A 72,089-nucleotide genomic window follows, 5' to 3' on the forward strand; every position below is an offset into this window, starting at 1 on the left:
CAGGTAGAATGTCACTCAGAGACCAGAGGTTAGAGAGCGGCGTGTTGGGAACAAACTTGAACATCAAATAAGCTTAGAGAGTCCCTTGATTTGCCCATTTCCATCCCCACTTTGGGAGAGAAAGAAATTGACGACTCTCTTTCCACGATCACTGACAATCGGAAGGTGGTGTTACAATCTGTGCCCCTTCCCGACCTTCATTCTTGTTTTTCATGGTTCCGTAAGGCCAAGTTCTTCACCATCTTGGATTTGAATCAGGCCTACAATCAAATTCCCCTGGCCGAAGAGTCTAAACATCTTACAGCGTTTGCCACGGATTGGAATTTGTATGAATACAACCGCGTGCCTTTTGGGCTCCCCACGGGAGCAGCTGTACTCACTAGACTGCTAGATAGGGTCTTCTCCGACATCAAATTTGAATACTTGTATCACTACTTGGATGATGTCGTCGTATTTTCGGAGACCTTTGAAGAACATCTAGATCATCTGCGAGAAGTTCTCAATCGCCTTCGTAAGGCTGGGTTAACTGTTAAGTTGCCCAAGGTTGCCTTTGCTAAGCCCTCCATGTCTTTCCTAGGGCATATTGTGTCACCTGATGGTGTTGCGGTCGATCATTCTAGAACACAGGCCATCCGTGATTTTAAACCTCCTAAGGACATCAAAGGTATCGCCAGGTTCATTGGTATGGTGAATTTCTTCAGGAAGTTTATTCCTAACTTCGCTAATAGAGCGGCGCCCTTGAACCTTCTTCGTAGGAAAGGCATCAAATTCGAGTGGGGACCTTCTCAACAAGCCGCTTTTGAAGATCTTAAATTAGCTCTCTGTAATGCCCCTGTTCTTGCTATGCCCGATTTCTCGAAGAAATTCATCGTCCAAACCGACGCGTCGTCGTCGGCGGTAGCTGCAGTCCTTCTTCAAGAGACTGAACTAGGGAGGCGACCCATCGCCTATGCATCTAGGACTCTGTCGGCTCAAGAAGCCAAGTATTCCATCTATGAGCTCGAAGGTTTGGCAGTCTTATTTGCCTTAGAAAAGTTCCGACTCTATCTGGAACATGTCAAATTCGACCTGGAGACAGATAATCAAGCCTTAAGCTGGGTCTTAGGTAGGCCGCGTCGTACTGGTCGTATAACCCGTTGGGCCATCCGTATTTCTGCCTTCCAATTCGATGTCAGGCATATCAGAGGTACCGAAAATGTTGTTGCTGATGGACTCAGCCGTATGTTTTCCAACGACGTCGAGGCCCCTGAACCGGTCGATAGTTCATCACCTCCCGAGTCCATACTATCTGATGTTAATGCCATCTTAACAGATGCTCCCATGCTCTTTAGGGATATCGAGAAATACCAACGTGAAGATCCGACGCTGGCTCCGATAATGGAAACCCTTTCTTCTGGGGAACATGTTGATCCTTATGTACTGAGGAATGGTGTTCTATGTTGCCCTTCGAGGCATGACAAGATGATGAAGGTTGTCGTTGCAGCTGTTCTTGTACCTATGATCTTCAAGTACTATCATGAGACCCCATTAGGGAGGCATCTTGGAATCTTTAAAACTCGTGAAAAGATTCGTGAAAGGTTCATCTGGAAAGGTATGGACGGTGAAATCCGTGAACTAGTAAACGCTTGTAAATCCTGTTTGCTTAGTAAACCAACCATGTCCACCAAGGTAGGCCTTTTGTCTTCTCATCAAGCGTCGCGCCCTATGGAACGCCAGTATATTGATTATGTAGGACCCTTCCCCCAGTCGAAGGGAAACGCCAACAAGTTCATCTTTGTATGTGTAGATGGTTTTACAAGATTTTCCTGGTTATTTCCGACTAAGATGGCTACCGCTCAGTCCACCATTACTTGCCTAAATTCCATTTTTGCTTCTTTTGGTCCGTGTCGATATATTGTGTCTGATAATGCTAAGGCTTTCACATATAATTTATTTCGTAAATTCTGCTTTGACCTGTCCATCTCTCATGTGACAACTTCTGTTTATTACCCTCAACCATCTCTGGCTGAACGGGTTAATCGTAATCTCAGGTCCGCGCTTATTGCCTATCATCATGAAGATCATTCTAGGTGGGACACGTCCCTGCTTTTGCTTTGAATTCGGCGGTTCATGAATCTCATAAGTTTACGCCAGCTTCGCCGATGTTCAAGTTTGTTCCCAACACGCCGCTCTCTAACCTCTGGTCTCTGAGTGACATTCTACCTGAGACAATAGACCCAGATAACATTAAAGATCTTTGGAAGAAGGCTAAAGCCAATCTTAAAGTGTCTCATGAAAAGGTTAGGGAAAGATATGATCGTGGACGGAGACCCACCAATTTGAAGATAGGTGACCAGGTGATGGTCAAGAATTTTGTTCCCGCGGACAAGCTTGCTCCCAGATTTCATGGGCCGTGTACTATTCTCGATTTCCTTACGCCGGTTACGTTGTTATTAAGCAATCCAGCCACCGAGAGGATATTTAGGGTTCACCTGTCACAGGTGAAACCGGTGTAATTTCTGTGTTAACTTGCTTCATATAATTTTGAAAGAAATATGAAGGTTATATTTTGTTTAAGGGGTTTCACCTTTAAGGCCTTCTGCCCTTGGAATCTGTTTCCTTCGTGTGTAATTATTTTTGTAAACCTCCCCCGATCAGTTGAACTGCCATCATGTCCTTACCACGGCCATTACCACGCTCCCGTCTCCTGCTAACATAACACACAGTGGCTTATACATGACATGAATATCTTCACGCCGCTGGCCCCTCAACCTCTCCACAAAGCCTGTGCCCTTAAAAAAAAATATTCTGGTTAAACAAAATTCTGCCGCCGAGCTTTAATGTTTCAGTGCCCCCGCAGCAGCGCGGCGCCGTACCGCTCCTGAGGCAGGGTACGGACCCGCCCTTCTCCAGTGAGGCCAACCTGTGTACGGCGAGCCGGAGTCCTCCTCCCGGCCAAGGCTGATGTGCGGCACACAACCGGTAATTGGCCCGCGACCTGCATGTTCGCCGCGGGCGCGGCGTGCTTCAACTCCACTACTCCTCTCATAGTGCGGGCGAGCGGTATCTCAGGGTACTTGAGGGGTCCGAGCGGCCTCCTCTGAAATCAAGCGGCGGCGGCTGGTCTGGCCGTCAAATTTATCAGAGTTTAAAGTACATATCCTGCTATATGGACATTCCAGTTCAACATTACTACCTTTTTTTGTTTTGGATTTTACTGCAATATCTGGTGGACTTAGAAAATTTTTCCTCAACTTTAAAACTAAAAGTTTCCTTCTGAATTCAACTTCTACAAACATAAAGACATTACTTCAACAGTTACTACAAGAATTTTGAAACTGGATCTAATCATTTTAGAAAATTTGTTGGTAAATACTTCTGCAATTAACTTCCACATCAACATCATAGCTTGGACCTTATGTTGAAATAAAAGTTTAAGTTCTTCTGTGTTACACCTGGGAGGGACTTTTTTTGGGGGGGGGAGGTCTGTACCGGGTGGTACACCTCCACGTCGCTAATTCAAACTTTGCGCCAGTGGAAACTCCCCTACTGGAGGAAGTCTGAACTTTATCTAATGTGTTAATTTTCAAGTTTCTCAGAAGATGTCACTACTTGGAAATTTTGAAGTTTCTGAACGGGGTCGCTTTCGATGTATTTTTGTTTTGTCTGTAGTAAGAAGTGTGAACATTCTCTTCTAGAGGACACTACTGAAGAACTACAATGGTGCACCCTAGTGCGAAGTGAAAGAACTGTTTTTTGGAGAAATTTTTATTTCAAAAGTTTGTTCCTTGTTAAATTTCTTTCTGTTATTGTTTAAGTTGGCTGTATAACCCTTTCTTTCCCCTTGTTTTGAATTTAGCCAATCCCGAATTTCTTTAATTAATTTATGACCAATCAGGTGTATCTTCTCCAAAGGGGATATATTGCTTAACCCTAGCCAATAAAATTTTTGTGGGAGAGTGTTCTCATTCCTGAAACGCCTCGAACGTTCCGCGAGAGTATATAAACTGCTGATTTTCGGGTCTCCGGGCCACTTCAGTAACATCTTTCGGTGTGTAAAATACGTAGCAGGGGGCGGGAAGCGCCTCCTTCTTCGGGCAGCAGTTCAACAACAAGCTAATGGCCGTTTAATAACTTCTTTTCTTGTTAGCTCAGCAGTTTAACTCTCGGGGCAGGTCCGAAGCTTTTACACCATGTAACTTTTCCCTAAAATGTAAAGACACTTAGTATCTATTCTATCTTTTAAACTACATATTGGGATAGAGAGTGCTTAACCCTCTCGATCTCCCACTCATATTGCATTGAGGTGAACTTATTTTTCACAACCGTTTTTTCCTTAACGTAATGTAAATTGTTTCCTTCTATAAGTCACCTCTTTAGTATGGGATTAGCCCTCGCATTAACGGCCTAGTGCCAAGTAGGTTTTACTCAAAATGTGTTAGGAGTGCAAGAATGCCTCCTCTCAAGTTGGTATTTTAGAGGCCACGTAATTAACCTTTCCTTACTTAATAGGCCTCAGTAGGTTGGGTACTTGTACCCCTGTATCTATGTCCTTGGAGGACAGCTTGAAGGTGGAATTTGGTGTGGCCTTTGATAGGCTAGAACTTTGAGAGCTGGTTGCTCTTCCAAAATAAAAGTGGTGTTTTCTGCGCGCCTCGTGGAGGCTTTACTGTGTAATTGGGGGCAAGTGCTCCTGGGCATGATTGGGGTCTTCTGCCCCTTTGTTGAATTCTGTATATCGTAAAGTTGGGCTAATTGCTAAGAATTGTGTGTTCTGCTCTCAGAGCCCAAATCCTGTAACTCTGTAATTGTACATTCTCGAATAGTGGCCTTGCTACGCTGTACCTGCCATTCTTGATATTTCTTGATTTTGCAAAGAAAATATAACCTTGTTAAATTTTAAATTAACTTTAATTTCGTAACCTGAGACCTGTTCACCCCCGCACTTTCTTTCAACTCTGCTGTTCCACAGATACCTCGGAACAATAATAACATAATAATAATAATAATAATAATAATAATAATAATAATAATAATAATAATAATAATAATAATAATAATAATAATAATAATAATAATAATAATAATAATAATAATAATAATTTCTTGTGGCTATTGCTAGCCGAGTGCAGACCTTGTAAGGCAGACCTTCCGATGAGGGTGGGCGGCATCTGCCATGTCTATGTAACTGCGTGTTATTGTGGTGGAGGATAGTGTTATGTGTGGTGTGTGAGTTGCAGGGATGTCGGGGACAGCACAACACCCAGCCCCCGAGCCACTGGAATTAACCAAGGAAGGTCAAAATCCCCCACCCAGCCGGGAATCGAACCCGTGACCCTCTGAACCGAAGGCCAGTACGCTGACCATTCAGCCAACGAGTCGGACACGGTTCGGATGACGTCACAAGTAATGAAGGCATTCCAACGTCTGCGAATGAAGAGACGGCACGGTGCAGTAGCGTACTCTAGGTTAGGGAGTAGATAAAACTAGATATTTTTGCCCATTCGTAAATTAACAAAAATTGGCAGTGTCAAGAAACATCGTCTGGAGCAGTCCGTGGGCACGCAAAGTGGGACTGGGGGCCTGAGCACCCAGGTTAGTCCTCCAGTATCTCCTGGTGTCCCACTGAAATGTAACTACTGGCAATATTTCCGTCAACCATACGTAAATGATTGGATGGAGATCGAATATGGCGTGGCTAGGATGAAGTCATAAAATAATTAAAAACATTTGGCATCGCAACCCTGAAACAAGACTAGATGCGACCTCTCTCGGAGACAATTGGAAACTAACACACCGTGAGTTTCAGCCAATGCCACCGTAGCGTGCTCGCTATGGGCCGAGCCTATCAATAGGAATGCCCTTATTAAAGTCCCTCCCCTGGAGAAGTTTATTTCTTCTAATGGCACTCTCAATAGCCACACTGAAAATGGTCGCATTTCGCAGATTTTCATAGTTTCTGTTTCTATTCTACTCTTTAAGTAAGAAGAGTTTCAAGTGCGGGTTGGAATATCCTACGGAAGCATAAACGGAGCACCTTCTTTTCTATGCTACTGCAGGTATCACTTCATGCCATTTCTCTATGCTGTTTATATTCCTAAACAAGCGTATGATCAATAGATGCACCACCGTAAACGTAAAGGACTTATGAGTAAGAATGATTCTTACAATTTTCACTCTCGGTTTTATCCATATACCTTTTTATTTTTAGACTAAGGCATCACACTTCTTATAATACCTACTGACATGGGTATTCTTAATTTAAAAATAAACCATGTGCCACATCAATTTTAGGATGCAGCTTAGTAGGCACGTGTTTCTTCTGACAAAATATATGAGAATGAAGTGGCTGCAACACGCTGTAGAAGTTACGAGCAGTGGCGTGAGGCGTAAGGGGGAACGTCGGTCTCTTCTAATATGGCAAGCAATAAAGATGACATATACAGGTCTTGACGTCACACTGTCTTGAAATGGGACGTGTGAGATTTCATTAATGGCCACTCTTCTTAGCCTTCCATATTTCTATATAAGAAAAGACGCCAATGGCATGTACGTTGGACAGTTATATCACTTTATATAAGAACAAAAGGCTCTGTTAAAGGCAGTCCGTCAATACTTTTATCGCGAACTTGTTGAATTCTTGTCGAATAAGTATGTTCTTACGTGGTATGAACATACAGTGCGGTATTATTTCCATTAAATTCACTATTGCAATTACTATTAAAAAACAGGGATATTTATGTCGTTTACTGATCCAGAGAATGTTATGAGTAGTATATTTATTTATTCTAGATATTTTTGTAGTATACTAGACCTTTTGTGTCATCTTTCGATATTTTCTAGCGTAATAATGGGAAGAAATTGAAAATTTAAATTTTTATAATGGCATTAAAATTAGATGTACTTTAAAATTTTGCAGATTTCTCTGAACTACAATAACTTCTCAAACAATTTGAACATCCGACTACGACATAATATGACAATACAAGTTACAATATAATTAAATCAGTGATACTGTATTTAAGTAAGCTAAGAACGCTGAAAGCAACATTTTAACGGGAATGGAACAGTTATATAAGAATTAAATTATTGGAATTCTAGCCCTTCCTTCTTGAAATAAATTAATTTAATCTACTTCTAACATTCTCTTGATTGTATAGACATTCCAGGAATGAAATTATGTAAATGTAAATCCTCAGCTTGTTTCCAGTCATTCGACCGGGTCACGAATGGAATAAATGAAGCCCCATCTAGCGGCGAGGATAGGAATTGTACCGGCTGCCGAAGCCTGTTGCACTCCTCTGGGTCAATGATTAACCCTGAAGTGCTCGCACGCTGTTATTTTTCTCTTCTCTCCGCTTTTCCTTGACCTTAAGAGTCATGTGATTTCAACACCTTGCTGTCAATAGTCCCCATGCGTCATTCTCTCATTTCGCTTCATTCTGTGCGGTAGTTTTGAAACAAATAGCCGATGCGGACTGACAGTCCCGCGCGACTATTGCTGTAAGTATTGTATTTTTGTAGATAGTGGGACTTCAATTTGAAGGTTATATGTCACTATTTGTATCTTGGCCATGTGGATAGTGCTTTGTTGCAAGTTAAGCAAATAATTCTGACAATCCCATGCCATGCGCCTTCGTCGCTTGTTCTAAGAACTTGTTGCGGAACATGTGCGAAACTGAGCTGCCTTAAATAATCTGCCTAGTAATATTCTGTCAAGGATCTGTGAAATTTTAAAAACTGAACCTAAAGGACGTCCTCTGGAGAATTCCAGCCACTACAGGGGATCGCTGTGCTTACTGTGATAGTAAAAAGAACAGACCTACTACATGCAGTTGTCGAGGAGTGCGATAAATACTTCTGTTTTGAACATTCTATTATTTTCTGCTCCGAACGCTTGAAGAATGTAGAAAGTGACTCAAATATGCTCAGAGATGTTAATTCTTTATTATATATAATGTATTACGTGTTTATCTGTGATTGACAATCCTTTTTTGTGGCTGTCCCCTGGATCGTTGAAGTGATTGTTCCTCTAACATTGTTCTATAATATTTCGACACTTTTGATTGTTCTATATACTTTTTAGAGTGATTTAATATATTTTAAATTAGTTATTGAACCTCAAAAACGCATATTGTGTGCTAGTTTTATGTTAAAAACGCTAAAATATATTTATATGTACATGCGGACCCACAGTCCGCAGCGACTACTCATACCATAAAAGGCAGCGCACTACCGCAGGGTTAATGACTGACAGATTAAATGAAATTATATTGGAGAATGTCGCTGGAAAGAAAGATGACAAGAAAAGCTGGAGTATCCGGAATAAACCTCTCCCGCCTCCGCTTTGTGCAGCAAAACTCTCACATTGGGTAACCGGAATTTGAACCACGGATGCCAGCAGTAAGAACCCGGCGTGCTGCCACCTGAACAACGGAGGCCGCCGTATGAAATTATGATAATCATTAAATTAAACGAAGTGCTGATATCCGTAATAAATGTACACTGAGTGGCCAGAAGTCACGGGAAGGGTGTCCCATTAGACAATCTGCCGTGTATGACCCCTGAGTATTGCCGCTAGCTGTGGTGCAGCTGAGCAGTCTGCCACAGACACCAGTGTCGTGGAAACGGCAACACGTCGCGAGTTAACCGACTTTGAACGTGGGATGATCATAGGCGCACGGCGCATGTGTCATAGCATTGCGGAGATTACATGTGAATTCGGGTTTCCGAGGTTAACAGTGCCGTGGGTGGGTTTTCAGTATCCCAGAGAGAATGTTACCACCCACATAAACAGCCGCACGGGAAGACCACAGGTGTTTTACTAACGGACATCACGTAACCCCTGCAAAACCATACTGAGCGCTCGAGGGTTTACTGTGAGTCAGATCACCGCAGAGTTGAATGTTCGGACTCAGGAGCCCATTTCCACCAGGACTGTAAGGAAGCAACTGCACCGCATAGGCTTCACCAGCCGACGATCAACTCGTGTCCCTTTGCTGACACCTCGACACAGAGCTCAATGACGTGCATGGGCCCGCGAACATCGGCGTGTAGTATGGTCCGATGAATCCCGGTTCCAGGTGTATTGAGCTGATGGGCGCGTGAGTGTGGCGTATGCCCCATGAAGCTGTGGATCCTGCGTGTCAACAGCGTTGTGTCCAGGCGAGAGGTGGCCCAGTCCTGGTCTGGGTGGTATTCTCATTGTCGCAATTACGCCCCATGGTCCGGCTGCAGGGAGTGCTGACAGGTGCACGTTATGTGGACCTTCTTTCAGACCATCTGAATCCGTTTCTGGCTCTAGAGTACGCTAATGGAGATGCCATGTTTCAAAAGGACAATGCGCCATGTCACCGCTCTGTGGTGGCACGCAGGTGGTTGGAGGAGCACTCCAGTGCAATTGCGACCATGGATTGTCCCTCCAGATCACGTTAATCCAGTCGAGCATTTATGGGATGCTGTCGATGTTGGTGTACGCTCCATTAACCCCGAACCAACTAGACAAGACCAATTTTCTTATTGTGGAAAGCAGTGCAAGGTGCGTGGATTCACATCCCTCCAGCTGCCGTTTTGAGGGCTCGCAGAGGAGCAACTCGTTATTAACATCATATTCAGTGTCTTCCCATGACTTTCGGAAACTCAGTGTATTTTCAAATCGACTTCAACAGCTGGAGATTTTAAATCAATATCCCAGTTCAACCAACAACCACACAACTACCGTGCAGCTGAATAAATTTTTAGAACTAACAGGGTAAATGTTTTTAAAATCAACTCAAAAAATAAATTAAATTCGGAGAAACATTTTTCTCTTTCTTGTTCTTCCCCTTCATCTTGTCCAATTATTTTCCTAAAATATATACTTGTACCTGTTTCACGGCCGGATGCCATTCCTGACACATATGTGTGCAGAGGAATAATCCTACTATTGCGTGTTACTGTGGCGGTTGTTAGTAATAATATAACAGTTTCGTGTGGCTATTTCTAGCCGAGTGCATCCCTTGTAAGGCAGACCCTCCGATGAGGGTGGGTGACATCTGCCATGTGTAGGTAACTGCGTGTTATTGTGGTGGAGGATAGTGTTGTGTGAGTTGCAGGGATGTTGGGCAGCACAAACACCCAGCCCCCGGGCCATTGGAATTAACCAATAAAGGTTAAAATCCCCGACCCGGCCGGGAATCGAACCCGGGACCCTCTGAACTGAGGGCCAGTACGCTGACCATTCAGCCAATGAGTCGGACGGTTGTTAATATGGTGTGATATGAAAAAGAGTACAGGCCTATTGGGAAAAACACAGCACTAGGTCCCCAGACGTGGTTAATATACTCGACTTAGCTGTGAATCCAACCCGTGAGTCTGTGAACTTCGACGGAGACAATTCAGCTAAGGAATAGAGAATCATTTCACACATGATTAATTTATGTACTAGGGATAAATAATTTCTAACGTAGTCAGGAAATTCGTATTCCTTGTCATGTTTCATAAGTGTTCCTCAAAATCATTGCTAGTACTCTTTTTTTATAAAACAGCAAGTTTATGCCTCGATTCGATTAAAATTTGAGCTCGATTAAATATGATGATTTTCGAACCAAATCTCATTCCACGACCGTTGGTATTATGGTCCAATCCAAACGACTAACAAGAGTTTCACAAACTTTCAAGTTCCTTGCTCTTTACAGTATATCGGTAATTCAGTGTTTTCTTGGCATGCCTGTTGTTCTTGATAGCTTTGGTTGTAGTTGTTTGAGTTGCTGTTTCCACTGATGAGGGCTTGATTTGAGATGTGGTGGTGGAGAGAGTTTGGGTTGCTTGGTTTATGGTTTTGGGTGGTAGGATGATTTGTTGATTGACGTCATTGTTGATGGGGTTAATGATGATAGGAGTAGGGATATTTGTGTGTTCAAGCGCTTCTAGAATATGGTAGATAGAGTTATTGCAGTGAGGGGTAACAAGTAGTAGGTTGTTATGAGATTCTTCAATGACTGCAATGTGCTCGGAGAAGATAGGCATAAGGGTGCGGATGATGGTTTTCTTGGTCATAGGGACCGGGTCTGGATTTCAGAGGTTGAATATTAGCACCTTGCATTTGGGAGAGACTAAGAAGGTGGTGTTTCCACGCACACAGGAAGATCGGGGCTGTAAACAACTTCTTCGGTGTTGTCTTCTGCTTCTTCTTCTACTTCGGAGCTACCGCTGTCATCTTCTTGTGGGGTTGGTTGGATGAGTGGTTGAGGAGAGGGTGATTAAGGGGAGGCGGGGGCGTAGGTTGGAGAGTGGTGGCGAAGTGGGCTGGGGGTGGGTTGAGGCGTTTGTAATGGTGGTGTTAGTTGAGTTAAATGGCTGAATGAGGTTTCCAAGAAGGATGTTATATCTGATTGCAAGGCTTGTAGACTGGCAGCTAATTCGGCTTGCCAGTCTTGTGGTTGGCTCATGTTGTGTGAGTGTAGAGGTGTAGGTAATGTGAAACACTGGTTTGGTCTGGTCAAACTCTTACGAAGAACGGCGTTGTTTGGCCCTCACTCAGTGGGCACGGTCGGAACAGATGTAGTTTTGCCGTGTCGCAACGGGACAAGTTCCGAACCAATGACCACACTGAAGGCTCTGACAAATTGCTTGATACCTGTATAGTCTGGAGTTACAGGCGGCTGTTGGTTCTGCCTGGATTCTTGGCAGGCAGTTGTCTATTGTTGAGTTTAAACAAGCTGTAGTGCAGGTGGCCTGTCCTTGGCGAGCAGGGGCTCGCTGGCGGGCGATCGACGCTTGGCGGGTGGCCGGTGTCTGGTGAGCTAGGGGCTCACCGAGGATCTGGTAGCTGTCGGCGTTGTGGCTAGCGATCTGGGTGCTAGTCTCTTGACTGACGGTGCTTGGCTCTCCTTGATGTGCTCCGCACGAGCGCTAGGCTAAGAGTGTGTGCTCTATCCTTCAGTGAAGTGATTTTTTTCCTTTATGACGTATGAGAACATATTATCTCCATCGAGAAACACGCGTTGGAATATCTCTCGCTGAGGTTGATCGTGGATGTTTTGTTATAGGTGTTTCGATGATGGAGATATGATTCGGGTGAGAGGGAATTTCTTATACTTGATTTTCCCCCGATGAAATGCCTCTCAAGCAATGAAGTGAGATTGTTGGAATATTTCTGCAGCTGTCCATTAAGGTCATCCATTGGCATAAAACCTGAACCAAGTCCTATTGTCTGCTTTGAAGTTTTCGCCTTCGATGTTCGAACGTTTACGCCTACTGAAAGCGCTAAGTGACAAAAGGCAATCGTTAATGCTTCTCGTTCAGTGCAGTGAGGTTGTCGTTTCAGAGCAAGTATCACCACAAATGAACATCGACTGCCGGCATCAGACTGTGCTATGAATTTAAGTGTCTGTTTAGTAGACATCGTCTCCATTTCCTCCCACTATAATGACTGATTTAAGAAGTGAATCAGAACCTGATGATGATTTATCGGGAGGTTATGTTAATCATTTCGTCGCTGTGCGTGCAGTACCTCATATCCCAGAATGTTCTTCCTATCTGTTACCCTCCTTAAGGCTGGTCACGCCTCCCAGCTACACGTGGATATGCAGTCTATTGGAAAATCCGTTCGGTATGCTCATTGTCCTGTGCTGGTTTGTAAAGAAAATGAACGTTAATGCATTATACTGTAGGAGGGTGTAAATACTTTATGAAAATACATTCCTATAGTACGGTATAATAAGGTTTTATTATTTTACAAAGTGGCATAGGGAAATGAACACAACTAACATTGTTCTGATCAATATGTGGCTGGGAGGTGTGACTAATCTTAAGATATATAATGGATAGAAAGAGCATTGTGGGATAAGAGGCACTGCTCGCGAAGCGACGGTTTGTTTCTGATGCTGTCTCCAGAGAAGAAAATATTAGGCCTCAAAAGGATATTTCTTTTTATTGGAGCCTGGAGATTTGGACTGAAGTTTAATCGGCTATACATCAACATTTGCAGATATTTATAGGAAATGTAAAAACATTGGGCCGATGACCTAGACTTTAGGCCCCTTTAAACAACAAGCATTATCATCATGTAAAATCATTGATTACTCTAAGTCACGTAATGTATATGTGTTTACCATGATGGTTTAACATTAATATTAATTATAGTATAAACCGTTCCTTACGCTATTATACAAGGCTGAGAAGTACAAGACCTCGCTGGTCGTGAAACTGGTTCCCGCTCGGGCTCGTGAAATGCATCGTTTTGCCGCTAGGTGCGCTCTTCTTAGTCATAAAATTGCGCGGGCGGTGTACTCTCATTCAAACAGTCACGACTATATCAAGACGTATTTTTGTACTTTATGAGGTTCTTGTGCTCGTCCGGGTGATTATAATTTAGTGACTGAAATTAGTGACCTATTTACGTAATGCGAACATCGGATAATTCTTTAAAAACACGCTGTACTATAGTGTTCCTTACTGTAAATCAAAGACCTGAAAGGGTGTGGCATTTTATTTCACAGATTTCCGAAAGACGAGGAAGTTAAAACTAAATGGCTTTTGTAGCAATTTCCCGTCAAGGAAATAGACCGGGATCTCTGTGAAAACCTAGTGTACGTTCCACTGTTTGCGGTAGGCATTTTAAGGACAGGTTAGCGTAAATAGAACACTATACACCCTACTTTCGAATGCCATTCAATCTGTATTTCAAGTTCTTCCCAGACACAAACACAATCACATACAGGAAGAACACATAAGGCTACAGAAGTGGGAAATGAAGCTGAGTTTAAAAAAAGAATGAACTTCATGTAGAACCAACAACACATACAGCCAGTGTAGGGAAGAGCCCTCCACCTGTAATTATAAGAGAACCATTGTATAAAACCACGGCACAGAGTGCTCTATTAAACTTAAATTGTACAGCACTAAAATAGGTTTGATGCTGAAAATAATAGTTTAAAAAGGTAGGAAAGAAATATCAACTACAATGAAGCAGACAAATATTATTACCACTTTAAAAGTAAGGATGCATCAATTAAAAATGAAAAAAATAAACATCGACTTGAGAGTCAAATAAATAAAATTATAGTACTATGTGAACATGGTGATTTGAAAGCAAATTCCTTGATTGAGCAGATTCAAGCTTTTTGTAAACAGAAGTGCAAATTCAGAGAGAATGTTATAAAGGTCACCCTATTTCTGTCCAGAAGGTCATGCACACGCTACAGTTTCTTAATATTTTGCACCTGCCACACCAAAAATGTTTGGCCATTTCCGAGGAGAGAGAGAGGAATTACTTCTTTAGTACGAGCTCGTCTGATTGCAGAAAAGAAATCTTTAGAGCACGATAAATAACAGGTTGCGTCTCTCATCATAAATGGCAATAAAATCAAGGCTGGTCTATGACAGTGATTTGGATAAGCTTCTTGGAATGACTGATGTACTTTTGAGAGCGAGATCTGGTGGGCATACCGGTGTGCTGGAGTTTATTGAGGTTGATGGGTATTGATCTGTTTCTTATGAGGGTAATGATTAGGTGATCATTAAGGGTTTCCTCGATGACGGCTGTATGTTGACTGATTATTAGTTGAATCCCTAGGATAACAGTTTGGTGGGTGAGTGGTACGGATCCTGGGTTTGCGAGTGGTAGAAAAAGGAATTTTGCATTTATCGGCGATTGGGAAATGGGTGTAGTGGAAGGGATGTTCGAAGGTGTGTTCTAGTTCTTCTTTTTCTTGGTGTTCTTCTATTTCTTCTTCTTCCATTTCTTTAAAAGCTATTGTGAGGTGGGTAAGAGGCGGATTAGTGGGTTATGGACATTGTCGGTGAGGTTGGTGGATTGGTGAAATGTGTGGTATAGTTCGCCATTACATAGGGTTTCTGAGATTATATGGTTATCGGTAGGATGATTCTGTATGAGGTAAATGAAGTGCTTGCGATGTTCTTCAAAACTGTGGATTATGTGGTTTATTCGGTGCAGGAATGAAGCGATTAGCTATCTGTATTGTATTAATGATTCTTGGGTTTTTCCTTTTCGGTACGGCAATAACAGAGTAGGTATAAACGTTACGAGGACAGGTTAGATTGAAAATGATTGTGAGGGGTAGATTAAAATTAGAATATGGGCCCCAGCTACTCGGTCCACCGGGGTTATCCATGTTTCATTGTGGGAGGTTATTCATGGTGTAGGTGAGAGGTGGATTACTTGATTCTGCTTGGAAAGAAGCACTGGTACGGTGACACTCCCAGGAGAAGCGGTTTCGATATTGCTTGGTGCTACTTAGTAAGTAATTATCGGTTCAAGTACAGTTATCGGATCTCGCCATGACAAGACCCGAGCAAGTTATTTCACTAACAGCTAGACAAATTGCTTTCTTCTGTTGCTGTGCTGTGTTAGCGCTCTGTTTCTTGGCAGCCAGTTAGCGATTGTTGATTTGAACGGCTGTGTTTGGCGGGTGGCCTGTATCGGCGAGCTAGGGGCTCTCGGCTGTCTGGATATTCGTCAGGGCGCTCTGCGCGACTGGGCTTAGTACTAAAGTACCGAAGAACTGAATTTTTTCAGTGATGTCTAGCGGTCTTGGAGCTACTCTTGGCTAATAATAATGCCAATGCTTGCAGTGCCGAGCCCATTCTGCATACTGATCTACAATCTCTAATTCTTTCAGCCATTCACAGTGGTATTGAGAAAAATAGAGGACTTCAACAGCTGAAATTGGTCCCAGTTTTGGATTGTTATGTCTTCTTTACAAGAAAAATATAATGAACCTCTCCCGACCACGGCATTAAAAAAGAAGTACGTTTGTATCAGCGAAGTCGTCACATATTCGCCATAATTACGTAGCTACACAGCTTTATCTATTGGCATGATGTCGAACTGCGTAAATCCTGGTTTATGTGTCCTTCCACATGTATATTTGAGAGACAAGAACAATGCAATGATGACCATCATATTTAAACTGTTCAATGAAAAATATTACCTCACAGAGAACTGAATGAATCTTTTCTTGTCTGGAGTTTGCTCTCTCGATAAGCACGTGGTAAAACAGCCCACCTGGTGGTCGCATCTATATGGTCTGATACGGTCGTTACACGGTTGGAGTCCCGTTCGTTGAAAACACTTTTACGGTCAGAATGATGGCCGGCAGGGTAGGGTAAGTGGTGTTATAGAATTCCTAATCACTAGAATGCGTGCGGAAAGCCTGGATTAAATTCCAAACCACTCTCCATTGCTCATATGGAGTGATAGAATGTGACAATTTTGATTGTGATTCGTTTTGGGCAGTTGTATGCAACTTTCTGAAGAGTAAGCAGATCCATAGTACAACTCCGAGCCACAACTGCAGTCAATATGGTTTGTAAGGAAATATTATAATGTCTGTTTTAATTCCATTGGAATGTCGTATAAGTCCGGAAATCGTAACTTGTATAGGATATATTAATAGTCCATTTAGAATTTCCAATTACTTTATAGATAGTAACTTGAACTGTCAAAGACAGATATACGTACTAGCATTACATATTTTGTTTTAATAAATTATATTATCGTTATTATTACATAAATGGAAAAACGCAAAGAATTGTAGTAGTAGTAGTAGTAACATAGTGTACTGCATTGATTGTCTAAAATATGTTGCTACACTTTTGTTTCGGTTTAGTCTTCCAAAACGTTGTTCACGTTATTTATGAATAAAACGAGCATTTAAATATTTTCTACAGTCTTTCAGCCAGATGTCGTTATCACATTATATTAATCACTTCCAGATTGTTATAACAACATAACGTCATATCCATAACTAGCGCGGATCTCGGTAAAGTACAAAACTCATCTGTATTTATATTACAGTGTTATCCACTGTTGATGGAACATATTAAAACTCAACCTTGTGATATGGCTAACAACGTTTCAGTAATTTAATATTTGATTACAAGCACTGTGATCTCGTAAAGATCCGTGTACGAGATAATTTCAAATTAATATTCTAATTCGGTGGTGATAAAATTACTGTATCATCTGCATACGGTAACTAAGTTACCTCAGTGAACATGTATACCGTCATATACCCGTATTCACTTTATGTTCCTGCGAAAATGGGCCTTGTTCACTCTAGAACGAGGAAAAGGACATGATGGAATGGGAGACAGACTGTGACCCTCTCCTTCCACTCAGCAGTGCTTGATTAAAACTATATCTCTTTACGATGGGAGACAACCTTTTAACGTTCTCGATTGATTTAGACCATTCGCTGACGGATTATATTTTTACAGTTGTATCTTCCATGGTCTGTTGAATTATAAATTAGGATCTTCGTGCGGATAGGTCGCGTTGTTCTTTTCACGTGCCATCTGCACAGGTTAACGACGTTTCGAAATGATTTTAGTATTCTTTAACAAGGCGACTGATTTACCTGTACTGTTGTTCGTGTTTTATAATACATATTAGTCATTTGTCTATAACGAGCGTTCGAGAATGTAAAGTTTTCACGAGAGCAAGAAAGCGAACAAAAAATTCTTGAATGTTATTTTATTAAATGTATTTACTTTAACTTCCCAAACACTGCGGATTGCTGACTAGGATTAGGTATACCAGTACACATTATAATTTAAACACTGAAACTCTAATTAAGCAATATGATAAAACTGGAAGCAACAGTCTAACAGGAAAGGAGAAATTTCTTGAGACATGTAGAGTATGTACTATTTCTTGAGGTTGTACAGGTGATGCCTCTGTATCTGGGTTGACCACTTCAAATCGTAGAATGTGACATCTCGGCAAATATCCAGCTGGATTCCAAAGGATTTGAACAATTACACAATAGATCTTGGGTTTGTCCCAAGGCTTCCAATCATCAGCCCCACCACACGCATTTCTTTAATACAGTATTACATGCTTCCTGGAAGTAGCTCATTGTTGGCTCGTATATCGTCGCTGTTACAGCAAAACCTTGTATCTCCCAATGCTCTTCCTATCCATTACTCTCCTTAGGACTGGTCACGCCTTCCAGCTACGGATATGGAGTCCACCAGTACAATTATCGTTAGGTTCCTTTTCCTGTGCTAACGTGTACAGCAAAGGAAAATGAATCTTAAGTACATTATATTGTAGGAGTGCGTAAATAGGTCATACAAACGCACATTCGTACAGCGACTTACGGAGAGGTTCAATTTTCTTTACGGATAAGCGGAGGAAAATAAACACAACTACACATCCATATGTGGCAGGTAACTTGTTGTAACAGCAACATTTCCTTTTTTCTCCCTGTCAACAGCTGCCGGCTGATCCAGACTCTCCTCGATGCGTACCGTGGGGTTATTTACAACACCTTTTCGCCCCTTGTCCACTCCAGCGCAATGATGTCTAATTGGCGAGTGTTCTCCCTCCTTCAGTCATGCTGTGAAGCTCCTCGTGCACTTCGTGGTTGTTATTTAAATGAGTGCCCCGATCGACGTCTAAATGGTTGGCATGCTGGCCAAGGGGTCCCGAGTTCGATCCCCGACAAGTTCGGGGATTTTAACCACAATTGGTTAATTTCAATGGCTCGGCGGCTGTATGTGTGTATTGTTTGAAGCATTAGATATCTTCCAAAATAGGGCTCCATCCTCACAGACGCGCAGGTCACCTATAGGTCGTCAACTCGAAAGACCTGCACCAGACTTCTCCGGGGGCCCATGCAATTATTATTATTATTATTGTTATTATTGAAACGAGTGCTCCAGCGATCATTTTCCGTATGAGATTGTGGTGGTTATTTCTTCAAAGTTCTCCGTTACGGCAAAAGTCAAGGAAATGGCCCAGGGTTTACGTCTTGCTGCAGAGCCTGCAATGGGTATCACCTTGACTTCTTCAAGCAAGAGCTCTTACTGGAGCAGCTTTACCCTGCAAGTTGAGCTCGTTTCCCCAGTCAGAGATTGTATGTCTGACATTAATATTAATGTACCAATATTATTGCAGACATTGGAGATATTCGAGAAAATATACTTGTAATCCACTGCTGCTTGTAGGCAAAAGAGGCAGAAAAATATTTGTTTACAACTCTTACAACTGCCGTATTTCTTGGCGCAGTGGAACAGGCGAAGTATAAATGAGCATGCATACAATTTTGTTATGCCCATTTGCACCAAGAGTTTCATTATATCATCGGTGAAGAAACAAAACCTCGTATGTCCCAATGTTCTTCCCAGGCCCGGTTTCATCAACGGGGGTTAAATATATTCTAACACTAGGTTTGTTAACTTAGGGTTAATATTTTAACTAACACCCTTATTACCGCTCGCCGGTAACAGCTGCCGTACCGATCAAGGAGGCAGTGACTATAAATCAGAGATTATGAACACACTTCTTGCGTGGTCCTCTTGTTTATTTCTTGCACGGTATTTCGTTTTCTTCCTCAGTTCCCATCTCATCGTCACCATAAGACCTATCTGTGCCTTTGTGACGTAAAACAGATTATAATAATAATAGGGGCTCTGATAATACATACGTGGAGAGTGAAGAAAATTAAAGTGGTAAACATTGAACCTAATTACATAGGTAACAATGGTGTTAGAAAATGGATGAAATACGCCCCTAGCATCAACGTTCGAAGCAAGTTGCACGTTCAACTGAATGTATAGTCTATTTAGATATACTGAAAGAAGACAGTTATCATAACTGTGGTTTGATACTTTGAGATTATTTTTAGTTAATTTTTATGTTTTATCCCCTTTTATTTTCAGGTTTCCTATTTCAATTTCAGGTCTTGTCCCATAACCGCAGTGCTAATTGGAGATATTTGAAAAAAGGGGATCATATTGTATCTTGAAGCAGGACTAAACTGCAAGAGACATTGTGAACATCGAAGTTATGAGTGTGAAACGTAAGCATTTCAATGTTTGTTAAAGTTATTTGATGATGCAAAATGAAAAAAATAAAATAAAAGAAAGACATTCAATTTTTTCAGTGCCACCTATATGTCTATAGGGTATTTCATTAACCCATATAAATGACTTGCTGCATTATTTTGATTTGCATGTGATAGTTCCATTATAACACAACATCACTGTGTAGAACGTTCGGCTCCATGGCTAAATGGTAAGCGTGCTGGCCTTTGGTCACAGGGGTCCCGGGTTCCATTCCCGGCAGGGTCGGGAATTTTAACCTTAATTGGTTAATTTCGCTGGCACGGGGGCTGGGCGAATGTGTCGTCTTTATCATCATTCATCATTTCATCCTAATCACGACGTGCAGGTCGCCTACGGCCGTCAAATCAAAAGACCTGCATCTGGCGAGCCGAACTTTTCCTCGGACACTTCCGGCACTAAAAGCCATACACCATTTCATTTTTTATTGTGTAAAAAGAATACATTTTCTGAAGAATTTTACTCAGTTTTACAACTATAAAAACGGTAAGGTAAAAATGTACATTTTTGTCACTGTCTGATAATAAAAAATTTTTTACCCAAATTTGAAAATCGTTATAACATTTCAAGTGTTGGTTGTCAAAAAGCAATATATTTAACAAAAGAGATTGCAAATACATGTTAAATTTTTAGTGTCGCAACGGTAGAAAGATCGCTATTATAATTGGGCTACAATCGTAGCCCGCATGACGACTGACGCGACAACTACTGGTGCGTTCGCTGGATGATAAACCGAATGTTCGTCTTAGGCGAGTTCGTAATAATGAGGTTTTACTGTACCTCTTATAAAAATGTTTATTAGTTTGGGAATCTCTGTCTCGAGACCATAATACTCTCAAACTCTCCTTCCTCCCAACAGTGATGTCTCCCGTTCTAACGTGAATGCTGATAGCTTGACCTGTCAGCGCTAAACTTGGCCTCGCTGACCTTTTCACACCGATCGACCGTGGCGCGGCTCGCAAGTTGATGTATGGCCTGAGGCAAACCTCACTCTTCGCTCGGACTAAGATGGATAGGGCGAGTTTAAGGAGGCGAACGATTTGGTTTGTGAGAATACAGACAGATGTTCAACAGACTCGGAAGTGAAAATATTTAGAAAACGGATCTAATTGATTTTAATTGTTTCGTTTAAAAATAGTATACGTACCATCTGCAAACATATCTGCATGGCAAAAGTTGGACAGAAGACAATGGCACGTCGGTAAATAGGATGAAAAGTCGGTTTGCAAGTTTCACCAGAATTGTTGTTTGATGAGATGATAGTACCTCATGTGGATCACCGTTAGTACGTACGAGGTATGTGTTAATATAAGGGAAATTTTCGTGAGGGTCATCACATTGACGGGAATGAAAATAAAGGTTACAGATCCTTTCATACTGTTATGAGGGTATTTGAGGGTTGTAGTAAGGATGTAAAGAAGAGTACATCCAAGTTTCTGGTAAGCCAATTAGAGTATGGTTCCAGCTTATGGAACTGTCAACAGCAATACTTGATTCAAGACGTGGAAAATTTACAAAAGGAAGCAACATTTCCGGCAAAAGATTAGTGTTACGAAAATATTACACTCTTTGGGCTGAGAAGACTTGGGAGTTAAGAGACGAGCTGCACGATTAAGCGATATGTTTTGAGCTGAAGGCGGAGAAATGACATGGAATGACAGCAGTAGGCGAATAAGCTTGAATGGATGTTTCAAAAGTAGGAAAATTCGTATTAATTATGAAGGCAATGTTGTAAACAAAGAAAACAATTTGAAGAAAATGTAGGCTATAGCAAGAATAATTATGGAATGGAATCATTTATCAAGGGGAAAAACCAAACCAAACCAAACCAAACCCCATGGCACTACAGCCCTTGAAGAGCCTTGGCCTACCAAGCGACCGGTGCACAGCCCGAAGGCCTCCAGATTACGAGGTGTCGTATGATCAGCACGACGAATCCTCTCGGCCGTTATTCTTGACATTCTAGACCGGGGCCGCTATCTCACAGTCAGATAGCTCCTCTATTCTAATCACTTAGGCTGAGTGGACCTCGAACTAGCCCTCAAGTCTAGGTAAAATTTCCCGACCTGGCCGGGAATCGGACCCGTGGTCTCCAGGTAAGAGGCTTATAAGGGAAATGTTTGATAAATTTTAAGTTCTTTTGAATTATTTAGGAACAGACTAGATACACAACTCATACGAATCTGATATCAGAGCGATTGGTGCGAAACGGTGGAAAAAAATATACGATGCCATGAAATAAATGCTGAGCATAAAGGACAAGCCAGCTACTTTGAAAAATCACTGGACTTCAAGAGTGTACGAGAGAATAAAGAGAATTAAGTTGTTTTGAAGTAAATATTTAATGTATTTAACACAACACCGAGGTCCTGGAAATCCTCCAAGGTGAAAAACATGTGTTTCGGCATTCTAATTTCAACTTAATTATCATTAAGATACACAGTACAAACAGTACTGACTGGAGACCTAACGTATTACCGACCATTACCTGCAACTTATTAGGAAGGTCTGGAACGAAAGTTAAATAAATGATTCACGTTGTCATCTACGCATACAGAAAATTCTGAAAAAAGAATCTCTAATTCGCCGTATGTTCAATCATTTTAAATGTAATTTTTTCCGATTATATTAACATTAAAGTGTTAGGAAATGCATTGCTAATTTAAATTAAATCGCAACAACATCTGATAGTTGCACCTTCTGCCAGTCGCCAAGACAAATATGATCATTTTGAATTGATTCCAGTTCTGAATAAGACAATGAAATAAAGATGAACTCATTTACGCACATTTCAGCCTGTGAGATAAAGGAGATTTGTGTTACATATATAGAGAGTATCCGTTTATGCTGTACAATGTAGAAAGATTGCTTCATATCTACCTATGATGAATTACTGAAAAGCTAATAGGCTTTCGTATACAACGTTTAAAAATAGATTGTTTAAAACCAAATCATACGTATGGAGAACCATGCCACAAAAAGTCTAAGGATAAGGAGTGTGGACATCCAAACTTGTTTCAGGTCCATCCAGATGGAACTACCTCCACATAACAACATACATTTTTCATTTTACCCTTTGGTATGATAAAGTTGTTCATTCATTCTATTGCAGTTCACTTTGTGTTTGTCAAAAAGTGTAGCTATGAGATGTTCGATTCTTTCCGTTTCAAGTGACGCCATGGTTAGATTTGGGTTCGTTATGAGTTTAATAAACGGACGTTATTTACTTACTGTTGTTCATCGTTTCGGATTAGGAGGATTTTTCTTTGTTGGATAGTAAAATAGTACACTAGCAAATTAATCTTGCTTTCATTTTAGCATTACCCGCAATCGAGGTACGCATCGAGTATGAACATGAATTTGTTCTTGCAAGCACGGCGATACTCTGCGCATCGCTAGGCATCATCAAATAACCATCACCACCGCCCAGGCCCTCAGAAAAACAGGCTTAACAGTCAAGGAAGAGATCCATGGTTTGGCAATGAATGGGAGAACTCAAATGATCGACATGATTACCTATAAACATAAAAAGTAGGACTTATAAGCGATCCAACCGTCCGCTTCGAATCCTCCACGAATTAACCTCACGATGTTCATCGTGAGAAGAAGCAAATATACGATCCCACACTTCCGTTCTACAAGGAAGCATACCTACCTCGAAATTTATTATATTTTTTTTGCTAGTTGCTTTACGTCGCACCGACACAGATAGGTCTTACGGCGACGATGGGACAGGAAAGGGCTAGGGGTGGGAAGGAAGTGGCCGTAGCCTTAATGAAGGTACAGCCCCAGCATTTGCCTGGTGTAAAAATGGGAAACCACGGAAAACCATCTTCAGGGCTGCCGATAGTGGGGTTCGAATCTACTATCTCCCGAATACTGGATACTGACCGCACTTAAGCGACTGCAGCTATCGAGCTCGGTGCCTCGAAAATTCATTGAGATCTTTAAGACATTCCAAGTGCCAAAACCTTTGATTACTGTCATTGCATTTTTTCTGCCTTGAAATCGTCATTACCTATTTTATGAAATCATCCTCGTTGATTTCCTATAAAATTCAGTAGAACTTTATTTATTTATCATTAGGCTATATTAATTGGTTAGTATACTTTGTCTTTTAGGCAACCTCTAAATTGCGGAAATGTTAGTATGTCAATTTTTTAAATCCCTTTACTTGCGGTAAAAAAGGGATAAAGCGATTCATGTCGCACGAGTACTCTGAAGAAGGTGTCCAAAACAACGTGTACCATTTCCAACAATTCTGCACTAAACTTTAAATTCCGGAAGGTAGAATCTTTCAAAGACTGACAGTTTCAAATTACCTCAAAATATTTTAAGGGTTTGCAGGTTTCTGATTTGTTAACGTCTTAATATTCACCATGAATGATTGGTTGGTTACCAAATACATTTGCCATAACCAGTATAGTTGTAATGGTTAACAAGCCATATTGCTAAAATTGTATTGTACTTAAAAATACCAGTTCCCCTTTATAATCCAATTGTAACTAAATCAAATTACTGTTAAGATGTAATGCATTGACGATTAATTCAGTTACGATTTTGCCTAACTCCGGTAAGAAGGGAGAGGTGTACCGTTAACTAAGCTTGTGGGCAACATTTTAGTTCCAGACTGATGCTAAACGTGAGAATACTGTAGTAAAGTCAACACTCGAAATTGAATTCACTATAGAGCCACATATTGTCTTTATTTTGTTATCTTTCTCTACCTAACTTGTAGGTGCACCCTCTGGCAACCAATTTAAATAACTGATGTGTTTTTAATTTTTCATGAAGGGCGGTCTGAATATTTCACAAACATCGTTGGAATAAAAACTTATTGCTCCCAGTTCATGAATACGTTACTGCTCTCTGATACACCGCAATATTAAATAAAAAAAACAATGTGTTAAGGACTGTGGCAGAAGCTGTAATAATAATAATAATAATAATAATAATAATAATAATAATAATAATAATAATAATAATAATAATAATAATAATAGTAATAACTATTACTGTAACATCACGTGTATACTGAGACATTATCAGACAACGATCAGCTCTGAAACCTCATACGAAGCATAAACTCTTAACCTACTGCAGTAAGAACAGCGGGAGTACTTAAGAGATTCTCAGGAAGATACTGGGACCGCGAAGAACATTTAGAAGACGAGGGAACTAATACAGCTTCTTGTGAACAAGACAAGTAAAGTACGCTGGATCCAAGAGGGACAAAGGCATCTAGAAGAAATGGGAATACAGGAACCAGAGATATGCAACAGACTTTTAAGATAAAACATTCAGGTTTGCACACGTTTTCAGGACAGAGCTAGCCCAGAACAAAATCATCATGGACAGAAGAGTGAAGAAATAATAATAATAATAATAATAATAATAATAATAATAATAATAATAATAATAATAATAATAATAATAATAATAATAATAATAATAATAATAATAATAATAATAATAATAATAATAATGGCTTTACGCCCCACTAACTACTTTTCTGGTTTACAGAGAAGTCGAGGTGCCGGAATTTTGTCCCGCAGGATTTATAAACATGCCAATAAATGTACCGACACGAGGCTGACGTATTTGCCCACCTTCATATACCACCGGACTGAGCCAGGATCGAACTTGCCTATTTGGTGTCAAAAGGTCAGCAATTCAACCGTCTGAGCCACTCAGCCCGGCAGAGTGAAGAATGTTTCAAAGTATGAGAATGAAAGAATACTGGACAACGAGAAAAACCAGAAGAAACAAAGCTGACATGAATTTACGTGGTCCTCAGGTGTCCAAAACGAAAAGAAGAAGATTTAGGTGTATACATTACCCAGTGCCAATCTCTACCTAGAGAATGTAAGTACGTACTAAATGCATCCTACTTTAAATTTCAATTTTAAGCGAATTCATCGAAATTAGTAGCAAGGTCTCTTGGACAGCAAGATAAATGAATAATGTATGCATATATTTTCATCATACACCTGAGCACAAAAAGAGACACTACTCAGGATATATCCAAGATTATCACTCCTGTCCCATAGCATCTGGAATCCTGATCTCGAGGAACTGTTGCTAGGCCACGCAGACGTCGCTCAGATTAACAAACTAAAACTTTAGAAGAGGAACTCTAGTCAAATTCGTATTAATAAATAAATAAAATAAATAATAAAATTAATACATATTTTTATTCTCGAACGATTCAATTAATATATTCTTGTTCTGCAATCGAAAACATGTCTTTTCATTTTTCAACGTAGGCCTATCCTTGCATGGTACTTTGGGTGTTAGTTAAGTATTTAAGTTTGGATTCACTTCCTGCCACCAGGCACTAATTTTAGAAAAAATCCTACCAAAGTTCGAAGGGTTTCGAGAATCAAGTCGCTAGACCACTGATCCTGAGCCTTTGATAAATGAACTTTTAATATACAGTATGTTATGAACAAAAGCTACATCTTCCAGGTTTTATATGGCATTTAATTGGAATCAGAACTGATAATATAATATTGTTTACAAACCATATTGAGTGTACTTGTTGACTGGAGTTGTACTTTCACGTCTATGGATCTGGGTGCTCTTGAGAAATCTAAACAGAGCTGTCGAAAACACTGGAGAGGAGATATATACCCAAACTTAAGGATTTAGTAGGCTTTGGTAATTTGACACAAGACTTGTATTGAACCAACGACCTTTGAGTCGTAAGAAGCCAGAGTAATAAATTCAATACATGATGCCCCATGTGCATTACAAGTCATGAGCAGCTCTAGCTGCATTTTTTATCTCCGATCAGAGACGGCACGTGGAGGACAGGTGGAATGATTCTCATTCTCACGCTGCAGGAATTACGTCACCCATACGTGTACAATGTGCAGGGGTACAAAGTAAATTGACGGAACTATTTCGTTATTTTAGGTACACTTTAAGAAGAATTGGTGATGGAAATGCCGTAGTAAACGTCAGGAAATCGTAAATAAAACGATTTGGTTGTTAGTGGTAAAGAATTCAGATCGCTAATTTTGACCAGAAGGAAAATTATTGAAAAACGCGCTCGTTCGTTTAAACTCTGTTACATCGACCAAAATATAGTGCCTAGCTTATGAACTAATTTAAAGACTCAACCGGTCAAGAGAAACCGCCACTAAACTAAGCAACTATGTGTTGTGTTCTAATGAGCCATAATTACACTTCTTTGAGGTGAAAAAAGTGTCTGTAATCTTTTGGTGGTAAAGGCGGATTGCATGAGAGTGGGAGTAAATTGTATAAAAGCACGTCGCGCCATTTGCAATCCTAGCGTCGTTTCCAGTGAATTTGAGGCGATCGCACGTCTTACAGGCTAATATTAAAATTTTGTTGTGGAGACTAAGTCACCACAAGGGAGGGCAGTTTTGGCCAAAGGTGGCTGTCTAACGTCATCTCCAAGTAGAGAGAGATTATCAGGCAAATTAACGGTATTCCCATGTGGAACCGTCATGTGTATTCACATCAAGGCAGTAGACGGTCATTATAATGACGAAGTCCTGCAGTTATATATTAGAAAATATCATTGTTTGAGTTTATTACGTGTGCGGATCGGTGATTTTACGAACGGGTTCGGTTCGCGAAGAAGAGAACGTGTAAGGGCAATTTTTTGTCATGTCATTATTTTCAGTTGAACGATATGAAATATAAATGAAAGGAAGAATATGTTTTGTAAAACCATTATCTGTCGAGATGGGTAGATAAAGAATGAGAGAGGCTGGTGGGCCTGTTAAGATGTGAGACCGCGTACGACTTACAGGTATGTAAACTACCTTTGTTATAAAGTGCATTTTATTTATTTCATGATGTCACGATTTTACTTGTGTATCTGTGACGCATTTTGGTCACCCTTTTATTTCGTGAAAATGTCAGAAGAATACAACAAAAGTTATTTTTTGTTTTTCTTGGATAAACGGGAAGGTCGCTAAACTAGCGCGCGAAAGACTGTACAATAGTAGATTTGTTGGCTGTAAAACGAATATAACGTCTAAAGCAAAGTATTATTCCCGTATGTTTATTTCCTATATTGGTTGTTTACAGAATATAAGACATTAATTTATCACGAAATTCTATTCAGTGCAAAGATGAAATTCCTCTAAGTGTAATCCGTGGTTTACCATTTACAGCGAGTGCATGGTAATGATGGAATATCAGCTGTTGCGGAAGGCACACCGTCATGTGTTCGGCGCTGTAAATTTGTCAAGGTAAGTTACGAGTTGAGACCGGTGTGTGATTTGTGAAAGGGGAGTGATATTCCATATGTCTGTTAAAATCTGTGTAGAATTGATGAGAGGAAAATAACGCTAACATTTTTGCAAGTCAAGTCGAGACTTTCGGTTTCGGAAATATTGTGTTGTCAAATTCAGATACACGAGGAGAGATGGTTAGTTTTTCACGGAGCGTGTTATGTAACAACATAGTGGATCACATAATGGAGATATTTCATTTTCCATATTCCATATTTTTGCCATATCGAGTTTGTGGTAGCAAGTGGTGCAAGTTTTGCAAAGATGGGAAGTAATGTTGATTAGGTTGTTGAGATCCTGTAATGTTGAAGAGACTTTATGCCGGGAGTTTTATTGTATGGGACCCGAGGATTTATTTTGTGTAATTTAATGACATGGGAATAGGATCACTCCATAGTTAGGATTCCGCGTGAAACCGTAGGATCTTGATGGATAAGACTATTTCAAGTGAAATTTTAGATTCAATCTCTTCGCATAGTCTATGTTGGTCAAGAATTGTATTTCATGCGAATTTACAGCAAGCGAGGTTTTCATTTGATACAGGTCAAGATGGCATGTGTGTTCTTTTAAAAGATAGCGAGAAGGGGTCGCATTCCCGGTAGTAAGCCAGCTGTTGGACGGTTGAGCCAGTTAATTGTTAGAAAGAAACTGTAACTGAGAATTTGTCATTTGTAGTAAATGTTTGGAATTAGATTTCATTATTTTAGAAGAGAGTCGTTTAGTAGAGACTCGAGATTCGTTATCGGAGAGACGGAAATGACACCATAGTATGTTATGTTGTAAATAACCATTTGCAGGGATGTCAAAATGTGAAAATCTGTAGTGATGTTGTTTAGGGTTGTCCAAAGTTTTGCGATTATTTTATTTGAATGTCAGGATAGCTCTCAATCCATAGAGTTTGTGATGGATGATTGTGTTGTGTTATTGTTGGTTTCCAAGGCACCAATGTATGTTTACGTGATGTGAGCTCATGATTGTGGAGCACATGGGGTGCAGTAGCCCTTCCACCCTAGAGTTGGGTGAAGTGCATTACGACACTTGAGTTTCACCGGCCTGAAATAATATCGAAGGAGGTGGCGGAATTAGTGCAAGGAATAACCGTAGGCGTTATAAGCGATTTGATATGGGTTGTTTTATGATGCGTTGTGTGTAAATTAATACAGATGATAGGATTTAAGATTAGGATCATCCAAGCTAGTTTTTTAATATCTATTAGTGCTATAATGTAAACTTGTTGAGTGACGTTATGAAATAAATATGTAATACCCGTAGTTACGACAATGTATTTGGTTTTCCAGATGCGGTGATGAAAAGTTTGAGCATAAAAAATAGCAGTTCGATATTTTTGTCAAAGGAATGTTTCTGGTAAACATGTCCGAGTGATAACGAAAATGTAAGTAAAACAGTTGGGGATTTCAAAGAAATCATTTCGTCTGGGATAGATAATATTTTTTGTTAATTAGGTTTATGAGATTACTTCATTTATTAATTTAATAACGTCAGTGGAACCGTATTTTGAGAACTAGCTTAAAACCAAGTGACTAATTTGAAAATGTATTCTAGAAACCTTAGTCTTATTTACTGGGAAATTTCAACTTATTAACGTAATGATTAACCCTACAATGCTTACCTCTTTTCCTCACCCACAAAAGCTTACCAGGGGTGAAGCGTTGCCCCAAATGTTTCCTTCTCCTTTATGAAAGATTGACTGGAATTACGTTCTTGCTGCTATACGTATCAGTTAAGTAGAAGTAACAAACAAGTTTTGTACATATTTGGAAGTTAAAACTAATTAAGGAACATATCTTAGACAATAAAATGAATTGATATGATTTTTATTTATTAAAATTGAAATATCAAAATATCGTGACACAAAAATATTTGTATTCAAACCTTGATGATGCTTTCTCAAATTATAACTTTCATAAATGTAAATAATAACATTGATAAAGATATAAGTAGAGGAACTCGATAGAAATACGTATGAAGAACTAAAGACTTAAATCACAGTCAATAAAATATTATGATTCATGTCTTATATTAGACTGCAAGTAAAATCACACAGTAAGTACTTATAGCAGGAGTTCAGGCTTGAACTTTTGGAGTAGAAGACCAAATAAGACCAATTTCTCGCCTTCCATAGTGGCCCCATAAAGAGGGTTAGCATCGCCATCGAAAACGGATAATCAGGCGGATAATCGGGATCAATCCCAACGTTGCCTTCTGTCATTTCCGTCATCCCTCTCTTCATCTAGGATGGTGCGAACTATATCAGCAAAGTTCTTATCAGTCACTCGAAATGCCATTGCTGTAGAGGCTACTAACAAACACGCACAGAACACAATCCTATATTCATAAATGCTTACCGGGGTCGTTGACCACCCCACGGCAGTCCTTACGGCAGCTATGCTCAATATACGCCAGCAGAACACTGCTGGTCTTATTGATATCACCGTCCTCAGGGTTAAACGTGGAGCACAGTAAACGATGTGCACCTAAGATTGCACTGCAAAAAGGAATAGGAACGAGTGAGGTGCCGCATCACCCCGGTAATCATTCTAGGGTTAATGGGACATGTCCGATGGCAAGGGACTTTACAGCCACAAGTGTTTTTTTTTCTAGGGGTTTTACGTCGCACCGACACAGATAGGTCTTACGGCGACGATGGGATAGGAAAGGCCTAGGTGATGGAAAGAAGCAGCCGTGGCCTTAATTAAGGTTGTTGTTATTTTGATTTGTTGAGCATCAGATGTGCTGGTGATTTATTATTTGGGGAACCTTGGTCATCAACCACTATAACTTAATTGTGTTCAGCCTTAAGCTTAGAAGTGTTTGAAATGTACTATCACAGAAGAATGTTGATGTTGAGATTGGTGCATCGGACCATGGAAGAAGAAATATTGACGAAGTTTGTGTGAAGGGAAATTTCAGCTGATAGTGTGATAGAACGGAACACGCTCATTTATAATTTTTTTTAACAAGTTGCTTTACGTCGCACCGAGACAGATAGGTCTTATGGCGACGATGGGATTGGAATGGCCTAGGAGTGGGAAGGAATAGGCCGTGGGCTTAGTCAAGGAACACCCCAGCATTTGCCCGGTGTGAAAATGGGAAACCACGGGAAACCATCTTCAGGGCTGCCGACCGTGGATTTACTATTTAAGCTCCAGCCGCATCAAACCAATCTACAGACTGAATAAACGAAACAATAAAAATGATGAAGAACAAGCGATGTTCTGAAAGAAACTGACATTATTTTCTAAATGTAATAAGGACAACATAAATATAAACTTCCCACACACAGCACTCATACATACCTATAGACAAACATATAATCTCATATACACCTACAACTCATTTAGTGAAATGATTACTTTCCCCATCACCGAGCTCGATAGCTGCAGTCGCTAAAGCGCGGCCAGTATCCAGCATTCAGGTGATAGTAGGTTCGAATCCCACTGTCGACAGCCCTGAAAATGGTTTTCCGTGGTTTCCCATTTTTACACCAGGCAAATGCCGGGGCTGTACCTTAATTAAGGCCACGGCCGCTTCCTTCCCACTCCTATCCCTTCTCTGTCCCATCGTCGCCATAAGACCTATCTGTGTCAGTGCGACGTAAAGCCACTAGCAATAAAAATCCCATTACTAAAATAATTTAAAAATCCCGCTATTGGTTCTATCTCTTTCCTTCTTAGTCTGCTTACACTCCAGGGCTGGTTTTTCCCTCGGAATCAGCGAGGGATCCCACCTCTAGCGCCTCAAGGGCTTCGTCCTGGGGCGTGAGACATTGGGTCGGGGGATACAAAGAGGGAGTATGACCAGTATCTCGCCAAGGCGGCTTCACCTGCTATGCTGAACAGGGGCCTTGCGGGGGGATGGGAAGATTGGAAGGGATAGACAAGGAAGAGGGAAAGAAGCGGCGGGGGCCTTAAGTTAGGTACCATCCCGGAATTTGCCTGGAGAAGTGGGAAACCACGGAAAAGCACTTCTAGGATGGATGAAGTGGAAATCGAGCCCATCTCTACTCAGTTGACCTCCCGAGGCTGAGCGAACCCAGTTCCAGGCCTCGTACCACATTTCAAATTTCGTGGGAGAGCCGGGAATCAAACTCGGGCCTCCGGGGGTGGCAGCTAATCACATTAACCACTACATCACAGAAGCGGACTATCGGTTCTATTTAATCCGTGTTAATAAAAGAGGTGGGTATAATAATGTAATGTCAATTTTATGTTTTCCTCAGTGATTCAATTTAACTACTTCGAAAATGAACGCTTGATAGCTAGTCAATTATGCCATCTCATAATATCTGCTCTTCCTCCTTCAAGGACTAAATGAACAAAGTTCCTTCACATATAAAGACAGAAATAAAGAAAGGAATCTGTAGTCCTGAAATGGCCACTTAGGGACTGTAGAACTATGCTAATGGGTTCAAATCATGAATCAAACGCAGAACAGAGGGCCGTCCTAGGTACAATTGTTTGAGTAATGGATATGTCCGGGTTTCTCCCGTGAACTCGGTACAATGACACAATGCTCTAGGCCAGTGTATTATCCAATGTACACTTAAAGCGGAGAGCGGTTGCATGTTTGCTGTCCAAGATTATTTACGAAATTACGATGGACAGAAGAAGGAGCCTTCTCATTGCTTTTCATATACTGTACATGTGTTAGATCATCAGCCTACAGGTTGTCTGGATGCTCAAATAGCACCTCATAAATCTACTAGCGAAACCACCAAACTGAGGTGTACTAGGCAAGATTACGTGTAATGGTAATAATAATAATAATAATAATAATAATAATAATAATAATAATAATAATAATAATAATAATAATAATAATAATAATAATTTCGTGTGGCTATTTCTAGCCGAGTGCAGCCCTTGTAAGGCAGATCCTCCGATGAGGGTGGGTGGCATCTGCCATGTGTAGGTAACTGCGTGTTATTGTGGTGGAGGATAGTGTTATGTGTGGTGTGTGAGTTGCAGGGATGTTGGGGACAGCACAAACACCCAGCCCCCGGGCCATTGGAATTAACCAATGAAGGTTAAAATCCCCGACCCGGCCGGGAATCGAACCCGGGACCCTCTGAACCGAAGGCCAGTACGCTGACCATTCAGCCAACGAGTCGGACAGATTACGTGTGAGGTAGTTTGTTGTTGCTTTCCTCACTGGGTCAGAAAGTGTTGTCTCAACATGCCTAACCTAATTAGTAGCAGCATCCATACCTCAGCCGATTACATATTGTTATAGCCATAAATGGACTAAGATTTGTGTGGGAACTAAATTTTGTTCTGGTCTGAACCATGAGATAGGTGCATAAAGACTTGACCCGTCAAAAAATGAGAAACTGATGATGCATATATTGACGGTAGGTTAATCTTGTTCAGCTTTCATTTGGGAGATAGTGTGTTAAAAACAAACTGCTGGCAGCCCTTAAGGTGTTTTACCATAGTTACTCTTTTTTACGCCAAGTAAATGTTGGGGCTGTAGCTTAATTAAAGCCGGCCCCATGTTGTAGGGGTAGCTTGCCTACCTCTTACCCGGAGGCCTCAGGTTCGATTCCCGGCCGGTTCAGGGATTTTTACCTAGACCTGAGGGCTGGTTCGAGGTCCACTCAGCCTACGTGATTAGAATTGAGGAGCTATCTGACGGTGAGATGGCGGCCCCGGTCTAGAAAGCCAAGAATAACGGCCGAGAGGATTCGTCGTGTTGACCCCACGACACCTCGTAATCTGCAGGCCTTCGGGCTGAGCAGCGGTCGCTTGGTAGGCCAAGTTCCTTCAAGGGCTGAATTGCGACGGGGTTTGGTTTGGTTTGGTCTGGTAGCTTAATTAAGGGCACGGTCACTTCCTTCCCATTCCTAGCCCTTTCCTATATTTTTCTTTTTCTTTTTCCTTTTGATTTATGGGAACCCTTTATCTCCCCTGCCAACGGAAGTAGCCGTGTTGAAAGACAAGATCCCGTGAGATCTCCGAAGTTAGCAACATTGGACGTGGTCAAGATTTGGATGGGTTGCCACGCGCTGTTTGGGAGGGGTGGGGGTAAGGGACTGGAGGAGCGGAAAAGAACTGGCCACCCTTCAGCACGTAAACTCCGGCTCAGGAGGTTCGGACCTGTCTTCGGGAAGAATACACCCTTACCTTTCCTTATCTCCCCTGGGCTGGATTCAAAGGATGCATTGTGTAACGCCTACATGGCATAAGAGGCTACTAAGAGGGGAACAAACTAAAATCCGTACTCATTCTCTCGTCTTTTCAGCCCAAAAATATTTCAGTGATTACATGCTTTTCCATTGTAGAGGAGAAAATGTGCAAATATGAATTTTTTGCTAATTTTTTATTTCACTTTTCCACTACGTTTTCCGAAGTGAGCTCCTAGTAAACCTAAATCGTGTCAATCTACTCTATAATTATTGGTTATTCATAACAGGCTTTTTATTTATTTAATTATTTTTTTTAATTTGCTTTACGTTGCACCGAAGCGTACAGGTCTCATGGCGCGTGTGGGATAGGAAAGGGTTATGAGCGGGAAGGGAGCGGCCTTTTCAGGGAGTAAAAATGGTAAACCACGGAAAAACATTATTCAGGGCTGCCGACAGTGGGGTTCGAACCCACTATCTCCCGGATAAAAGTTCATAGCCGCGCCCCAAAACCGTAGATCCAACTCGCCCGGTTTTTATTCTTTCCTTAGTCTGTCTCTCTTTAGCTTTCTAATAAGATGATTGGGAACAACGTGAATATTAGTGGGTTAGTCATAAATTTTACTGATTAATTTGAAGAAAAATGTCGATACTGTATCTGCTGCCAAGCAGGTCACTTCACGAGTGAATTGAAATGGAGTTTACGAGACGGGGTTGCTAAATCTGCACGTTTCTTAAGACCAGCTGAGAGCAGTAATCGGAGGTAAATCTTCGCCGGGTGAGGGATTTGGAAACGGACTTCCGAGCTAGAAAGATCTCACCATAACAAGTAGGTACGCTACGGTAACACCGGTGTGTTTGTGTTTTATGCTGATTTCTTGGCACGGGTAGCTTTAGGCGATCGTCATTTCAGGAAACGTGTGATAAGCAGCCGTGTACCACACGTATATCTCACCAACACTAACGTCACGCCTCACCATTTTTCGGCTGGGTGGCCCTCTTCTCGTCGCTGACTCAGCCGGCCCAAGAACAAGCAAATCGGCAGACGCCTAGTTGGCTGTCGCCCTCCTGCTCAGCTATGTACATGTGTCTAATCAAGGGCGTGGACACCTCTCATTCCTCAACCGCCATCCGTGATGAAATTCGCAGCTACGGAAACGGCGTTGAAGCAGTTCTTCGCCCCCAGGATAGCTTATCTGGTCAACCTTCTCCAGACGTCGTGGTCTTCTTCCGCTATCCAGCAATACCGGCATCAATCATCGAAAAAGGTATCTTTCTCTATGATACCATGTGTAAAGCGGTCCCTACTCCGGAGCATCTATTACAGCAATTGGCCTCTCTTCCGGACTTTCCTCTCGACTTTCACTACAACCCGCCTCGCACACCACCCCCTACCTCCCTCACGACAGCTTCTACTACTACCACTACGGTACACAATTCCTCGACTTCTCTCACTCTTACTTCCACGGCCAGCCACTCTTTCCCCATCATGTCAACGACCACCACTTCCATCCTTACTTCCTTACCCTGTTCGCAGCCATCCCCTGTCACCTCTCTGGATACCACCAGCACCGCTCACTCGGCCTCCGCCAGCCCAGCAACCACAGCTACTGCAATCCCTCGTCAACTTCTACTGCCGAGTTGTGTTGTCCGCGGTGTCGACCCTGCTCTTACGGAAGAGGACATCATGGACGACCTCCGCACGGCACGCGTCCCCGTTCAACAGGCATACCGCATCTACAACGATCGCGGTCCCACGTTCATGGTCCGTCTCCAACTTCCCAGCGATGCTGACGTCAATCACTTGGTCACCTCTGGCGTCCGCCTCCGTCGTCGGCACCATCGAATAGAACATTCTCGTTCCCCGCCTCATCCTTCACGCCCTATCCCTAACGCTTCTCCCCCCACCCGGTCCCCGCACTACCCCCCCCCCCCCCACAAGCTGTCTATCCATCCGCTCTTTCTTTCGCCGCTCCCGATATTGGCTTTTCTCCGCCTTCTTGCCACTTCCATAACTAACATATCTACAACTCTCTACTACCTTCTGTCCCAACACTACCATCATTCTTCTTATTCTGTCTTTCCTCCGAACCCACACCCTGTCCCAACGCAATATATGTAAACGCTCTTGTCATTCTGTAAAATTTGTAAAACTTGTTCTCATTCGATCTTGCGCGCCCGAGATACACCAATTCCCTTTCTTAATAAACGAGTACCTAGTGGGGGTCCACCATGGCGTGTGCGGTGCGGATCTGCCCTGGGGATCCCCTTGTTGACTGCGGTTGCCCTGCGCCAAAATCTCTAAACGACTTATCTACGTATGTACCACACATACTTTCTTCTGAATACTTTCCAGTATATATGTTCCTTTTCTATTGGCCAAAGAGCTGCATAGTTCAGCTGGTGGCCCGCCTCCCCGATAGTGGGGGGGGGGGAGTGAACCAACCTTGCGATGATGATGACCACACGTACAGCAAACTTGGGCTTACATTTAAAAGAAAGTCTTCTTGGATTGGTACTCTGAAGCCGGTCTTGAGCCACGGCCACAGGGGCTCTTATCTTGGGAATGTGGGATGACGACCACGTGACCATTATCAAGTCCTCGCATTATCCAACCTCCCTTCGTCAACACTTGTTTTTCCAACCCTTACTTTATTCGAGGCCTAGGGAGTCTTTCGTTTTTATGCCTTTCGTAGCCCTTGTATTTCTTTGGCCAATACTTTTATTCTTCGAAGTGTCGGACCCTTCTATCTTCCAACACCCACACCCCTGATTAATATTCATAGAGAAAAGTTACCCAGGTGTACTTCCTTAGACTTCCTTGTGTTTCCTCTTAAAACAATTATCATCACCACTACTCTTAAGCCACGTGATGATTTAGCAACACCGCCTCGCAAAGCCCATTCGCATTTGACCACGAAGTGGTCTGGTTGGCTAACTTCTGCAGCTGATAACACGACAACGATGCGAGATATATTCTTTATTTCAAATTGTTTATCAGTACGACCAACCCTCTACCTCTCATATACCAGTTCACTTTGTTTCCGATTAGCCTTTTTAAGATTCCTTTCGAACGGTTGTGTCTGTCACCAAACGGAAAGAGCTTCCTACACTTACAAATTAAGGAAAATAATAATTTTCGCCCTTTTTTAATGAAGTAACGATTATATTGCACATGGGGCATTTTATAAACTGAACATAAAATTGTTGTGATTCATAAAACTTATAAACTGTCTCGAAGAATATCTTCTGGCCCTTATATAAATGTTTTCTTTGCTAGGGGCTTTACGTCGCACCGACGCAGTTAGGTCTTATGGCGACGATGGGATAGGAAAGACCTAGGAGTTGGAAGGAAGCGGCCTTAATTAAGGTACCATTTGCCTGGTGTGAAAATGGGAAACCACGTAAAACCATCTTCAGAGCTGCCGATAGTGGGATTCAAACCTACTATCTCCCGGATGCAAGCTCACGGCCGCGCGCCTCTACGCGCACGGCCAACTCGCCCGGTATTATATAAAAGACAGGGGCCCTGTGATGATTTGAAGAAACACGTAAAGGCGTGTTATTTTCTAGGTAAGTGTATTCGTGATTTGACACATACTTGCTTTGAGAGCTAAATTCTGGGACGAATAACCACGCTGAGGTGTAATAATAATACTAATACACATATAAGTGGACTGAAACGTTATCTTCTGTTCTAATTTATTTATCGATGGCTTTTAGTGCCGAAGGGGTCGCCTGGTGTAGGTATTCCTATTTAACGCCCATTGGCGACCTCCGCTTCCCGATCTGGGATGTAGATGAGGCACGGAGAGGCTGAAACCCGGTGTCGGCACGTAGCCTACTCCTGTCGAATAACACCAAGGTGTCTGCTCAAAGCTTTACGTCCCCATCCGACGGACGAATCACCATCAAGAGCGTCATGATCCCTGACTCCACATGAGCACTTCGGAGAAGTTTGGAATTTTAATCCAGGCTTTTGGCACGCGATCTAGTTATGAGAAATTGTATATCACCACCTCTCCTACACTGCCACCCAATATTCTGACGGTGAAGTTTTTCTTCTACCAACAGAACTCGAAACGGCTAACCACAGTGTCAGTCCATATAGACTTCAACGTCTTAACGATTATGGTCTGCAGAAGGGATTCCGATTCCAGTATTTAAGTATATAGTAAGCAATCAACGAAATACATACCAGGGGCGGTGCGTAGTATTGTTGCAGGGTTGCGCAACTAACAATAATTTTGCACTTCATTTGTCGTTTTTTCTTTTAATGTTTTAGTTTAATAAACCTAACATGTATTCGAAAACATGTTAAAATCAACCATCTTCGGTGGTTCGCTGTACTAATGCTTCGTAACGGACCAACAAACGCTGCTGGCTTCGAATCAACCTCAGGGTTTTCGCTTTCCTACGGCAACTCACTAGCGGACAGCGCGGCGCAAAGTACCTCAGCAGAGACGAGCCTAAGCCTGCATAGTATCAGGTAGCATGCTCGCCAGTATCGGTCTCAGGGAGTTGCAGGAGACTAGCAAGTCCTCTACCGCGAAACAGTTCCAAATGTCACCGTTAGATTGCGCCACTCCGCTGGAGATTACTTCATTCCTACTTTCTATCGTCTCACAAAGTTCATTCCATTTTTTTTTAATTTACAAATTTCATTAACGTTGCACGGACGCAGACAGGTCTTACAGCGAGGATGGGATAGGAAAGGGCTAGGAGTTGGAAGGAAGCGACCGCCACAGCATTTGTCTGGTGCGAAAATGGAAAACCGCGGAAAACCATCTTCAGGGCTTCCGACAGTGACGTTCGAACCCACTATACCCCGAATGCAAGCTCACAGCTACGTGACTCTAACCGTGCGGCCAACTTGCTCGGTAATTTCTTTTCCACGCCATACCAGACCACCCACAATATTACCAACATCTTGCTTGATTGAGAAATAGGACGGCAAAGTTTCAGTTCAATTGAGGCAAACGTAACTGTGCCAGGCTAAGTGGCTCAGACGGTTGAGGCGTTGGCCTTCTGACCCCAACGTGGCAGATTCGATCCTCGCACAGTCCGGTGATATTGGAAGGTGCTCAAATACGTCAGCCTCGTGTCAGTAGATCTGCTGGCATGTTAAAGAACTCCGGCACCTCGGCATCTTCGGAAACCGTAAAAAGTCGTTAGTGGGACGTAAAGCCAATAACATTATTATTATTACGGTATTAAGAGTAACTGTAGTTACAGCGTACAATTAGCCTCTTATTTCCTGGGAAGTAATTGCCATATACATTACAGTTTTCGTAGGATTGTAGTTCATTACTTAACGATAATAGAGTTTCTTGTTATTTCTGTAAGCTATAAAAACTGAGAAAGTTGGTGCAACATCTAGCTTCAGATACCACCAACCAGCACTGATACATACATTACAAAATATGACGATGAAAGATTTTACACCTTTAGTCAATGCTACCTGAAATAAGACTCTGATTTGTTCTACTAAATTACTCTTTGTAGCCTCCTTATCAACTTATTGTCGAAACTTGTGAGACGCTTTTCAAATCCCAGTGTCTTTAAGAACTGGAAATCTAAATCCACTGAGCTTGATAGCTGCAGTCGCTTAAGTGCGGCGGCGAGTATTCAAGTATTCGGGAGATAGTGGGTTCGAACCCACTGTCGGCACCCCTTAAAATGGTTTTCCGGGGTTTCCCATTTGCACAACAGACAAATGCTAGGGTGTATCTTAATTAAGGCCACGGCCGCTTCCTTCCCAGTCCTAGTAATTTCCTGTCCCATCGTCGTCATGAGACCTATATGTGTCGGTGCGACGTAAAGCAATTTGTAAAATAAAATTTAAATCCAATTTTATCTGCGAATTAAAGAAAAAATATTGTTCACATTACCTACTCCCCTACCCTTATGGGTCTCCGGCGATATATCTACAGGTTTGTAAACTGGCTTTTAATCTATTGTGCATAATAAGTATATATAACGTAGCGGCTCAAAGGGTAGAATAATACGGGTGTCATCTAACTAAAAACAAAGTTTTAAATTGAAAAATGGGTTTATGATACTCCTGATGATTGTGAAACGTGTTGCAAAATAACTGTGTTGAACACACATTAATGGGCTAATTACAAATTTCGCAGCTAACATGTCCAGAATTGTTTAAATGTGTTGAGATACACCCCAGCATTTTTCTGTTGTGAAAATGGGAATAGGGTGCCGTTACATAAATTACAAGCAAGTCTGAGTGAATCCTTACCTAGGTCTAATCTGTTGCCCTACGAAATAACATACATTGTCCTAAATAAACAAACATTATCATAAAAAATGCTACGGGCCAAAAATAAACCCATGACTCTGGACACATAACATAAATTGACCGTTGGGTCAGAACCAACGTCATTCCAGAACACAATCAACTATTTTAACAGAGAACACAACCAATACACAAAGAAAAATTAAACAATGAATACATCTGATTGCCATGGAAAACAACCCGCTATTTGTGGATGCCAACGAGATACGAACTCAGTTCCTGCGATGATTGAAAATGGGGCTGAAATTCGTACTACTAATAAGTTAATAATAATAATAATAATAATGTATTTCTAAATGGTTTTAATGGGCTCTGTCGGAAATTAATTTGAGCTGAGATAGATGGGTGGTTTATATTCCATAATGAAACAATTCTAAAACGTCACCGTATTGCTCAATAAATGGGACACTACGTCCTCGCCATGTGGGCCAACACATTAAAAAACATTCGTCCCTCCTAGAGGTACAAAATATACACGCGGACCTCTCTGCAGCCTTCAAAGGGGGCGTCGCCAACCGTTTCTTGGGGAGTCTCTCCACCGCTTATTTAACACGTCGTCTCTTTAAATCTTAAATGAAGCTTTCTAGACTTTCATTCGCATAACTTAAATCGCTCACTCATTTCGAGATGGCACTACATAATTCCTCAGTCACTTTATCTCTTTAATAGGGCCCTGAAAATCTCGACCCACCACATGGCCTTCATATTTTCCAGCAGAATAACTCGCATGCTGAGTACCAATCCTCTTAAATGATCATTCGCATGGACTCTAATGGCACAATTTTACAGAAAGTCAAACTACGAAAATCAGAACATTCCTGTGAATAAAATAAAATAATAAATTCCCAAAACAAATCTTCCCGTATTTACAAAAATGTAATTCACTGACTTGATGCTAACTGAACACTGTGCCCTTAATTTAGCTCATTTAGATTTTAAACCAAAGAAACCCTATCAATTATTATTTATGAATTGATGAAATTTAAATGGAAATTCCGTTACTATACGAGTCATGCTGATAAAATGGATGTACTCAGCCTTATTCCCCGTCACACCTTGACTCACTTCGGGGCTGTTTACTCCTCCATCGGGGCCGATGACCTTCGATGTTAGGCCCCTTAAAACAACAAGCATCATCATCATCATACTCCTCCATCGTCTCCAGTTAGACCGCTATGATGAACAGGTGCGAACTGGAACTCCTAGGATGAAACTCCATAATGCTTGACACTGGAATCTACTTCGGTAACTACGGCAAACAACACAAACATCTAGGCCAGTTACGCACGTCTGCTTCAAAGATGCACTTTACGGCCCGATTTTTGATCCAATTTCCCGGGATCAGAAATACTAATACAGGGTTATTAATTAAACACCCATATTTAGTTTAGTATCGATACGCCTTGGTTTTAACCCCTGTATCTATGCTCACTTTATTAAATATTATGCTGGTTCCGATCGTCCCCTGTTTGTTTCGGGTGACGGAGCTAATAATAATAATAATGACAACAATATCAGTTCGTGCTCTCAATGAAAGTCAGAACAACCCGAACGCACGCTCCATTATTTCACCAGTATTAGTTCTACTCACACATCACTTGAATTAAATCATTTAAACTATTCTCTGCATTAAAAATGCACATACAAAGGAAACTATAGCCGGAGACTGACGCACGTCTGTCCCTTGCGAGATGGTACGGAAGAATGCTCCCTGGTAAAGCTTCCTGTTTCGTATATCAACTAGGAAGATTCTCCTTGTTGATATAGATGTTGATTCCCATAGGGATATAGATGTAACATCTATATCACCTGATGGCTAAGCAGGCATCAATTTTTGGTAATGTGACAAGGTCTCTCATAGTGCATTGGCACTGCCGGTGGCTCCAAGTAGTCTACGCAGTCGTCTCCATGGTATGCACTGGTCATGCGTCTTGGTAGGTGTGCAAGGTAGCAACTGATGAGCCCAACCTAGCATACGGGGGCGAAACGCTGGCAACCAAGAATGAGTTAGCTGGAAAATTTATAATGTCCACTAACGGACCATTTATATTGGTTTTATAAGATTCTCCCTCTCAAAATTTGCACACGCCCTATTCACTCGGTATTAGAGGCGCAATAGAGCGATAATCAGGTGAAAAGTGATCTTATAAGATGGTTGAGAGTCTCCCGGACGAAATCTGATCGCACAATCCAGGGTAAAAAATAAATATGTCCTCATTTTCAGTTAAGTCACCGGACTTCACCGCTGTCAAGTGGTTGTCGAGAGAATAAACACATGGCCTCTGTAAATTTCCAGTCATATATAACCACTTATTCCATCTTTTGTGGGAAATTATAGTCATAAAGGACGTCACAAACCCTAATAAAATTCACTGATGACGAACAGCTCTTTTGGAACTTTGTACAATGCAATATTATTAAAATTTCCTTAATATTAAATACACCGGGCGAATTGCCCGTGCGGTTAGGGCCAAGCAGCTGTGAACTTGCTTCCGGTAGATAGTGGGTTCGAACCCCCACTGTCGGTAGTCCTGAAAATGTTTTCCCTTGTTTATATTTTCACATCAGGCAAATGCCTTAATTAAGGCCATGGCCTCTTCCTTCCCACATCTACCCCTTTTGTCTCCCGTTGTCGCCATAAGACCTATCAATATCGGTGCGAAGTAAAACAAGTTGCAAATCAAAAAAAGGTTATTAAAAAAGGAGTTGACCATGCTGTTTTTTCTTAAAGTGGGTTCGAGATTACGATTGTGAAAAGTTTTCCGTCTCCCATTCACAGACGACTTGTGGTCGGAATAACCCCACTCCTCCTGTTATTCTGGGATTCCGTCGCTCAGCTTGGTGGAGACATACCCTAGCTTCATGCTTGGTGTTCCACGCTTCGAGTTCCCGCGTACTTGCGTCCAGACAATAGAATGCGTGTTCTCTTGATCCCTAGTTCTTGCTTCATGTCCCTGTCGGGTACAATATATTTCGAGTTCTAAAATGGAAGGAAAATGCATTTATGCACTTATTTGTTGAAGGCACTGCTAGATAATTATTATTTCCCAATCCGTTTACCATCTAGGGTTAGTTTTTCCCTCGGACTCAACAAGGGATCACATTTCTACCATCCTAAGGACAGTGTACTGGAACGTGAAACATTTGGTCGGGGCATACAACTAGACAGGAGGACTTGTACATCGTCCAGATGGCCGCACGTTCTATACTGAACAAGGGCATTTCTGGGGTATGGGAAGTTTGGAAGGGATAGACAAAAAATAGGGAGGAAGCGGCCGTGGCCTTAAGTTAGGTACCATCTCGGCGTTTGCCTGGAGGAAAAGTGATTAACCACGGAAAACCACTTGGAGGACTGCTGAGGTGGGAATCGAACTCACCTCTACTCAGTTGACTTTCCGAAGCTGAGTAGAACCTGTTCTTGTCCTCGTACCACTTTTCAAATTTCGTGCCAGAATTCGGAATCGAACCCGGGGTGGCAGTTAATCACACTAACCACTACACCACAGAGGTGTGCTATAGTGTAATATGTAGTCTCCATGGCTCAGGTAGCAGCATGCCGGCCTCTAACCACTTGGTTCCGTGGTTCAAATACCTGTCACTCCGTGTGTGATTTGTGCTGGACAAGGAGGAGGCTGGACAGACTTTTCCGTAGGTACTTCGTTTTTCCCTGACATCTTTCATTCCAGCAACACTGTCCAATATCGTTTCATTCCATTTCATCTATCAGTCAGTAATCATTGCCCCAGAGGAGTGCGACAGTCTTCGTCAGCCGGCACAATTCCTATCCTCGCCGCTAGATCGGGGCTACATTCATTCCAATCTTGACCCTGTCGAATGACCGGAAACAGGCTGTGGATATTCATATAGTTCAATATGTGAACCGCGGCCACTCTTCTCGTTCAGCAAAACGCTTGTACAGTGCATACAATCGATTACCTTTCGAACTGTAAAATGTCGTTACAATAGATGTACCTACCATACATATAACATCCCCTATTCGTACGATGGATAAATGTACTCGTTGATTTTATACTAATTCTACAGTTATCATAGCCATTGAAACACTTTCATTAAGGGACCCTCTAAGTTCTTCTATCAGAAATTCCTGAGACAGACTTTATACTCTCCACCCTATCTCGAACTTTTCATTCTCCATCAAGTAAGGTCATCCAGTTATTCTCTGTGGGTCATTTAGTAGTTTTAACGCGTGATACAATGAGACGAAACTCTTTTTATCCCAAGGAGTTCCCTCTAAATACTCTCATTTGTGAGATGTATTTGCACTATATTCGCACACAGAGCTCTTACAAACTCTCAGCCAATGTTTGTAACAAGGTCAAATTTACCTGCTGTTAATATAGTTCAGTTGCAATGGTTATAAATGATCCTATGAGGTTTTTTTCGCATTATTCTTAATATTTGCACTTCAGCTTCTTGTTTGCTCTTCAGTCGACACTTTTAGGGGGCATTCAGCGTTTAAAATGATGTACCATTGGTATTTTTAGAATTTCATTCTAACACACTCCTCTGATAAGTAGAATACCCTATCAATGAATCATGGTAACATGCATTTAAAGAATGAAGGGAAAACTAAGCAAGCGCCATTTGTAAAAGATATAAATTACATAACTGCCAGCACGAAACTTTTTAATGTGCTGTCCTTTGAATGAGATAAACGAGGTCCTTTATAAAGAGAGTGAAATTATTCTCTAACTTCGGTTCCAGTCACCTTTATAGCGTGATTCTTGATAATTAATCTCACTCATTGTTGTCTCCCACTGCGTTTCATATTGAGATCGATCAGAAAGTCGCCGCTTATATAGTCGCTGCTTCGTCATGGATAAACCAATGTAAGTAATTACGTACTCTCTGAAATCTACTACGATAAGAAAATTTAATTATCGAGACTTTTTACTGCCCTGTATGTGGCTCAATACAAACAGTAAAAGAGTTTATTTTCGTAGACAATGGACAGCTGAGTTCTGAGGGAGGAAAAGAGAACAGAAATTCAGTAATTTAAGTTTTCTTCAACTTTTATGTCACGGCGCTTCTCCAGCTCATTATCAATGCTTGAAACTTTGGCGATTTGGACAGATCCACCCTCAAAGTTTAGACTCACGTAAAAATGTTACATTAATAGGGTCACGAACTACGTTAAGTGCAAGCCAACTAAAACAACTTTTCAGAGGTATTTTTGTCGAGTTTTAATGGGACTTAAATTACTTACGTGCGTGACAAATATTCTTGGCACTAAGCTCATTTTTCATCAACATAGTGGAATGTCTAGTTAAAAGTATTGGATAGTGTTTTGTGGCATATATTGTGAATTTCTTACTGTTATCTCACTCTTTCTTATTCTGTTCTTTTTTTTCACAAGTACTTGCTCGAAACATATAAAAGAAAGGGGAAAAAGAACGTTGTTCTCGTTTGCAAATTACATCTCAGACACGGGTTATTACGATATTTATTATTGGCAAACACATTACAAGAGGGAAATATTCCACTGATAATGTCTGCTTACAATTAGAAACTAACGAAATGAAATGAAAACGATACACTAGGTCTAATAGAAACGCCAAAACAAGAGGATAACACAATCTAAAAAGAAAAGTACTGGTAATAGCCTATATGAAAGAAATGGTGCCAATTTTCTTTCTGAGAAAATTAAATGATCTTAAATACGTCTTTCAAAAAATGGAACTTCAATTTAATTTATTTGTATCTTTCGAGAGGCATCTGTATGAAATTTAGAGTAGACAGGTGTAGGATTAAGTGATTACTCTGCTGTGAATTGCCGTCTCAGCATTAACAGAGCATGTGCATACGTCAATAATTTTAATTTCTGCTTGTTATATTATGTACCGTGTATATTATTCTTCTTAAGTCCCTTTTTAAGCAGCGTTGCAGAAATTCGACATTGGTCCCAACTGTTACTTTTAAATAAAACATTGAAGTTCAATGCTTTTCGTGGACCTCATCTGTCTACTGTCTCTGCTGCGGGTGTTCCTGTGCTTTCCATCTACATGCGGACCCGTCTACATTACTTTACGAGCTCAAGTGACCATCAGCTTTGTCGCAGCCCCTTCGGTATTTTCTGAAAGGGAAGACTAATCCAGCTTGGTGGACCTCTTAGCCGGCCCAAGGACATGCCGTGGTCCGTCCTTTATTGTTCTCTTCGTCTGGCTTCACTATGCGATTTCTGGAAGGTGTAACGGGAAAGTTACGTCTCTAACTGAGACCTAAATATTAAAGTGATCCATCATCGAGATACAAATACATGGCTGCAACTAAACGAGAAGTTGTTGCGTCGGAGTGTTGAGCGAGTAGCTGGACTTAAGAGCGCCGTAGTAGTGTTCGCTGCTGTCAGTACCTCACCGGATTCCAAGTAAAGTAGCGTACGAAACAGAATACTGTGTATGCTGTCTTGGAGTACTGTGCATATGTGTACTTTCGTAGACTGAGAATCGTCGTGGAGTCAGCGACTGAAGCGGCTATCATGAGTGTAATTGGAGCCCTACAGGGTTATTACAAATGACTGGGGCGATTTCATAAATTAACTGTAGCTCCACGAATTGACATATGGTCACGAAACTCAACAATCATATAGAAAAATCTAAAAGATTTTGGTGTGCTGAAGTCGTACTTCAGATTTCTGCCACGAGAGCGCAGCAGCAGTGAGCAGTGCGCAGTGAGACAAGATGGCGACGGGAGCCGAGAAAGCGTTTGTTGTCTATGAAATTCACTCACGTCAGTCTGTCATAAAAGTGCAACGACACTACAGGGAGAAGTACCACAAAGATTCACCCACTGCTAACTCCATTCGACGATGTCATGTGCAGCTTAAAGCTTCAGGATGTCTCTGTAAGGGGAAATCAACGGATCGACTTGCAGTGACTGAAGAAACAGTTGATCGCGTGCGGGCAAGTTTCACGCGTAGCCCACAGACGGAGAGAGCAAGCACAAAGCTGAACATACCTCAGCCGACCATTTAGAAAATCTTGCGGAAACGACTGAAACAGAAGCCATACCGCTTACAATTGCTACAAGCCGTGACTCCCAATGGAAAAGTCAAATGCGTTGAATTTTCGGCGTGGTTGCAACAGTGTATGGAAGAGGATGAGTTTAGTAGGAAACTTGTCTACAGTGATGAAGCAACATTTTTTGTTAATGGTGCAGTGAACAGACGCAATGTGTGAATGTGTGCGGTAGAGAATCCTCACGCTAACGTGCAGCACATTCGAAATTCATCGAAGGTTAATGTGTTTTGTGCAGTCTCACGGTTTCCAGTGTACGGCCCCTTTTTCTTCTTCAAAAAATCTGTTACAGGACACGTATATCTGGACATGCTGGAAAACTGGCTCATGCCGCAAATGGAGGACAGCGCGGACTTCATCTTCCAACAGGATGGTGCTCCACCCCACTTCCCTGGTGATGTTCGTCAATTCCTAAACAGGAGATTGCCAAACCGATGGATTAGTCGTGGAGGAGCTGATGACCAGCAATTAATGTCATGGCCTCCGCGCTCTCCTGACCTAACACCATGTGATTTCTTTGTGTGGGGTTACGTGAAAGACTCAATGTTTACACCTCCTCTCCCAACAAACCTGCCAGAACTGCGAGCTCGCATCAACCGTGCTTTCGAATCCATTGATAGGGACATGCTGCGCCGAGTGTGGAACGAACTTGATTGTAGGCTTGATGTCTGCTGGGGCACATATCGAACAATTGTAAATGTTTAAAAAAAAAACTTTTTGAGTTTTCTATGTGTGTGCAAAGCCTTGTGACCATATGCCAAATAATAAAGTTATTGTAGAGCTATGAAATGCTCAAATCATTTGTAATAATCCTTATGGTCGTTGTTGTGAGGAATATTGTCCTGCTGGTTAGCACCTTTGAGCTGTTGCTGTATAGTTGTCAGTGTTCGACTGTGTAAATTACTGGACACAGCAAGGAACAGTCATCGTGTGTTGTGAGGCCAGTAGCCTTGTGTCCCGCACGAAGCTGCTGTGTGGGGTGATTGGACTTGGAGGAGAAGCTGCCTCTGTGGATCAGTGGTAGAGTGTCGGCCTCCAGATCCCAAGATAGCGGGTTCAGACCCTGGAGAGGAAGTCGGATTTTTGAAGGGCGGACAAAATTTCATTCGATACCCTATGTCGTACGATGTCGGCATGTAAAAGACCTCTGGTGGCACATTTGTCGTTTACCCGACCAAATTCATAAAATCCTAGCCATAGATGTCCAAGAGAGTTTTGGGAAGAATTGAGAGAAAGAAGAAGAGCTGCTCGACTAAGTGGTATGTTCCGAGCTGTCAGCAGAGAGATGGCGTGGAATGACATTAGCAGACGAATAAGTTTGAGTGGCGTTTATAAAAGTAGGAAAGATCACAATATGAAGATAAAGTTGGAATTCAAGAGGACAAACTGGGGCAAATATTCATTTATAGGAAGGGGAGTTAGGGATTGGAATAACTTACCAAGGGAGATGTTCAATAAATTTCCAATTTCTTTGAAATCATTTAGGAAAAGGCTAGGAAAGCAACAGATAGGGAATCTGCCACCTGGGCGACTGCCCTAAATGCAGATCAGTATTGATTGATTGATTGATTGATTGATTGATTGATTGATTGATTGATTGACTGATTGATTGATTGATTGATTGATTGATTGAAGATTGAAGTCTGCCATCTAGTGGGCCTCGAGTAAAACAACGAACGTCGAAATTGACGAGCAGACAGCCAGATGGCGTCAGATTGAAATGTCTCCACACGGTAGCTGAGGCCATAGGATTATTATTATTATTATTATTATTATTATTATTATTATTATTATTATTATTATTATTATTACTTGCAGGAGAAGTGAAAGTAAGGCGAGCCTCTCAATAAGGATTATAGCCGTCTCAGGTAATACGGACGAACTGTACGTCGTGCTGTGTGAAGAGGACAAGGACTTGTAAATAGGCAGGGATTAGTGAGTATGGTCATTCATGGTTGAAGAGAATTGTGTGTGTGCATTTATTGGGTCATCTTGAAACGAATTTGAGTGATAAATTACACGGTGTTTTATTCGCAACAGTACATAATACGGGTCTACGCAGGTTACAAGAGCTGTCGTTGTTATAGCGAGGAGGCAGAAAAAATGACGTTTTGGCATATCAGTGAACAGAAACCTAGATGACCTCACTTCAGAAGGTCAACATCATGGTATCTGAGGTCTTACTATTATTAGTAAACTGAGAATTGTATACATCAAGAATAATTTCTAACTTCAGTTTCTGTGTTGGCAAATATTATATCTATCGAGGGACCTATTGACTGATTAACGTCGAGTAGGTGTGTTGAGTACCAGTGTTTTGTTCTCTATTTTTTTTACGTCGCACCGACACAGATAGGTCTTATGGCGTCGATGGGACAGGAAAGGCCTAGGAATGGGAATGAAGCGGCCGTGGCCTTAATTAAGGTACAGCCTCAGCATTTGCCTGGTGTGAAAATTGGAAACCACGGAAAACCATCTTCAGGGTTGCCGACAGTGGGGACCCACTATCTCCCGGATGCAAGCTCACAGCTGCGCGCTCCTAACCGCACGGCCAACTTGCCCGGTGAGTACCAGTGGGTCACTTCACTACTTGCATGCAGTTAACGAGAGATCTACTTGAATTTCTTAATTCTAAACGTAGGCTGCTATATTTAATTTTAAATTATTACTACATTTGCCGTCAGCAACAAAGACAATGGGCATTATACAAATGTATTGTTAGGCACAAACCTATCCATTTCAGAAAAATAATAATTTAAGAAACAAGAGATAATATATAAGATCCGTTTGTTTGGTTCATAGAAATGCAGACATAACCTTTAACAGTCGCATACCAAACGGGGGGGGGGGGGAATCAGTCAATGATATTTATTGGTCCTAACTCTCATAGGGTTCGTTCATTTATTTCAAGCAATAATTGTGACATTTCTCTCTGACGGAGGTGATAGTTCATTGTTGTTTTATAGCTATTCTTGGATTGGGATGTGCAGCTGGGACCCGAATATTTTGTGGGGTGGCAAAAACTAGAGCGTTCGGTAACAGTTCCTCTCCGCGTTACTGCTTTCGGTTTATTTGAATGTGCAGCTGGGAAAGTCAGTCAGTCAGTAAATAGTGCAGGTAGAAAACTTCTGTTTTCATAGCATATTCAAAAATGTATAAACGGCGGAGACTGATTGAGGAAGAAATTGGTGATGGACTCAGAAACTCGGACTGAAAATTGAGTTGCAGTTTACGTGAAATTTCATCCTGCGAAACTGAATATGATCAGGGGAAATCAGCGATTACGGGTACTTGTGAGTCAGACGAAACTTATGATTGTATGGAAATGTTTGATTTTGTTCCTTGACCAAGTTCAAATAATTTTTCCCACCGTCCAATACTTGTTTTATTTTTATATTTAGTTGTTTTATGTATACACATATGTGTCAGTTTAAATTCTAGCTAAACATTACAAGAACATATTTCATTCCATTTTGGAACATCTTCAGCTTTAAAAAAAATTGTGAGTGCAAATACTGGCACATATAAAATAACTGGCTATTTATTACCCGCGGCTTCCCTTGCGCGGATTTCGTAATTAGATAACAGTGATCGTTCCCCGCAACTGCACTAAGGTATTTTCTGAACATTCCTAATGTATAAAAACTCACCGAGATTTTGAGTTTCATTTACCCCAGTACCACTTTGGAAACCGCGTTTGTGGTATTGCCTTTAGGGGCTAAGATGACCAGGCTACTGGCAGATTTGACTCTGGATTATGCGACATAGAACTGTCCATGTGAGCCCTCTCTCAATTTGAAATCAGAAAATACCTGTTTCTTCTTTTAAGATTCCAAAAAGCAATTTTCATGACTGTACGATCTTCAGTATTTGAGATATATCCTCATAAAAAGAATTCGACTCCCTTTTTACTTCTTTTCACCACCTTAAGTGCATATTCCAGTAACTAAAAATTACCGGTTTCTTTGCTTCAAAAGGAGATTGCGAACACCAATTATCACGTCTGTAACATCTTCATCTTTTGAGATATAAGTATCCCCATAAAAATAATTCAATCCTTCCTTCACTTCTTTTCACTCCAAGCTTACTCTCGGGTGTTTAGTCGTTAATTACAAATTAACCTATAGGCCTATTTCAAAATGAGTTACATCAATATTTTCCTTATTTAACTTTTCATAAGAGTGTCTAAAATAAATACTTTTTGAAGTTCATTAATTATCTAAATTTGTGGTTCTAGTAAATATCGTACACTTTTTGCCTTCTACTCTAGGAACCGCTCACTTAAAATATATATACATAGAAAACTACTTGTATGATGGTAATTAAATTATATACAGTTATAGCCGCGTGTATTTGTAGTGTAATACTGAAGTTAACAATTTTTTCAACCATGCCGTAAAAAGTTCTTATCATTTTCCTGAAGCAACTTTTTCTCAGTCCAGGGGGAACTTGGGTTTGTTTCGAAGTACTCAGTCGTCGTTATCAGAAACTACAACCACTATAATCGTACAGCCTGCTACTGAATTTATGAAGTTAAATTTATGGAATGTTTTATACGCGCTGCACCGTGCGAATAAAAGCGTGCGGGGTGGTTTAACTTGAGTACTATAATTATTTCGAGTACATGTGGCTATAACACTTAAAAATTTCATTACCATCAGATAAGGAGCTTTCCATGTATGTATTTTTAAGTGAGCGGTTCCTAGAGAAGAAGCCAAAAACTCGGACAATATGAAATACAACCACAAATAAATTAATGAGCTTCAAAAATAATTTATTTCATACGCTCTAATACAGAATTAAACTTGAAACATATTGATATAACTTAGTTTCAATAGGCCTATCTGTTCGTTGGTAATTAAAGCCTAAATTCGAGTGTCCATAATGAAAAATACGACAGTATATGGGACTTCCGAAAATAAAAATATACGGGTTTCTGTATTTTAAAAGCAGGTTCCAATATCAATTTTCATGCCTGTAACATGTTCAGTTTTTGATACATACTGTAGATATGCTCATTTTAAATATCACCCCGTTTTCCCTTCCTCTTTAAGTGGATTTTCCTAAAACAATTATCCGTATTAAATCCATTTTTCATCTTTCTCCCCCTCCCCTCATTAAGGGGATTATCTGAAAACAAAAACATACGTGTTACGTAATTTTTAAGGGAGATTCCAAATACCAATTTTTACGTCTGTAAACTGTGAAGTTTTTGAGATAGAGATATATTCACTTTAAAATTCATCCCTTTTCACCCCTTAGCGATGTGATATCTAAAACATTTTCCTTAGTGATCACCTATACTCTAATATAAATATATCTCCAATTTTCATTTGTCGATGATGAATCAGTCATTCAGTAAGTCAGTCAGTCAGGACATGTTTTTATAGATATTGTGACAACACTAAAGATGATAATGAAGTTAAAATGCCCTTCCGTAGAGAATTAAAACACTGAACATGTCATTGCTCGTATTGATAAATAAGTTCGTTGCGAGATGAGTTTATTCCTTTTTAGAAATATAAAATAGTTGTTGATATTTAAAACGTATATTCCATTAACTTTTATTATGTACTGAATCAAGAAATTTAAACTGTAACAACCGGGGAAAACTCCTTAAGATCAGAACCTTAGTTGATTATAATTCCTGGTTAAACGTCAGATGACTGACGGCATATGGGAAGGAGGTTTATAACTCCCACCAACATCCCTGTATTTTTAACCAGGAATTGTAATCAGCTGATGTTCTGATCTTAAGGAGTTTTCCCCGGTGGTTATAGTTTAATGTTCAAGACTCTCATTGTATAATATCAACAAGATTTTCATATTTAAAAGAAAGAATGTCTTCCCATTTTAAAGACTAACGCCGCAACGAACTAATTTATCAATACGAGCAATGCAGTGTTCATTGTTTTAATTCTTTACGGAAGTGTTTTACCGGGCGTGTTGGCCGTGCGTGTAGAGGCGCGCGGCTGTGAGCTTGCATCCGGGAGATATTAGGTTCGAATCCCACTATCGGCAGCCCTGAAAATGGTTTTCCGTGGTTTCCCATTTTCACACCAGGCAAATGCTGGGGCTGTACCTTAATTAAGGCCACGGCCGCTTCCTTCCAACTCCTAGGCTTTTCCTATCCCATCGTCGCCATAAGACCTATCTGTTTCGGTGCGACGTAAAGCCCATAGCAAAAAAAAAAAAATATATATAAGTGTTTTAATCTGGAGATGTTCCAAATTGGAATGTAACATGTTCTTGTAACAGTGAGCTAGAATTTAAGCTGACATATGTTTGTATACGCATAAGAACTTGCTATAAAACAGGTATTGGACGGTGGGAAAATACTTCTACCTTAGCTGTTTAAGCCAATACGGGATATGAAAATGAAATTTATACGTTGTCTATTCCTTGATTCATTCTTAAACGTTTTCATAGTTTTTGGATATCATTGACCCCCATCATTGGTGTTTATCGACCGGTAAGCGACTATGAAGTGTGCTGATTGCAATGTTAGTGATGACGGTTTTAGGAAGCCCGAAATGCTTACAGAAGTCATAAGTTTGCAAAATGTTTCGCGATAGTGCCTCTCTCTCCAGTCATCAAACCAGTGATTGATATATCTGTACTGTGATACTTTTCTTTGAAATATTCAACAGTAGATTCATAGATGTTCTTCATCTCTGCATTAACATCCTCGGGGTGATCGACGTGAGTCGCAAACCTTATGGATCTCATGTTCACGGCTGATCCACGGTGTGCTCCTTAAGTAACAAGGTAACCTCATTTTTCCTCGAAAAGGAACATTTTATCCGCCAATCCGATTGGGCCAACATTCTTAATATAACACGAAGAGAATTCCTGAATTTTTTATTGGTATACTTCTGATACATTCTGTAATTGTGTCATTATGTTCTTGATCATGTCTACTGGTTTTAACTTCACATATTTTCTTTCTAGTTATAATAGCTCCAAGATACAATATATCTGCACCATTTTCACCGTTTTGTAGGCGGTGAATATATTCAGATTTTCAGCCCTATCAGCTATCGTCAATAATTCATTTTACACGAGGATTTACAGAACCAACTTCTTTCAGAAAATCCATTTCTTCTGACTAATCCACATCAATACGTCTGGAGTTCGACATCTTTCTGCGACCAGCAGGAAAAATATGGTGGAAGGAACGTAGGAACCTCGAGAATAATCTTCTCTGGACATAAAATCAGATATAAATATTCACTGTCTTAAATGATTTCAGATACCCGTTTAGAAATGTGAGTAAATATGTTTGATATTTATGTCATCACATACTCATGTTGTCGGTTTCTTTCTAGTTGTGATACATGCAAATAAGAGGATAAACCAACTCGGACAATCGTCTGTTGAATGAACGTTCGACACAAAATAAACTTTTCCAATATTTTCTTTCGTCAACAGAACCACCAATGCAAAAGCAAGGAGAATAGAGAAGTGCATAATGCGAATGTTGATAGAAAATGCGAACTGGATATTTCTCTGTCTGCTGGAGAGCAATTTCTGTCGAAAAAACAATAATGATATTTACACAGCTCTCCGAATTTACAATAACATTTGAAACAGTAACAATGTTTCCAATTTGAAGTATGGCTTAGATATGAGCATTTTATACAAAGCAAGGAAATATCAGAGCAAAGCTGAAACTGATTCCATGTGTAATTCAATCTTTAACCACGTATATCCATGAATTACTCAAACATCAGTTCCCTTTCTTATTCTCAACAAATATCAGAACTCCTGAGATATTTTCGTTGATGTATTCGAAACGTGTGAGTTTATTACAAGCAATCGTTTGAAGTTTCTTAAATACAAATATTATAACTTATTTCGTTATTAAAAATTATTCCAGTGAATTTTTACCGACTTAGACCAGTGAGCAAATATTGTACAAATGAAGATTAATAAGTAACTGACAGTTTTTATCATGCCTGTTTGTCTGAGAAATTAAAATGTATCGGGCACAAAAACAGCAATCACTTATTTAACTCAATTATACATCTGTTGTGCAGAGACAATACAGGGAACGAGTTTCACGCAGGTACCAACAACGTAAGGCAAGGAGGAACAGGTACCAACATATCTGAGAATGTGCGAGATTTGGTTAATGCAGCACGTGAAAAGATCTTTTTTTCTATTTGCTTTCCGTCGCACCGACACAGACAGGTCTTATGGCGACAATGAGACAGGGAAGGCTAAGGAATGGGAAGGAAACGGCCGAGTCCTTAATTAAGGCACAGCCGCATCATTTGCCTGGTGTGTAAATGGGTAACCACAGAAAACCATCTTCAGGGTTGCCGACAGTGGGGTTCGAACCCACTATCTCCTGGATGCGAGCTGACACTTGCGCGCCCCTAACCGCACGGCCAACTCGCCCGGTCGTGAAAAGTTTAAGGGAGTGTAGATTGTTATCAGTGGGATACTGTGCAGGAGGGGTACTCACATTAGGGTGATAGAAATTAGAATCGTAGATCCTAAAGTGTGGGTAGGGATCTGCGCTCAGATGACCATGACTTGAACCGCAGTGTTTAGAAGATACACCGAAGAAAATGAAAATTGCAACACCCATAAGGGGTGGTGCTCCATTGCTGCAATTGACCATACAGGACGGTTATGATTCAATGATTGCACTTTCAGGTGCCTCTGACCGCAAGTTTGGATAACAATCAATACAGGATGTGCCCACCACGAACTGCAATACATTGATGAATTCGTCGAGACATGGAGTCAATAAGGCCCTAGATTGCTTCCTGAGGAATTGTGGCCCATGCTTGCTGCACTGCACGGGTCAGTTGTTCCAGAGTTGTGGGTGGCTGAGGACGGTTGGCCATTTGTTGACACATCATGTCCCACACATGCTCAAGAGGACTGAGGTCCGGGAATCTGGAGGGCCATTCTAAGGTTGTGATGTCGTGGAGAGCTTCTCTGGAGATGCGTGCAGTGTGAACCCGGGCATGGTCCTGCTGAAACATCTCATTAGCAATGTTCGCCATCATAGGGACAACCACTGGATTGAGTACCCTATCAACGTACTCTCGAGCGGTCATAGTGCCCTCGATGATCTAGATATGACTTCCTGACGAGGATTCGAATCCACGTCCTTGCGAGCGAACCGAGCACGCCTTTACAGCCTCGGCCAGGCAGACCCTTAATAGAAATAGTACCTATTAAAAATGATTGGTATTTCCATTAGGACCTACGAAACACCACGTTCAAATGAGTTTAAAATCTATTTTACTTCAGTTATGAATTAAATCATTGTAAAACAGTCTTTAGTCTCAATTTTGTCATCTTCTGGTTCCGATTACGTACAGAAGTTTGGCGACCACCGTGAAGTTATTTTCCCTAATTTGTGGTTCACGTATCCAAGCTGCTGTGTTGTGAATATCGAACACCAACGTCTGTAGTTGCGCGTTCTGGATACGTCTCTCTGTTCACTTCCACGTTTCTCTTCTACAGGGTGATCGGAAACAACGTGAACAGGGTATATTGATGTTAGAGGGTTGGTCATAGTTATAAATCATTTGAAAATAGTAATTCGATATTTCGCGCCATTGTCATTTTATCAGCGGCTGAAGTTAGTCAATCAGATCGCTTGAGAGCCATGCCGAGAAATCAGCATCAAACTCAAACACACCGTGGGTTTCAGCCAATGTCATCGTAGCGCACTTGTTATGGTGCACTCCTGTCAACTCAGAGGTCCGTGCTTCAATTCCCTTCGGGCGAAGACTTTTCTTCAATTTTGTGCTCTCAAGCCGGTCTTAAGCCACGTGCAGATTTAGCAACACCGCCTCGTAAAACTCATTTGAATTCAACCGCAAAGCAATATGATTGGTCAACTTCAGACTTGTTAAAATGACAACAAGATATCGATTGTTTCAAACTACTTATCAGTATGAACATCCCTCTCACGCACATATAATCGATTCATATTGTTTACGAACACCCTGTATTATATGTTAAATTGTATTTGCCATTTCAAAAGATGTGATCGAAATAGGATTCTTTCCTGCCTTTTGTAATGGTTATTTGTTAACTTGCCGGGCTGAGTGGTTCAGACGGTTAAGGCGCTGGGGCAGGTTCGATCCTGGCTCAGTCCAGTGGTATTTGAAGGTGCTCAAATACGACAGCCCCGTTCGGTAGATTTACTGGCACGTAAAAGAACTCCTGCGGAACTAAATTCCGGCACCTCGGCGTCTCCGAAGACCTTAAAAAGTAGTTAGTGGGACGTAAAGCAAATAACATTATTATTATTATTTGTTAACTTCACATGGTTTCCCGACAAGACAGAGTACCTCCTCGTAGACTACGTGATCTATCCACGAAATCTTCAACATGCTGTGATATGCCCACATTTTTCAAAGGCCTGCATTCGGTTCTATGGCGAAGCCTGCAGTGTCCATCCTTCTACACCGTAAAACGGCACAATAGCACAAAACACTTCACGATATGCAGCACACAACATGTTTTGATTCTAAAACCTACCATTTGCAATGACGATTATGGTTTTCACTTCTGTCATGACGCAATCTGTGTGGTCTTGAATATATTTTTCAGCCTAAGGAATTGTCCAGTAGATATCTGCTAGGTTTAGAGATAGCAGCTAATTTGTAACATCATAATTATTTCACAGAGTGCCTAAATGGCATCTTCGTAAGTACTTTTACATTGAGAAACTGAAGCTATGGTTTAAAATGTTCCGGTTGACTGCACACAGTTTTGCTCCTCCAATATGGATATACATATTGTAACAGTAACGCCTGTACAGTAATTATTATTAATTTAAAGCAGAAAGCATTTCCAGTAATTTATAGCATAACAGTCAGGAAAATTCCAACGTGGAAGCTGACGTATTTCACGTCACTTCTGGCTAACGTCAAGTTCTACGTCACTCAAGACTAACTCACATATTGATTATTTCAATATGTCCTTAACCAGCGAGTGGTCGCGCGTGAGGCTTTCCCTCACATTAAAATAAATATGATATTTTTCACAGTTTTTTGGGGCGTAAGGCTGAAATTTACTACTAAATGAAACGCAAGTTCTACCTTATATATTTTAGATAAAAATGAAATGGCTAGCTGTGTTGTGCCAGAGAGCGAGATGGCGTATGGCTTTTAGCGCCGGGAGTGTCCGAGGACAAGTTCCGCTCACGAGATGATTTGATGCCCGTAGGCGATCTGCGCGTCATGATGAGGATGAAATGATGATGAAGACGACACATACACCCAGCCCCCGTGTCAGTGAAATTAACCAATTAAGGTTAAAATTCACGACCCTGCCGGGAATCGAACCCGGGACTTCTGTGTCCGAAGGCCAACACGCTAAACATTTAGCCATGGAGCCGGACATGATTAGTTGTTTATTAAAGACACAAATTACTACTTAAATTAACGTATGCAATGTACATAAAAACAACTTCCTTCCTGGAGTTGTAAAAAATAAATTCTCACACATGCATTATATCTAGTAATATTTACGTACAAAGCAAGGTTTCTGAACACAATAACATTTTCAAAAACAAGAAGTGCTCGTAATACAAATACTAACGCGTACAACAGGAGTAAGTTTCCCGCTCCACTTCAAAATAACAACAACGTCATTAGTCGCGCAATGAGAGAAACTCTCACGCAGCGCGCACGGACACACAGGAACCTTTGTTCTGACCCACGACAGTTATAAACTCAGCTAGAAGAGGGAACAGTCACCTCCCTTTCATAACTGTGAAGTAATAAAAAATAATGTGAGAGAAAATCTCATATAGCGACCACTCACGGGTTAAAACATGGAGTAAAATTTAGAATTATAAAAAAAAAAAAAAAAAAATTAAAGCAACACCAAACGAAATACTCACATACCAATCCAAATAAAAGAGTCTTATGGCTTGTAATTTATTAAAAGCAACGGCTGATGCAATAAGAAAGCACGATAGCCTAAGCCATACGCTGCCTTGCTATATAAGACAAACCGAAAACAGGCCTAGTACGCTTGCCACCTCCTAGCCAGATTAAGACCCCCACGAAGCAGCTGTCAACTAGACGACGTAAGAGAGGGAAAAACAAAGTGTACGGTCAGCAAAATTATAACATCTGCTTGCTTGGAACTTCATAGAATCTACAACACTCGTATGTGTTTGAGCAATTCATAATACAGTGTTTATATAGACTTGAGATTTTTCCTTCTGATCCAAGTTTATGACTTACCGGCGATTGAATTTACATACTTGTTTGTTCTTATGTGTTAATTTCTAAAGACTTGTAATTATTGAATCTTGCCTTATGGTATAATTGTACAAGCAATTGCATTTAAAGACTTGTATTTTCATTCTTACCCAAGTGATATAATTATTCTGGGGCCAAAATTTAGAGTGGTGTGTTTTGTAGAACTGTGTCAAGTTTTTCATTAATTTTATAGACAGTGTTAAAAGCTCTGTGTACTTGTAACCTGAACTGTGTAAATTTTGAGGCGTTTAATAAGTTTCATAATGTGATGGAAAACAGAACGACTCAGATAGATTTGTAAATATTTTCTTGAAATTGTTCTAAAGTATTTCAATCTTTCAACTTGCAACGTAACTTCACTTATGGCCTCTACCAAGCGATACGAGTGAAGTAGAAGTGTAAATAGTTTGTAAAATTACTTTAGTGAGCAATCACATATTAATTAACTCGTGGACAAATTCAAGTGAAAGGAGTAGTTGTCCACGTACAAACTTCGAAGTTAACCACAGACTTTACATAGTAATTCACTGCTAAGTTCAAATAAAGTTAGTGCGACGAGTGGTTATTCAACATCTGACCTTCCTTCAAGCGACTACGGCCTGAGGTCTTCCCATGACTTCTAGAACATTTGGAGTTGATCTTCAGGAACTTCATGGAGGCTATATTGAATGGAGATTGGTGACTGGAACTTCATGACGCCGATGGTGTATGGAGATTGGTGAATGGAATTTCACAATGCCCATGGCGAATTGAGAATGTGACTTGATATTCTTGGTTCCCACGGTGTATGGAGATTAGCTACTGTAACTTCGTGGGGGATTAAGAATGGTAAAGTGGTGACGAGTACTGGAGAATTCACGTCCCGCCGCAGCAGAAGCTCACAAATAAAATTACTATTAAAATTATTTTTTTCTTGAACTTTTTTTTGAAAATAAACATCTATTTAAGCTGAATCACTCTTATTCTCTTTAGGAAAAACCTCTCTCTGTACCTGACTCCAAATAGTGCACTGCATTCGAATCTACGGTGAGTAAACTCACGCCCTTCAAGCTAGCCCTTGGTGTTGGCATTTCCTGCTGACTGTGTTCAGCAAATGATCCAAATAGTCTGAACGATAGCCTAACCATTCCACTGGCATGCTTTATAGCATTTCACACAATGTGAGTTTATTCTCTACGGCATTTTCACCGTTATCTCCCATATTTCCAAGATAATGGAAATTATATTGGAAAGAAGCTTTAGATAAAGGTGGGAAGTCAGTTATAGGAGGAAGAATTTATATTCAGAAATGGAAAGTCAACAGTGGAACCCATGTTCATTCGGGGATAGATCATGGGAAAGAGCTGGGAATTTGGGAAGGATGTAGTAATGATTTCCATTTAACACCATCCTCAGAACGAAAGTTTGGGGAAGAGTGACAGAGAGGGGGAACTGACAAAGAACTATTAAAAATGATTAAAGCAATATATGATAGCTCTTGCTGCTGTATGAAGACACCATTGGGTATAACAGAATGGTTTGGAATGGACATTCGACTAAAACCAGGGAGTATGTAGCTAACTCTGCTGTACCTAATGGTGATGGATGATATCGTAAAGACAGCATGGGAAGATTGTATAAGGCAAAGAATTAATTATGTTTGTGGTTGTTGGTGTGATCTGGGGAGAAGATGAGGTGGAGATACAACAACAGATGAGAATACCCAATAGAAGAATTGAACAATTGTGTTTGAGAATCAACGTGGTGAAGAGCAAGACAATGGTTGTGGGTAGAGGAAACCAAAAAAAGGAAAAGGAGTTATCAATAGACAAGGAACTGTAAATAGTCGAACACTTCAAACAGGTGGGAAGTGAACCCACAGAAAATGGAAAACTAGATATGGAAATTTAGTAGGAGGATACTACAGGGGAGTGTGTTCTACCACCAGGTACGTATATTAATATGGAATAAAGATGTACCAACGAAGGCTAGAAAAGTAATATAAAAGGGATATTATTCACCTATAATGACATATGCAGCAGAAAATTGGACAATAACTCAGAGAGATGAAAGTAGGGTACAGTCAGTCAAAACGAAATTCCTGAGGCGTATGATGCAGAAAGCAAGCAAGGATAGAGTGAGAAATGAAGAAATACAAAAATAGCTAAATGTACAGACGCTAAATGATGAACTGGAGCAGAACACATTGAGATGGTTTGAACATGGCAAATGGAAGCCAGAAGAATACTGCCAAGACAAGCACTGGAAATACAGATGTCAAAGAAGACAGGGCGATGAAGATCATGATCACACTTGACGGTCTCTGTGAAGAACAGCATAGGGCATCGGAACTAGACTGGAACGCAGTTTTGGATGAGCAATGGGGGAGAGACATGATGAAGTGGGGAGGAAACATACTTGCTACCACCCTATTCCAGCTGGAAAAAGGGAAATTATCATTATTATGATGATAACGATGTTGAGGTCGTTTTCAAAACGATCCAATTTATGTCTTTCAGTAGTTAGGAATATGCAGGAAGATGTTACTACTTTTAAAATTTGAAGAAATTGTAGAATATTGACTTACCATGACAGCAGATGTAAATGACCAGCGTCTTCCTGTATACACAGCAGTAACCATCGCTAGATGCTTCTGGCAGTTCGCTGTAACATTTCCTCGCCTCTTCCATTGATTTCAGTCCTGATGTTGGCCTTCAAATCTTCAAACGTTCCAGGTTGATTTCGTTGCACTTTCTCATTGCGGTGAACCAAAAGGAATTAGTCTGGTTACAAGAAGTTTGGCGATCTTGGTGGCCAGAAATTCTTTACTTTGACCTCAAAGAACATGGAACACGAATACCCCACCTCCTGAGACAAACGACATAATGGAGACCGAAGCAAACAAGTCTAAACCTCTTCTGTCAAACCAGATGTGGGATGGATCCCTGATCCAGTTGTTCCAACCTTCTCACTACAGACAGCATGACGTCTCTCTTAGGAGGATTACGCACACCGTACCCTTTCCTGAGCGTCATTTCCGTAGCATCGATGGACTTCGTAATCCAATAATTTTTCACTAAAAGTACACTCTGAGGCTACGTGCACACCATCTTGAACGAATGTACGGTAAAACAAGAAACAAACAACAAGCTAAACTGAGGAAACAAAGAATAACTTGCGTATTGTTGGCAATTATTTGTAAGTGAATCACCTTGAGTTTCTTTATACTTAAAAAGCAAGCTCATCTTCCTATCTGCTATCAGACTGAAATAGGGTCGTTTCAGAAACCACCTGGTTTGTAAAATCATCCCTGAAGTAAAGCGGCAGTGAACTGGACTATATAATTTGACAATTTTTATCTTCCTGATCACATCCCGAATCAGCTTTCTTCCTTTTTTTTTCCATAGACAAGGGATTCGCCTTGTATCTCCTTACCTAAAAATTAATTCAATTCCTTGGCACAATTATTATCAGTTGAGGAATGTGTGTAATAATGTCATTGTCCGACTCGTTGGCTGAATGGACAGCGTACTGGCCTTCGGTTCAGAGGGTCCCGGGTTCGATTCCCGGCCGGGTCGGGGATTTTAACCTTCATTGGTTAATTACAATGGCTCGGGGGCTGGGTGTTTGTGCTGTCCCCAATATCCCTGCGATTCCCACACGACACATAACACTATACTCCACCACAATAACACGCAGTTACCTACACATGACAGATGCCGCCACCCTCTTCGGAGGATCTGCCTTACAAGGGCTGCAACCGGCTAGAAATACCCACACGAAATTATTATTATAATAATAACATTTCTTGTGATACTTCCCCATGAAATTTATAAGTACATGAATCGCTGCAAATCCGAGCTTGTTTTGGATCACGTAGCTGTCAGCTTGCATTCGGATGATAGTGGGTTCGAATCCCGCAGTCGGCAGCTCTGAATATGGGTTTTTCCTGGTTTCCAGTTATCATAGTAGGCAACGATCGCTTTCTTCCCGATACTAGCCTTTTCCAATCTCATCATCACCAAGAGACCTTTTCGGATCTGTGAGATGGAAAGGAAGTTGTAAAAAAGGGGCTGTAAAACCTAAGTGACAGATATTGACAATGAAAACGTAAAATAGGGTAGTCAGTTCATAGACTAGATTGATTCAGCATTACATCCCATGATATCCTGTGATAACCTCTTCAGCTCTATCGTACATTAATTAAGATCTTTTTGTCACATTCACATCATTGTTCATTATGAATTCCACGTACACTGTTCTCTGAACATACTTTTCCAAGTCATTAGTGTCTCAAGATATGTATATTCCTCTAGTTAAATTTCGCCCAGTCATTTCCTTCTCACTATCTTGATACATTTTCTCTTAATTATACTGGCCCGTCTACCCTACGCATCTACAACATTCTTCCATAACACTACATTAAAGAATCTAAAACACGTTAACAATCGATACAGTGGCATGCTTCACACAAACGTTATCTGAAACATCATTCCAAAACGTATATCTGCATTTGAGGTAAGCTAATTTCTGATCCCCTTAAATGAATAATTTATAACGTCTTTCAAAAATAAATCTTTTGTTCCAAAGGTGAAGTATAACCATTAGTAAAGTAATATTTTAAAGAATATCGATCAGTTTGGACGTCAAAATACATATGTTTAAAGTTTTACGCATGAGAAAAGCTATGTAATTAGCTGCACAGGCAACTGTAATATCACAGCATCAAGGAATGCCGATACACATGATAAACAAAGTATTATTGCTCTTCCTAGGTTTACTGTTTAAGGTTTATACTTGATTCCAGGCTTGAAAGGTCTTGAAACAAAAGATTGTTAATATTATTGCTTCACTAGAGACACCTAGCGAGTTCGTTTTACGAAGACTTGTACAGCATAAATAACAATACTTAACACTCTAAGGGAATTTGCAGAAAGGAAGTATATTATCGTTTACATACATAGAATGCTGCGCTTTTAAGTGTTAGGATAGATCTTTCTTGTTTGGACTAGTCGGAGTTTAATACCATCTTTCCTTCTACCATATGAAATACGTTACGTATTGGAAAATAGCATTACATTTTTAATGCACGTAATACATACATTGCTCACATGAAAATTCAAGCGGTTTAAACTTTCGAATGTTGTTATTGTACTCTTTCTTTAGTAACTTGATTATGGTATACGTGTTACTCTAGCACTTTCCCTGTAGAATAATGTATTTCACATCATTTTACATGGATGACGTATCATCGATTTAAATGGATTCTTTAGAGTTGTGAATGGGAACGTGATGATACGTTCGATACCTGTAATAGACTTGACTACCTGAGGGAGTGATTAATCTTCCATTATCCATGTTCAGGTCTGGTATATTACACTTCGCCTGGACAAGTGCGATCTCTGTTAACTACTCACTAATAACCATGAATGAGGTTTTGATGATGCGTTCAGTAACAGCAATATATCGCACATTGTTTCTCCAGGAGACAGGGATTAATCCCTCAGGTTCTGTTTCATTAGATAAAGGAAGTTGAAATTGTCTGATACCCTTCTTCAAATCCCTAAATTTACAATCATTAATTGAAATATAGCGTCACCTGAAACACACGTTCTCCTGCAGCTCGGAATCTAATAGGATTATAGATTCCTTAGATTCTGAAGGTGTTAAATTAGATTCAGGACAATACTGATGGGCGCAATAATGTTGAATTTTGACGGATAATACTCATTTTCCACGAAGATTGCTCAATAGGTTTGTATGTGACTACTAACAAAATGAACTCATATTTTCCCTTCCTTACATGTAGACATGATAATAATATAGTAATAATAATAATAATAATAATAATAATAATAATAATAATAATAATAATAATAATAATAATAATAATAATAATAATAATAATAATAATAATAATAATAATAATAATACCGTCTTGGGTCAGGCGGAAGCGCGCCCGCCTCTCACCGCTGGGTTCCGCGGTTCAAATCGCGGTCACTCCGTGTGAGATTTGTATTGAAGAAAGCGGACGGAGGCTGGACAGGTTTTTGTCTGAGTACTCCGGTTTTGCCTGTCATCTTTCATTCCAGCAACACTTTCCATTAACATTTCATTTCATCTGTCAGTCATTAATAATTGTCCCAGAGGAGTGCGACAGGCATCGGCAGCCGGCACAATTCTTATCCTCGCCGCTAGATGGGGGCTTCATTCAATCCTTTCCTGACCCAGTCGAATGACTGGTAATAGGCTGTGGATTTTCACTTTCAATAATAATAATAGTCCGCCTCTGTGGTGTAGTGGTAGGCGTGATTAGCTGCCACCTCCGGAGGTCCGGGTTCGATTCCCGGCTCTGCCACAAAATTTGAAAGGTGGTACGAGGGCTGGAACGGGGTCCACTCAGCCTCGGGAGGTCAACTGAGTAGAGGTGGGTTCTATTCCTACCTCAGCCATCCTGGAAGTGGTTTTCCGTGGTTTCCCAATTCTCCTCCAGGCAAATGCCGGGATGGTACCTAACGTAATGCCACGGCCGCTTCCTTCCCCCTTCCTTGCCTGTCCCATCCAATCTTTCCATCCCTCCACAAGGCCCCTGTTCAGCATAGCAGGTGAGGCCGCCTGGGCGAGGTACTGGTCATTCTCCCCATTTGTATCTCCTGACCCAAAGACTGAAGCTCCAGAACGCTGCTCTTGAAGCGGTAGAGGTGGGATCCCTCGCTGAGTCCGAGTGAAAAACCGAGCCTGGAGGGTAAACAGATTAATAATAATAATAATAATAATAATAATAATAATAATAATAATAATAATAATAATAATAATAAGATCATCTAGTCAAACAAAAAGACTTATCCCAGGTGTGACGGACATGTCCTTGGATATTCTGGGCACTAAAAGCCATACGTTAAATAAAATTAAACTTTGTTCACCAGTGTGCGTACGTAGTAGGTTACGTAGTCACTTTCAAGGCGAAATGCTTGAGAGAAGGTCGATACGGGAACGTACGTGTGTCGTTTTTCAATAATCGTAAATTTCACATTTCTGAAAAATATTCACTATTTTTCCAGAAATCTCATTCACTGGCAGTTGTGTGCACCAACAGTGTTTCCTTCAAATATTATACGAAAGGTCATCAATTCATCTTTGTTGAAATATGGTGAGATCAAACTCATAAACCTTATCTCCTGTAATGTTACTTATTTTAAAGTATGACGTAATTATCTTCTTCCCGTACCCAAAGAGTACGTAACATGACGATTTACCGCACTGAAATTATCTTACGCACTCTTTCACTGAAAATCGTCATTGATTGCTTGCTTGAATTCCGCTTTACAGTATTGTAAACACAGATAGTTAGACAGATTATGAACCAGCAAACGCCAAACTTAACTTTAAAGGAAAATATGTAATTTCAGTAATCTGCCTTCATCAATAAATGTTGATTAAAATTACATTAAACATATATGTTTCTTCCCTATACATATAAAGTATTACCCAAGGTGGACTAGAGATTATTTTTTTTTACTGTATTGTCAATACGGAACAATTAAGAGATTCTTACACTGCAAACTTAACCTTGTTGAATTGTTCCTCCTCCTGATTGCAGCAGTGTGGTTCCATGCTCATCTACGCCAAAGATGGAGTCTCTGAATTCCCAGCTCAATAAATCGTCTGCCATTACCAACTTGACTTATGTATACGTTAGTCTACTTCCGGCAAATACATATTGCATTGCCTGCATTAATGCATGACCGGAGGAGCTTATTTATTACTCTGGTATCTTAGTGGACAGTTCACTGTTTCAAATAACATTAATTTCGATATTTTATTGCTACATACATACATACAGTAACTCCATGTACTCACCTATAATATCTTTCAATGCAACAGCACACAACAATACCAGAAACGTCACTGCACGAGTCAAACACTGCCACGTGTCAAAATTATTTATAATTAAATATTTATTTTTAAATTAGTAAATTCACCTTAATATGAAATAAAAATATATAGTACTCAACAGACACTAATGTTATAAGCTTACGTTACTTGTTTCGGAATTCCGAGGCTCGGACGTACACATCTCACTCGTGACATAAAAGATCACCTTCCGTGGCCGTTGTGTAAATAACTGCAAGCTGTGACAATAAAGTTCGATGAATGAAGTCAGAACGGTCGATCCGCCAACACTGACGACTCGCAACGCTGCACCTACGTAGCAGCAGGTTTTGACCACCTGCTCCCAACGTTGTTCAGTTGAGCATCGTATGTATGCCATGTAACACCTGTTTGAAACAGTGCGTGTTTAGTGAGTTGATTGTGAACTGCGAACAGGAATATGAACGACCAAATTATCAATGTACACTTTTGTTTTAAGCTTGGCAAGCCACCGAAAGAAACGCATGCGATGCTGGTACGTGTTTATGAATATCAAGCATTGTCCTTGAAGTGTATGTACGAGTGGTTCGCCCATTTTATGACAATGGGGGTTTCTGACAAAGGGGGTGGTGCAACTTGAACATCCCCCGTACTAGCCAGATCTCAATCCTGCAGACTTCTTCCTATTCCCACGACTCAAACTCGCTTTGAAAGGAAAGAGATTTGACTATATTCCTGTCATCCAACGAAACGTGACGAGGCTTTTGAACACCATCTCAAAGAAAGCTTTCTTGTAAAGTTTCCAGGACATGTGTCGCCGATCTCAGCAGTGTATAGTTATGGGAGGGGACTATTTCTAAGGACACTGTCCTGTCACTGTCGTGCATTTTTCATCTATGTTGATAGTATAGGACCTTCACCGAACTTTATTGTCACAGGTTGCATTACGTTCCACTAACTACCTCACTGTGGAGACCACAGGGATGTGTATATCCGATGATTGGAAATATGAACACATCACTAGCGATGATTCTTGAAACGGGTAATATACGCCGCTCAATAAGTCTGCAAAGTGCCTGCGTGAAAACGTGTCGTCCGTGCTGCCTGTTCCAATGAGGGCCGAGACCTTGGAAGGAGTATCAAGGGATTGAAGTGAGACCTTGGCTTAGCTTAACTTCCCACATTTTGTGAATATTTACTCAGTTGCTTGGCTGCACCCATCGCGTTCGCTCTCTCACGTCCTCCGTGAGGTTGACGTGTGTGGACCTACTCTGCACACCGTGTGGACGGAGTATACAGCTAGTTGCGTGTCTTCTATTGTTCAAATTCCTGTCAACCTTCCGTCCTCCTTTCCACTCACCAAACCCTACGCCGAACTCCGGGAGTAGTAGTTACGCTGATGTAGTCGGACACTTTCCCCTTTTTCTTTTCTTTTTGATTTACATAGTATCGACTTAGACAGCTCTTGTGGTGACGATGTTATAGGACGGGGCTAAGACTGGAAAAGAAGTGACCGCGGCCTTAATTAACGTTCATCACGAGCATTAGCTATGTATGAAAATGGGAAACCTCGGAAAATTATCTCAAAGGCTGCCGACAATCGAGTTCAAACTCACTATTTGCCGAATGCAAGTTAACAGTGGTGGCAATTATTGTTTTAAGAGGAAGTACAATAGGGCAACCATCCGCTATTAACACTAGTCAGGGGGACAACATGGAAGCTGTCAGACACTTCGAAAAAGTGAAGGTATCAGCCAAAGAAAGACAAGGCAAAAAGGAATTGAAAAATAAAATCTCCCCAAGACTCACCAGCCTAATACGGTCGGAGTGGAAAAAGAACAAGAGTTGACCAAGGGATGTCGGATTGGGTAGATGAAACTGAGAAGTCTGGCACAAGTAAGAGGAAACAATGATTGGACTCATCCAAAGGAACCGTGGTTGACAGCTCATAGTCACAAGTTAAAAGCCTCCGGAGCACCTTTTATTCTCATCTTAAGATGGCAGAAGATGGTGTTGGTGAAGATCATTATTTTAAGAGAAAGTAATTAAGAATGACAAACCATTCTCTACTGACACCAATAAGACGGAAAAATGGAAGGACTCCGCCAAAATGAATGTATCGGCCAAAGAAAGACAAGTGACCCGGCGGGAGTGAATGAAATACTCCCTAGACCTGAACACCGAATAGAGACGGGGTCAGTAAAGAACAAAAGTTGACCATTGACCGTAGAAGGTCAGATAGGATAGATGAAAGTGAGGAGCCTGGCACAGGTAAGTGGAAGCAATTCGAGGATTTCGCTAAGGGTTCCGTGGTCGTAAAACCAAACTTCCAAGTTAAGATCCCGTGGGGCCCCTTTTAGTGGTCTCTTACCACTGGCAGGGGATACCACGAAAATTATTCTACACTGCCTGCCCATAGGCGGAGGCAAACTAATTGCTGCAAGAGCCTTCCTTCAGGAGCACTCAGCTGTGCTAGGCTCCACTTGAGCTTCAGGTGCCTTTAAAAAGGGAGGAGAACTATCTATTTGTTCAGATAGAACTATACATCAAACCAGTAGAGTTTAAGTTTTACTTAGCAAGTTCTCAATGACGTAAAACTACAAATTCCGAAAATTACAGCCTGATATGTTAGTTGGTTTAGAAAACAATTCAATTGAAGCTCCTGAAAAAAAATTCCTTTTCTAAAACTCAGTAAACCGGGCTAGTTCGCCTTGCGCTTAGGGGCCCGCAGCTGTGAGCTCGCATTCAGAAGATAGTGGGTTCGAATACCACTGTCGGCATCCCTGAAGATGGTTTTCCGTTGTTTCCCATTTTCACACCAGCTGTACCTTAATTAAGGTCACGGCCGCTTCCTTCCCGCTCCTAGGCCTTTCCTGTCTCATCGTCGCCATAGGACCTATCTGTGTCGGTGCGACGTAAAGCAACATGTAAAAAGCTCGGTTTCTTGAAACTTATTTCTAGAATAGTTCTTTATATGATACACAATTTTAATTTGGAAAATATAAATTTCTTAGGGAAATTAAAATGTGTAGATCTCAGGCATGTTTATGCAAACAATTTGGAGGAAAGACACATTGCAAATGCACGAAGAATTCGCCAGTACCGTGGAGTACTTTGCAGAGTAAGGTGAACTATACAAATCCCAAAGCTATCGGGGCACCATCTTTCATGGAGTACTGGACGATACGCGTGTTTACCTTTTCGAGCTTCGAGTGTACTCATAAGCACGCTACGGCGTTGATACAACAAAACCTGCTCGCCGTCACAAATTTAATGTCCCTACTGGGAAGTCTACCGTAATTGGTGACGTTGCTGACGAAGCTACAACCAGAATTACAGGAAGAAACTTTTTTTTTTGCTATGGGCTTTACGTCGCACCGACACAGATAGGTCTTATGGCGACGATGGGATAGGAAAGACCTAGGAGTTGGAAGGAAGCGGCCGTGGCCTTAATTAAGGTACAGCCACAGCATTTGCCTGGTGTGAAAATGGGAAACCACGGAAAACCATCTTCAGGGCTGCCGATAGTGAGATTCGAACATACTATCTCCCGGATGCAAGCTCACAGCCGCGCGCCTCTACGCGCACAGCCAACTCGCCCGGTAGGAAGAAACTTAAATGAGCCGTCAGATGTTTAAAGTTTTATATTTTGACTAGTTGACCCGTGCGCTGCCCCACAGCATTCCTTATAAATAGGTCAAATAACTCATCTTGATATGCCTGTTGTAGTCATATTGTTTTTCCTGCCCATTTCAATAATTTTATGAATATTTAATACCGATAATATAGTTTATGGATATTCCAAAAATTAAAAAAAGTGTTTATTTTTAAAGAATTTTCCAAATACCAATTTTAACGTCGTAACATCTTCAGTTGTACGATCCCGCCCGTATGTGTGTCTTACCCTACAGTAAGTCATAATATGTTTACCATCCCGATTGGGAACAAACTTTGACTTAAACGGCCTTCAGAGTGTCACAGTTCATCTCAGCTACCCCAAAGACTATGAATTCGTCACTAATATCATCATATTCGGATTCTTACGTTTCACCCCCTCTCTTTAGGGGTGTTAGGGGTTTCTTGCCTCTACAGTAAATAAGTTTTAAGGAACACATAATAATCTTCACATACTGTTGGATAGGCAACCCGCTGATCGGACTTGTCTTGCGGTTTGCTTATCTTCCCCTATATTATTTTTACCCCTTAGTGCCCAACTACCATTCAGATTTCGTTCAAAGTACCTCATAATCCCTCTCAGATGTAACAAGAACAAACTGTGAAAATTTAAGCGAAATCGGTCCGGTAGTTTTTGAGTCTATTAGCTTCAAATATACCAACATCCAATTATTTAAATATAGATACATTAAGATATTCCTGAGTGATTACAGCAATAGACAATCC

This window comes from Anabrus simplex, chromosome 6 (genome assembly GCF_040414725.1).
Source record: "Anabrus simplex isolate iqAnaSimp1 chromosome 6, ASM4041472v1, whole genome shotgun sequence".
NCBI classification, from domain to species: Eukaryota; Metazoa; Arthropoda; class Insecta; order Orthoptera; family Tettigoniidae; genus Anabrus; species Anabrus simplex.